Source organism: Seriola dumerili, unplaced genomic scaffold, assembly GCF_002260705.1.
Source record: "Seriola dumerili isolate Sdu_G_001 unplaced genomic scaffold, Sdu_1.0 BDQW01000109.1, whole genome shotgun sequence".
In the NCBI taxonomy this organism is placed as follows: Eukaryota; Metazoa; Chordata; class Actinopteri; order Carangiformes; family Carangidae; genus Seriola; species Seriola dumerili.
This window is the reverse complement of record NW_019174364.1, coordinates 1,199,191-1,267,454: the sequence shown is the minus strand read 5'-3', so window position 1 is coordinate 1,267,454 and position 68,264 is coordinate 1,199,191. Positions and strand designations below refer to the sequence as shown.

At 37.9% G+C, this 68,264-nt stretch overlaps 2 protein-coding genes across 3 annotated transcripts in view; both read right to left on the bottom strand.

Moving 5' to 3' along the window:
• Window positions 1-378, bottom strand: part of LOC111222932 (protein FAM3C-like) — a 2,149-nt gene extending 1,771 nt beyond the window's left edge. Inside the window, exons 1-3 of one of the 2 annotated variants that reach the window (XM_022746851.1) lie at window positions 299-378; window positions 118-213; window positions 1-10 (exon numbers count right to left, since the gene is read on the bottom strand). The exon at window positions 1-10 is cut by the window's left edge and continues 32 nt beyond it. In XM_022746851.1, coding sequence (XP_022602572.1) covers window positions 1-10; window positions 118-213; window positions 299-311 — 119 coding nt within the window. In that variant the 5' untranslated portion in view covers window positions 312-378. The remainder of the gene's footprint in view (window positions 11-117; window positions 214-298) is intronic. The other variant, XM_022746854.1, reaches the window with a different exon arrangement.
• Window positions 379-7,529: 7,151 nt separating this feature from the next.
• Window positions 7,530-37,728, bottom strand: cunh3orf67 (chromosome unknown C3orf67 homolog). Its single transcript, XM_022746684.1, has 16 exons — window positions 37,671-37,728; window positions 37,443-37,532; window positions 36,745-36,838; window positions 36,575-36,647; window positions 35,351-35,465; window positions 35,102-35,249; window positions 34,069-34,215; window positions 31,594-31,766; window positions 31,355-31,463; window positions 29,588-29,686; window positions 27,490-27,806; window positions 20,017-20,379; window positions 18,049-18,288; window positions 13,010-13,071; window positions 8,947-9,041; window positions 7,530-8,060 (listed from the first exon to the last, which is right to left on the bottom strand). The coding sequence occupies exons 1-16, from the start codon at window positions 37,689-37,691 to the stop codon at window positions 7,942-7,944; spliced, it is 2,265 nt and encodes a 754-aa protein (XP_022602405.1). The 5' UTR covers window positions 37,692-37,728; the 3' UTR covers window positions 7,530-7,941.
• Between the last annotated feature and the right edge of the window lie 30,536 nt (window positions 37,729-68,264).

Genomic DNA, 68,264 nt, shown 5'->3' with positions numbered 1-68,264 from the left:
CCAGAAAATGCTAAAATGAAAGAAAGGAAGGTAGTATTATTGAGATGAGGCAGACCGTGAATGAAAAAAGGTAGCTCAGGATTTAAGATCTAATAATAAAAATAAAAATAATCTCACCAAGAATATTGCTTGTTTTCTGCTGTACATCAAATAAATTCATGGCAACTATCCAGGTCATTAGGAGGACAGCAATTACAACAAGGTACAAAATAGCTGTTGACAACAAAGAGCAGATGGATGAAGATTTGTAAGCAAACGCCCAAAACAACCTGTTTTTAAATATATAGTAAAATCTTACCTTGATATCTCATATCTGCAGACTTCTCCTTTCTGATCCTGAAGAGGAAGAGCTTTTGAAATGCAATTGCATCTATGGACACTCCCTGATAGTCACCACAGAGTTGTGTTTAAAGTGCTTGGCTATGCCAAACCTGTAGCAGCACTCCTTCTTGTACTATACAAAAAAAAAAAGGCCATGCCATTAGACACACCCACTATGAACTAGTTCCTCTAGTTTGTAATGTCAAATATGGGAAGGTGTACACCAGTAACAGATACTGTTGGTTGTGAACAAAGAGGTTTACAAACGACACATTGTGTTTAGCGACGGAGTAAAAAAAACACGGGAAACGGGATAGCGTGAAAAAAAAGACACAAACAAACAATCTGATAAGAAAATAAAAACCCAATCAACCAAATTATTTTGGTCAGGACATAAGGCATTTAAATCTATATTTTTGATGGATAGGCAACACTGTTTGCACAGGGATTTGTGGTTACTGATGTTTAAATGGTGTGGAAGGCCAGGTAATCCCTGAGAGCAGAGGTCAAGCCTCATGTCAGCAAGCATCCGCTCTGCTGATCCTTGAACAGTGGCTGAGCTCACACTTTCACCTGCCTGGAGAGCTCCACTCCAAAGCAGCATTTTGTAGGTAGTAATGAGCTGATATTGTGAGTAGTATATTATTATCTTTATTATTATTATCATCATTATTATAATCAGACTCCAAATCAAATTGTAAGTAGGTCAAAATCATATAATTTATCCAATAAGAAACAGGTAAACAGCTGATTTGGGATTAATGCCTCTCTGTGGCCATATTTTTTACAAATAAACTACACTTAAAGAGGGATGAAAAATTTAAGGAAAAACCAGCACAAAATTTGTTGCTAAGGTGTTGGGCCACCACAAGCCTCCAGAAAACCTCTGCATTAGACTGTCAATGTCTACGAACTACATTCTTCAAATAGACATTTCTACATTTTCCTGTTTTACACGTCTGTTTAAAATGCCCCTTAGGTGTTCTGTTAGGAGGAGATATATTGACTGTAAAGGCTGCGGTAACCCACTTATGAAAGCATTCAATCACCTTTTGCTCCCTGATAGAAGAATCTGGATATTCCTATTATTTTCCTCCACATTTATTCTGGGATTTCCTTTTAATTTGTCGCCTGTTTGTAATTGACATTCAGTTAAACACATTTATAAAGTGCCTTTATGCAAAGCACTTTACAGTTTGGCTCTCACTGAACAAACAGTTTCAAAACAGTAATGTTCAGTGTCTTGTGCAAGGACAATTCACTATATACTGTAGATGGGAGGAGCTGGCAACTGAACCATCAAGCAATAAGTAGACAACCTGCTTTACTTGCTGAGCCACAGCTGTCAAGAAACAAACAGGTGCGCAACATCACACAGGAAAAGGCATCCAACTCAAACAATGAGTATTTGATTTTGACACCACTGCAAGACAAGGCATTACATTTATCTCCTCAAGTTCACATTTCAATTTATATTAATTGATCGTTAGTCATTATCAAAGTCCTTGGTGCCCCTGACGGCAGTTGCTCTGTGGGTTTGCTGGTTGACAATCCAGTTTTGATTTAGATAAAATTGGAACATGAGAAAATGTAAACAGAGGACTTGAAAGTATATTAATGTTTACAGCAGGTTTGTGCACTGAAAGTACATGTTGCTTAGGTAGAATAAATATAAAATATTATTTCCTTGCGTGACATCTGAGGACTCAAAAAAGAGAAAAAAGAGAAAAGAAAAAGATAATATGCATCAGCAGGGAAGCAATTTCTGCCTTTCTGGCGGTGAGATGATCTGAGTGTGTTTCCCCAAACCTTTATCACTAGCTACATGTTTTTAGTCTAATACAACAGCCCTGTAATAAATCATGAAGGTTATCATATTCGGTTTTTGTTGAGACTGTTTTAGAGAGGTGCTGATTCAGGCGGCTGCAGTTTGTGGTGCTGTTGAACTGCATTCCATTATATTGAAAGGTGTTTCTACTATTTTGTCCAACAGAAACACACGTCTGTGTACAGCTGAATGATATTACACGGTGTTAGTTTCACCTGGGTGTACCTAATAAACTGGTATTAGTGTATATTATGTTCTGTGTAAATACAAGGCTGTTACATATCGAGGGGCTTTACATTATGACAGTAGGTGTTTGCGGCTTCGAATTCCTTACATGGTGTAATGCGAAAGAGAACCAGCAGAGGGTCTTTGTGCACCGTTTACCGATCAGAGAGAACATAAAGCATTCAGAGATTCAGAGGACTGGATATCAGTGTAGGAATAAAATATCCATGTTGTGTTCTGTTTTTGTAAACAATGTGCCTGTTCACTTTGACAGCACAAACCTTGTCTCTAATGGCTTCATTTGCTCTACTTTGCATCTGTCATTGAGAATTGAGCAGTATTATCATAATTAAAACAATTATGGATTTTCTTCCTAGTTAGCGCAGGTTTTTGTTATAGGCAAGAGACAGAGGGAGTAAATCAAGGACAATCCAAACACATCACTCAGTGCACAGGATGAATATATTTGGTAATCATCACATATTTCTCAAATGTACAACAACACAAAAGACGAAAACACACTAGTCATCAGTATCATTCACATCACCATCAGTAATGGTAAAGAAAACACATTCATTAGATATTTGCTAAATTTTCCAATAATACTTGAACTTTAAGCTGATAACAAGAAGAGAGTGATGACAACAAACTGCTTTCACTTCATAATTTGTTAATCATGCAAACAATAATTAAAAGAGAAACCATAGTGAAATGATTTCTGACAATGAATGATTAATCAGTTTGAGCCGTCGCTGGCATCCTGTGACACATAATGACGACACCCTAGCAGGTGGAGTTGCTGTTTTGTTTTGCTTTACTTACTTTTTGCTTTGTGGTTAATGCGGCTGTCAAAACATATCACGCAACATCATTCAGTATAGGAGTCCATGAAAGAGTCGGTGGACTCTGAACTCTAAAGCAAATTTATCTTAAGTGGGTTAATGTGAGCATGAAAAGGGAAATAGATTTCAAAGGGAACAGGCCAGCTGGTAGATAGCTGCGTCTTAGTGTGACTATTTTTAGCTGCAAGTCAGTTAGGGTGTTTGAAATATCTGAAATGTCAAATCTCCATGTGATGCTTTGTAGCCACCGCGTATTTCATAACTGCTGGATCATGTTATATACTCATGTGTGTTAGGTGATCAATATAAAATGAATGTGAAGGTGTACATCGTTTTTTAATGCAACAAGTGCCAATTCATGACATGTACTACACTGACAGTGAAATGATGCCGCAACAAAACATTTTGTTACATTTTGATTTGTTAGTACGTGGTTTATTTAGCCATATTCATGCAAGTGCTCATCCTGTTGCTGCTACTTTATTACCTGGCAATTGTTTTCTTTTAATCTCTACATTCTGTAATTTCATCAGTTTTCTGTGACTAATACAGATTTAGATTAAAACATCTGCCTGAAATTGGAACAGTGGAGTGTCGATTCTCAGTGGGATCAGTAGTCTCCTTTTTACATAACCAGAAGTCATTTGAGTAGGTAATATTAAAAATGTAGCTTCATGTAGCTTTAAACTCATTGTATGTCATGTACATGTGTGTTCTCCAGTGATTTAGTTTCGCACTTCGACAAAGCTGGGGGACTTTTGAAAGGCAGATTAATGCAGCAGAGGCAGAGATATCCAGATGCTGGATCCTGCATTTCCAAGAATGCCAGTCTCTTTTCATGGGCTGTGTAAGACCTTGATGTGCAATTGGTAAGTGTTCCTTTAAAGGAGTCAGTGATAATACAGATTGAGATCAATATTTCTCCTTAAGCATAAAGAGATAACACTCCAGATAACAAGAATTTAAACCAGACGATCAATGTAAATCCAGAAACATAATCCACACTAAAGCTGCAACTAGTAGATTAATCAGTTAGTCGATCGATGGAAAATTTATCGCTAACTATTTTGATATTTGAATAATGATTTAGATCATGGTTCAAGCAAAAAAAAAAAAAAGCATTTGTTGGTTTCAGCGTCTCAAATGTGAGAATTTGTTGCTTTTTCTTGTCTTAAATGAAAATTGTGTAGTGATGCTGAATGGACCAAATGACTAATCAAAAACATAACCTTTTGTCGCAGCCCTAAACCACATAATCCACCCACAATGAGCTCCTTTTATCCCGTCGATATGAGATTCATTCCAGAAGATCCTGTCAAAGGAAAAAGGGAAGTTACAAATGACGTGTGATGTGATGAGGAAGGTTACAGGTGTGTCAACTTGTACTGTGGGACAGATGACAGTGAAAGCTACAAACAGGAATGCCACGAAGCACTGACCTCGTCTGACTCCTCTCCCACTGTGCAGAGCCCCCTGTCGCCATCCTCATCTGTCACCGCTGAACCCTGATCTTCCATCCGCCTCAGCAGTGAGTATCTGTATGTCGCCTCACTGAAATGAAGTTATATGACAGACCAGGGTGATGTGTTTTCACTGCACTGAGAATTTAGAATGAATCTCATTAAGGCTCATTAATTAAGTTTGCTTACTTGACTGGGAAGCAGTATTTTCGGATGATCAATACAAGAGCAGCTATCGCCACCACTGAGACGAAGATGACTGATGCAATAATCCCAGGGTGAAGCCTTAACCCGGCCTAAAAAGAGAAATGAATCCAATAAGCGCTAACAGTGGGGTAGTTAAAGAGCCCATAAACCCAACAGCTCAGTTCATGATGTGTTGCTTAGATAAAGAGGAAATACGAGCAGCAGATATGACAGCTGAACAGCGGTGTGTTATGGATCAGAGTGTTGTACAAGCGAAAAGCTCAACAGCAGGGGTATAAATCTCTTGCCGAGCAGAAGTATTTCTGACAATCACTGATCACTCACATTAGAATTGTGATCACTAGCCTATATCTTTTAAGTTAGGGCTATTCATAAGATCATAGGTAATGTTAGGAGTAGAATGTGAGAGCATTAGTCTTTGTAGCGATAATTAGGATTCACATGGAGTGCGGCCAAAAAGTAACAATCCAACAGGAGCAATTAATCACACAATTAATCACACAGAGGTGAGGAGGTGTCATGTATGAAAAACAATGAAACAGTGATGAACTATGACTGCAGTGACACAGGTTTTATTACCACACTGCTAACATATTCACATTATTTTGTCGCTGATTAATCAACTTGCATAGTATTTGAAACATATAAAACGGGTTATGCACAAAACTTTAACAGATAGGATCTCCAATACAATACATATTTTTACCAATATAGTGTACATTTATTAGTTATTTATTCTTTTATCAATTTATCTTTATATTTACATTTTTTCTTAATTTATATATATTTCACTTATTCTCTTTATAATTCCACATTCATTTTCTCATTCTTCTTTTCACTCCATAATTTTTTGGCCTTTCATACTCTATTTTTTACGATACTACATTACAGCAGGTTCTGCATTTGAAATGTAGCTTTTAATGTTAAAGATGTGAATTTTTTTTTTCTTCTACAAATCCATGAAGCACCATGCAGACATCGTAATTGAACTTAGACACGTGAACCCAAAGCCAACTACACCTACAGTATTATGACAGTACTTCTTTGTGAAGTGATATTTCGTTCCACTTACTTATTCACTTCTGACCTCCAAAGTGAAGGGAGTTTGGTAAGTTGAAGGATTCTAGCTATATTGCAAAACAAGGAGCATTGTGCAATGAGAGGATGATAGAGCCTCTTAACATCAAGTGTATTTTGTGTTTTTTTTCTCTCTCAGAAGTAAATGTGGTGTCTTTAGTTTTGCAAAGTGCATTGGTCTTAATCATCCCACTGCAGTGCTTAACCACATGTATGTCAAAAAGTTCAAATTTGTTGTAATAAACAGGCAACTTTTGAAAAACTTTGTATTTTCATACTTTAATTATAATTCACTGAGCTAACCGCCATATGGCTTTACATGTATATTTACCTGTTGTGATGACATCCTTGTTGTCCTCAGAGCCTAGTTAGCCCACTTTCATCATGTAGCAAAAGAGCTCAGTACATTCTACTTAAATAAAATGAAGCCCCACATTGCTGGGTCGGTGGGGGCATTTAAATTAATTCAAATGTTTTCTATCTGACATCAACCGCACCGGGCCAAACGCCATACTTGTTTACTTCCTGGTCTCACCTGTTGCGACCGTTGCGACGGGCAGCATTTCCACGCCCACTTTCAGGACACGTCACGTCGTGTTTAATGTCAGGGTCACATGATCTTCCAGTGAGAGATGTTCAAACCAGAAATCAGGCTTGTGCGTTTTACGGAGTACATCGATCTGTCTTACAGCGTGGAAACACAAATGACAACATAGGTTCTTATTATTTTAGAAAAGCCCATTTCAATGGATCATCCTCTTGGAAAAAGTCCTACAGTAGCCCATACCTTGCATTTGTACAGTCAGTCATGTATCATAAGATAAAATGAGATAAATGCTTAAAATGCAAATCCAAATTCTTGATTTCTATGCTTGAGGTCTTGTTTTGGTAAGCATGCTTTTTGCTGTAATTGGAAAACACACCTTATAGGACCGAATGTTTGCGGAGCTCTAATTTGTTGAACACCACATTTATAAGCAGGCTTGCTGAAATAATGAAAAATATCTTTGGCTTGCTGGGCCAACTGAATGGTCGGTCATGGATCCAGTTGAGGTATTGTTTGATTAAAACTACTGGGAATCACAATGTGATAAATGCATGTTGTTATTTTCCCCTTTTGTTTCATTTTTGCCTTTCATTGTGAAACAACAACTCATCTCAAGCTGTAATGATGAATCAGTCTTGTATCAGCTGCTCATCAGGTGTGATCAGTGTTTTGGCAAGACTGATGAAAAGACCTGCCAGCCCCACGAGCTCCCCGTCTGTTGTTACTGCTGGCAACATTTACAGGCCATAGAAGAAAAAAAAACATAGCTACAGGTTCATTTGTGAATACACTTATTACAACAAGGGAATTGTAGAAGAGGAATAAACATTTCAAGTGCCTTCAAAAGCAGTCATCTTTTTTCTTCACTTTTGCTTTTTGGGTTATTAAACGAAGGTGAGTACAGCTCTGTCTCCCTGCTGCAATTAATTAAAACCGAGGTAAACACAGGAAGAAATCAGAACCACTGCTGTTTCAATTCAAATTTAATTAAAACAATACGGTATATACACATGCATCTATGATTAAATTATCATAAAGAACAAAACGGCCTCATACTGTAAAAAAAAATGATGTCAATGTCATATTTTAATGAAAAGAAGCTCTAGGATGTTCTATCAGAGGGCTTTCATATCAATTTGATAGCTAAGACTGAAAAGACATTTACCATCAGATGTGCTGGTGAATGGGCAGCAACTTCAATTCTTGCAAAAAGCTTGTATCTGATTTATTGAGTCTATCTCCCTTAACATGACACTACTTATAGTGATGCAAAGCTCCTGTTAGTTCCCCCCAAAAAAGCATGAAAAGGTTTTTGTGAGTAGGATATTCAGTACTGATCAATAAGCTAGGCCTAAAAAAAAAAAAAATCCTGAAGCCATTTATCCACAGTCAATGACATGTAATTTATTAATTCTGATTCTCTTGAGCTTCGAGTCAAGCTAGTTCATAGTACTTCCCCGTCTTTGGATCGAAGTAGCAGTTCAGGCAAGGATCATAGAGCAGATTCAAATATTCGTCCTTGTTCCCCTCTTCATTCACAGGCTCATCCTCTCCTGAAATAATGCCAGAAAGTCACTCTGCAACACTTAAAAGTAAATGTTGAAAACTATATAGCAAGCAGTGCAACAGTATTTCAAATAAATGAAGTATGTACAGATAAAAATGCATAAATGTAATTTGTATATTGTATTTTTTATTGTACAGCAACATTGCCATGCCAGATATGATAAAGAGCCTTCTCTATCAGCTGATTCTGGAATAAAATGAGAAGTGTGGATAGTAAGGTGACCTTCAGACTGGAGGTGGATTTAGAAGTTTTCTGTCGCTGCCATTTTTTCTCTCATCAATCAAGACCTAGGACACCCAGACCCAGTACCACATTATGGAGCTGTAAAGAGATTCCCTGTAATCCCTACTACTTTAAAGCATGAGAATTTAGCTGTTAAACTGACAGGCAGTTAAATGCTAAAAAGGTTATGGAATGCTCCAAGAGGAACATTTTATCTTATCAGAACTTGGGCGACGATAATGAAAACTAATTATAAGACACATTGTGTAAGAGGTTTTAAAATGATGTTGTAAACTGGAAAGGTTTCATCAATTAACCTTGTCGATGTGTCTAGGGGGTACGGACCTGTAATGAGCCTGTCTCTTTTGACCTATGGAGTTATGTGGAGGACAGAGAGCTCCACTCTCCTGGGTTTTTTACTCTTAATTAGGTGCAGTTTCACATGCTTTCCCTTCTCGCTTTGTGCAGTCTTTGGCGGAAACTTAACAGTGTTGTAAGCTCTGACACCACCGAATATTGACATTACATGTATGCATTTGTGCAATTAGTGTGGTTAATGTTAAAACACTGGATTGTTTGCCATCTTCCTGACTTCAAAGGACACAAAAGGGTATGTGGAGGCAAAAGGACTAAAATTAAGATTACTGTACCTTCGACTTGATATTCCCTGTTGTTCCATGTGTTCCCTGACCTTCTCCGCTGGCTGGGAGGCATAATAGGAGGGCTAAGCACGTCCATCCACTCCCTAGGGAAAAAAACATACATGCACACAGTCATGACAACACATGCCATTACATTCGCCATCCTACTACTGTTCCCTACACATCAAACTGCCTCTATATGACATTTTAACAATGAAGTCCCATCATCGTGCGCTCTCAAAATCCCATCTAAGCTTCCATTGTCCTTGAGCTGCTTCTCCTGCGCACTTAGCCTTTCAGCCTCACAGTTTTACCTGAAGGATCATTTATTAGATCCAGGCTCAAGCTGAGACTTCCAAGTGTCCACATTCTGGCCCTGAGTAGGGGTCTTAACCTTGCCTGTGTTGGTGAGAGCAAGACTTCCTTTCTCTCTAAATGAGTTTATCTTCCCTGTCTGAGATGCACACAGGCTCCAACTATACATCAGTCATTTTCCAGTAATTGAAGGCACTGCTTTTTTAGTACCGAGCAACACATTAGAGCCACAGAAAAAAATGCCACAAGATGAATTATTACTTGAAAGGTTCATTTGTTAAACAGAATGCATAATCATTTTAGACTATACATCAGCTGCACAATTATCCGTTTACATCTTCTGCCTCTGGACATAACATCTCATAAGAGCACATCATGGCATATTTAATGAGGAAGTCAAATGTACAACATTCAGTTGAGAGCAGGCAATTCAAATATTCATCTCTGTCTGTGTTGCCATTAAGAGCTGCAATGACTGATAATATCACTCTCTCTGAAAACAAAGTACATTTACAAAATGTTCACTGAGCACATGCACTATTGACAAAATCTTGCCATGACAATACTTTCAGCAGGCCACATTCAAAAGATTCATATTCATCATCTCTGATCACCTCTGTAAATTAAATAATATGTGGTTTTAATGGGTACCATTGTATCTTCTTTGTCAATTTCACAGTAAATACTATGATAATGTAAGTATATCTACATTTAGTGATGTGGTATCTGGAACTAACTGCAGCAGTGAATTAAAAATACCAAAGATAGCAATGGCACGTAAACAAACTGTTTAATAGTGTATCAAATAAACAACATTGCAACACCTGTATGAAATAGTGAGCCCGACAGTTTTCAACCGAATAACATCTGAAATACACCTACAAATACTGTAAATGTTTAAGCATTATGGTTAGAATAGACTCGGAATTAAAAAAAGCAATGCAAAAATTAGCACTGCTTCATTTTTGTGAGATCTTTCCATTCGTTTTTGCTTGAGCTAGAAATGACTTCCTCATTTCTAACTGTATACTTCCACAGTGATCTAGCACATTATCTCTCTCGAGGCTCTGATTTTTCTTTCTAACAAAGGCATTTACCCCCCTCTAACACCCCTTTGACTGCGTGATAGGCAGGAACATCGTACAAAAGTTAATGGAAGCAATTTTCAAGGACAAGGGCCTCTGCTGCAGAGCTGTAAATTGGACTTCAAATTGTTAAGTGGGACTTGGTATGAGTGATTAAATTCTTAGATTTTAAAGTCATTATAATCCAGATATAGAAGAACCTGTGATAAAGGGAATAAATTAGTTTGATTTAATTTGAGCAAGTACACTGTTGCTGCTCGGCGGTGAAGTATATTGAAATTAAGCTATACAAATATCTCCCAGTGACACACTATCAAGGCAGCTCTGTTTGTCTGACACCCTGATAATTGTACTGAAGTTCACAATAGTCTTTATTATTGAACAATTTCAATTGCTGCTCAACGTCTTTCTGACAACCTGATGCATGGTTTCATATTTGCTACGCTAGCCAAAGGCAGACACGAGTATCACATGCAAAGAAACATGTTAAAAATGATAGAAAAGCCCTGGCAACATTAAGCACAGCAACTGGAGCATTTTAGCTGCTCAGCGGCGAGGAAGCCTTGCAGTGGTGCCAGGATGCTCCAAAAGCACCACGATACAATTCACTGTAAGGGTGTCTCAGAATGTAATGCCTAAAAGAAAAGAAAGAAAACAACGACAAATCCTGTGCAGCTGCTCTTCAATATGTAAATCAAGGCTTGCTTCGAAGTCTAATTTCAGAAGTACAGCTGCGGATGCCGTAGAGCTGTGTAAGACAAGCCGGAGAGCGTGTTTGAGGTGTCTGTCAATAGCAATATTCATTTGAGTGGACTTTCAATCAAACAGCATAACCTCACTGAATATTTAAAAAGCTCAAAGACATGTTGGCACTGAAATATGTAAAAAAAAAAGCAAAAAAAAAGCAAAAATGGCTCCTGCTTGCCCCGACTGTTGATCCGATGTATTACATTAAACGATAAAACACTTATAAACAACAACACCTAATACGTTTATTTAAAATATTTAAATACATGCAAGTCTACACATGTTCACACCAGGCTACCTTGCTTTTCATCAATAAATCAAAAGTGTTAGAGAAGAGGTGGTTGCATAATTTGAGTAGCGGAACTATGATGCAATCCCTTTGTCTTCTTTTGTAACATGCCGCATGCTTGTGTACACCGACATAGAGATGGAGATGTGCAGAGACAGGGCTCTGCATTAGCGGGTGGTGGGGCTGTGTGGGGTCTCCAAAACCCCCCGGAGGAGAACTGGATTTATCCGTACACTGCCATGGTCAGGTCTTGATATGGATATACAGTTGATGTAAGCCAGCTTTAGACACTGCTCAGAATCCAGTCAATGAGATTGCACTACATACTCCACCATGTTCCCGATGTTAATCTGTGGTATTGTATTATTAATGATAGTATTGGAGGTATTTCAGCAGAGAGTTTCTTTTACATATTAAATCTACCTCTAAGAGCTATTTGACATGAGCCTTAACTCTGAGATATTTTCTCTTCAGGAAACATTACAAAAAAAAACAGGTCTGATTTAAATGTCAGTGAGGGTTACAGTGTACGTAATTTTATTTCATCTTGCTTCTATGAAGCCCATTTGACTTCCTTTCAAGAAAAAAAGGAAAAAATCCGCACTCAGTCTTTCACTGCCACATAACAACAATATGTACTGTTCAACACACATCAAAGGATATTTCTGATGAAGCTTTGCCCACTTTCTATCATTTCACTTTGTCAGTCTCTCATTTAGTGGTTCCCTGGGCTTTCTGCTACATAATACTGTATGTATTCTACTTAGCATTGTATATGACTGACATTTATTTTGGATAGACTTCGTGTTAATTCTTCTGCCTCCTCCAGTTATATAAGTCCATTCATCGATGTGTTTTCAGTTTTGAGCTTAGAACTTAACTTTTATTCTAGTTTTAACCTTTATGCAGGTAAAACAAGGTGGAACGTGTCCTTTAGCTGTTTTGTATTAAGAATACTGAGGCTCCTACTGTGCAGAAATTGGCCTTCTCCTCATCAATGATGGATTTCTCCCTGTATGGCTGCTGCAAGTCAGTGCTAAGTCGTAGGACTAAACCTTGCTTTTTGACAATTTTCTAAAGACCAGAACGAAGTACTTGATGTCTAACATTGATTATGTAGTGCCAAGCTAAAAAGTGCCAATAAAAAGTTGCCAGTGATGAATCTGACAAGCACAATAATACGTGTAAAATAATTAGCACTTGTGAAACTAACAACAGCAGTTCAGGGAAAAGAAAACGACAGTGCCTGGCACATTCTCAATTTATTTGTACTCATCTGTGAGCGAGATAAGCCTCCATCTGCATATCTATCTGACAGTTGACATTTAGCCTTAATACTGTAGTCACTGGTTACCATCTGATTATGAATCTCAGGGTGTGTTTTATGTACATGCCACCAAATACAAATACAGGTTACATGAATCCATTATCAAGGCATTACATGAAATACATCAGTTTGGCCTGTAATTGCAATTTCTAGCAAGATACATAAGAATGTACAAAACATAAACATTAAATGTAGTTTTGTTTCTGCTCTTGGAGTGTGGCTGCTTTGTCTTACTTGTCGTGTAGATTTTATTGTGAATTTACAAAAGTGGAGCCTTGCAGAGTGACTCTGTGACACATGCTTGCTTACCTGGGATTTGAGTGTAGGAGGGGGTTTATTTCATTTTGGTAGTGGTGACCCTGATTAGCTGGCTAGAACAGTGTTGAGGGGGAAAAATAAAAGAGAATGTGTTAAAATGTCACCAAATACTAATAATTCAAGTACTTACAAAATGTTTCCACAAATTATTAGCATTATTTAGTTGTCTTCGTTAAGTTTAAAAGACCACAGCGTGATCTGGTTGGACATAAAAACATTAAAATGTACAATCACAACACATCAGGACTAAAATGTTTTTCAGGTTCAGAATGACCTATTCCATTCAATACCGCCCACTATCAGACTATTATTTAGGCTTGATTGCTCGATAAATGATGGTTGTCTCTCAACAGAAATTGTGTAATTTTTGACTGATAAAGTATCAAAGGGCATTTTATCACTGTTGTGCACATGGAGAATTTTGTAATTCAGCGTAAGGGCAATTCCTGCATTCTGCTTGTATTTTATTGCCATTACAATACACGTTGCAAGCTCAAGACGTCACACAGAAAATCTATTTCTATTTATTGCTATGCTGATACATAAATAGATCTGATGCAGTTTAGCTGGATCTTATCACTACATAATTTTTGTCTTTCTACCAATCATCACTCAGGTATAAATGCAAGGTGAAGAAAAACATGGCTTTTATGGAGAGACCGCTGTACAGAAGATCAACTAAGTTGCTCAATATCACATACAATGTTTTATTGAAATTTACAGGTGCACATTGACAATGGTGCCCGATCAAGCCCAAGATAGACAAGGAAAATGTTCACAAATCTTTAGCAAAACCACAAATTAAGTTTAAAGTGTCTACACTTTATGCAAATCCGTGTGCAGCCTTCTCAGGTTAAGGCAAAAAGTAATTTTCTATGTTGTGTGCCGAGCTAACTGACAAACAGTTAAGTATTAAAGATCAGTGCCTTTCTGGCAGACAATAGGAGACAAAAGAAACAAAATAAAAAATGGAAAGAACAGCAAGCTGCAGGGACAAAAAAGATTGGAGTGTTATATATATGCAATTGGGGACATTTAAAACACTAACAGTTACATTTTTTGTGAGCTGTTAGTATAAGAGACCTCCAACTGAGGTATTATTAGAGGTAGAAGATAGGAATGGTTTGACTTATATTCAGCTGTATGAAACACAAGTGCATTACCATCTCCATCTTGTCAAAGCTAAAAACCATATTATAGCCTCAGGAGGCTTTTTAAGCCTAGGGCCTGTTTAAAGGCTATTACATTGCGTGACTTTGATAAAGAAGCAGTCATGTTGTAGCTGCAGTGCTTGCATTGCTTAAGTAAATTTTAGCTATCTGAGTGCTGCAGTGCCTTCTTTGTGTAATCCTCTTCTAAAAATAAGTCGGGACCTAAAATTGCACCCTGTGGAATTTTGCAGGTAATATGCATTGATGATGATGATGATGAGTTACCTGTGGGGTGATGGAGAAAATTCTATTGGGGAGATAGTTGCTGAACCATTTCTCTACTCTATCTGTTATATTAAACCCAGTGCCTCACATGGTCATTTAAACATGCACGAACTGCACTTTCAAAGGGCAAACTTCGGTCTAAAGGAATTAAAGTGCATCAGCTGTTAACACTGGTACATCACTTATTTTGAACAGACATCACCTCTTTATCCAACAGCAAAATGTGGTCAGGAGTGTGAAGGTAGCAGTGCTGGCTGAAACACTAACTGCTCTACAGTTTCCCAGAAAAAAACCCAGGATAGGTGTTAGCTAAGAGGTTGTTACGAACCAGGTATGGCTCAGCCTGGGTCCTGAACCCTCCATGCTGGGTAAAATGACACTACAACAATCAGAGAACATAAAAGAGCTCTTCTTGCCTCTGATCGACACTGCTTCAGACCCTATTATTTCTGGCCCTTTGCCTGTCCTGTTCTGGAAATATATTTTACATATAAATTAATAATAAATAAATAATAAATAATAATAAATAAATTCACCAGAAAAAAAAAACCTGGTTACAAAATTGTGCTGAGTAGCATTTCGGGATGGCACTCACCTGTTTGGCAAAGAAACCAAACAGTGGTGGTGCAAGATGATGTCTTTTTAACATCAATCTTACTGACCTATTTATCAGGCAGGTACCAGGTAATGGCTGGTGGATCAGCTCCACTCTAGTGACTACTTTCCTTCTTTTTCTTCTCAGCAGGCAGTTCCAATTGTTTATGCCCCATTGTACAACTGCCCTGGCAGAATTACAGGCTGAGCAGTATTACATTCATGAATCTCCGACCTTTCACTACTCTTCCTCCTAATATTATTTCTTCTCCTAACACATCTAATATTATTAATCCTCCCTTGAATTTAAGACATCTTGGACTCAGCCTTGCACACCAAAATATAAGAAGCTTGCTTCCAAAAATTGACCTTATACATGTGTTATTAAGTGAAACTGCACTAGACTTTTTAATCCTCACAGAAACCTGGGTTCAGTGCCAATCTTTAAAGACATAACTGTTGCTGGATATAAGTCATTTACATGTGGCAGGAAAAGTAAAGGAGTAAAGCAGGCTGTTTCACTCTACAATTACATCATTCTTCCTCAGAACACTGACTATATTGGTCTGAGTATATATGAGAGGGGGAATACTCACACCATTGCTTTTTGCATTTACCACTGCCTTTGGGAACTTACGGTCAACCTAACTTGAAAAAAACTTACTTCTGTTTGCTCCTGAATGGTGAGTATCAACCCAGATTCATATTATCATCCTTCTCTATACAAAACATTTCGAATAAAAAATAGATCAAATCCTTGGTTTTCTCCCCTGAACTTGTTCTTTTTGTAACAGAATGATATTACTGTCTACTGCGAGAGCTTCTGGCACAAACACTGACTGGTAGAATTTTAAACAACAGAGGAACTATGTCATCATCTTTATATGGAAAACTAAATCTGTCATTTATCTATTCAATCGGTACTTGAATTAAGTAAACTCTTTAAAAGAATTTAAGATTGGTTTTAGTCCTCCATACTGATCTCTTATTAATACTAGAATAACCACCTCACAATTGTATGCCTCTGCCATTCAGTCAAGTTGCAGGAAATATGGTCATAATCTCCCCTTCTGTTCTTGAGAACATTGCAGAACATTATGGTGATGGACATAAAATGTCATCAAATCATCATTTCATCCTATAAGACATTCATGTGAAATTATGTCATAATTAGCGCAATTCTTGAGTTATGACCCAAAAAATGTTTTGTGAGGTCACAGTGACGGTGACGTTGACCTTTGACCTTTTACCACCAAAATCTAATCAGTTCATCTTTGAGTCCAAGTGGACATTTGTACCAAATTTGAAGAAATTCCCTCAAGGCGCTACTGAGATATCACTTTCACAAGAATGGGACGTACAACAACCCGAAAACATAATGCCTCCTGCCATGGCTGTCACCAGCGCTTGGGCATAAAAAGTGATATGGTTGAAACTTTTCATCCCATCATTAGAACGATTTGGTAGCTTATCTTCATGTCAAAACTAACTATCCAACATCTCCATTGGAGAACATGGAACTGACATAAAGTCAGCAGAGCACAGCCAGTGTGAAGAAAGAAACGTCACTTTTCAAGCCAAGAGAAAATAAGTACCCTATACTGTAAATATCATGGGTGTTTGCTCTCTTATTCTTCGTTTCCCTCATTGCCATTTGTAGCTGTAACATTTTGGTCCGAGTGAAAAAACTCATACATTCTGACATGAGAGCTCACAGGAAGAATATGTATCAAATCTAGGACCACATACCAAACCGTCTGAAATCTAGTTTCACACAATCATACAACATCTACAAGTTGATTGTATTGTGTTCAACCTAGCAACTGAAGAATGGCACACAATTACCTGGGGGTAAAGTTACATCTAGGCTGGTACACGAACTGCAGCAGCATGGATGCCAACAGCAGGGACCACTCAAATCACAACATCCACAGACAAGAAATGGCTTGTCAGTTTCGGTGGAGGAGTCCCAGCAGCAAACAGTAACTGTTCTCTTCCCAGGTGCCCTAATCGCCGCTTGTTTTTATCTTTGACTGACATTTATTAGGCCATTTTTGCAGTTTTATTTGTCACAATGTCACAATGACTATGTTTTATAGTCGATATTTTTCTTTATTTCTCTTTTTCTTCCTGTCTTTATTGGCAAGCGTTTTCTTAATATGCTGTTGGTGGTGCTGTTGCCATATGAATTTAGAATTGTAAAGCACTGCAGCTGATTCAAGAAACATCACCTCAGGGTTTGATAAAGTCACATGTAAGTCTCATCCTGTCCCTGTAGAAAACTGAACCTACTCTAAGGTCTAAAGATACACATTTTTATTGGTGACCACATCACTCTGTCCTCAAAAAGGACCCATGAAATGATAATCCCTGTGGTAATACCACTATTCATTGTATTCTACTTGAATCTCAGTATATTAACAGATACCTGCATGTACAGAAATGGTAAGGCCTATAACTCAAGAATCTGTAATGACTGTATTCACTGGGGATCCTACAGTGGACCCAGTAGGGCCAAGCAGGGCAGTGTTCTCTCTTCATAAGTGCAATGTGCTTATGCTAATGGACCATAGATCTAAATGACCTTCAATAGCCAAGAGCAAACTATACCATCTTTGAATTCTAAAAAGACTTCTGGGGATAATTTCAAATGACCTAAATAATTTTTAGTCTCTGGGGAGACTGTGGATATTATGCCAGTGTACTTTTAAAAGCTGTAAGAGGCCAATTAAAGTGTTTCTATCTCCATAATCTTTTGTAATGCAGAAAACACACTGGAGAAAGAGGTGCATTAGCACTTTCTGGTAGCATAAGTTGGAGGCTTGAAATGGAAATTAGCAGGTGAGGATCAGCGAGGGTCACAGAAATTATTCCAGACGGAGATAGAAAGAGGAACAACCTACTAATGATTGTAATTTGTAGTTAAGCTGCATGTATGTTGCTTGTTAATGATGCATCAACAGCAAAAGATCAAATGTAGCAGAGTATGTGAGCACAGACCATGGAGATGTGGGTCCAAGTCGAGGCGTCGTCACTGCTCATACTGATGCTGACATTACACTGGTGGATCTGAGATGCACTGAGGCCCGAGGCTCTACACTCATCTTCCTCCTGCTCCCTTTTTAGGCTTGCCAGCATTCGGAGCTCCTCATCATCATCCCCATGCATCCTTAGACTGCCAAGCAGGTGTGAGTCGTAATGACTGGAATCAACAGGCTCCAGTTTCTCATCTTCTTCTTCCTTAAAAACAATCACCCATAAAACAAAGATTACTTATCTGGAAGAAATCCAAAAGACAGTACTTTGCACTTAGTCACAGCCACACATATAAACTAAATCCACAAAATTGACTAAATGTTTTGCGAAGCCAACAAACTAGTGTAAATCTTAAAACAACAGACAGTAGTCCCAGACAGAGCTCAAGGCAGTGCTGGACGTAAGCCACTGTTTTGACCCTAAGAGGAAATGTCTTTTAACAGTGGATCTATTGGTTTAAGAGAGTGCTATGCTAACTTGATTCGTCTGACAAAGTGCAAGGAAGTCTGGTGTTGCCATGGTGTTAAATCAATGGCAGTCAATAAACCAGGGCTGCAGGGAGGGAAACAAACTCCATGTCATTTTTCTCTGACAACCTTTCAGTCAAAGCCTTCACTGCATGCTGCCTGCTAGAGTCGGCACAAATCAGCAGTCAGGAGCTGCACTGATGAAGGATGCTGGGATATGTCTCAGCAGTGAGTTGTGTAAACGCAGAAAGCAACAGCCAAGTGACAGATCTCCCTTCAGGCCCTGTGATCGCTCCAGTTGACTATCCTCTGATCCTAGATCTTTTCAACTGGAGAAGGGGCCTACCTCAATTTGTAACAGACCATGGTCTGATCCCTCTCAGGAAGGCAATACAAACATTTTCACCAGTCCTCTTTAGCTGTCCAAATCAGCAGTGATCACGCATTTCTATAGATGTAGATAGACAGCTAGACAGGAATACCATCAGAGCTTTCAATACTAATGATACACATTTGCCACAACCTTAACAACTCAGTCTGCATATCCCAATTAAATATGAGTATAATTTTAACTGTAAACTATCTATTAAAGACTTTGGGATTCAATGACAATAACTATAAACAAGCATGTTCAAATGGAACCAAGTTACATTAATACATTTTGGAGGAAGAAAAACCCAAAAACATGCACTCTTTTTTATTTGTGGTGGTCTTTGTGTGTCTGGTGTTGGCTGTGGGGCAAATAGTGTACATGGCGTTTAACAAAGCTTTTTTGGGTATAAACAGCTGCTTAAAAATATTGTTGAGTGGTTCACACTCAACTATAATGTAAATTTGCATGCGATAAAAACAAGAACAATGAGCTGAAAAAGTCTAAAAACCTCTGAAGAGCTGCAACATTCATTCTCCTTGATTTTAGGACTACAGGTGACCCCTTTCATTTTAGGGTCAGTTGATTAAATTATTATTCTTTTTTTTATGTTTATATTTTTTTATTTTAAGATTGCATCTCTTCAACAGGACATCAAACTTTAAAACAACAATTCAAAGTTCTTGTGACATAAACACGCTGTTCTTGCTCTTTTCCTTAATGCTGCTGCCATATTTTTTAAATTAAATATCATTATGGATAAAACTGGAAAAAAAAACAGCTTGGTATTGCAAATGTAGAAAATGGAAGAAGGGAGGTCAAGCTTGTTATTATTACATCTGTGCGATAATGAGAATGTTTGCTTTGTGAGTGTTTACACAATGAGAGGTTTTCCAATTTTAATGGCAATGTAATGTAGCATCAGACATGGACATCTCACAGTGAAGACACTGAGGGCTATTCGCCAATGGACAGCTATTTAGTTAATTATGAGGTTGAAATTCCAAATAATAGTGATTTATATGCTTGTCTCTGTTTTAGAAAAAAATTGCACTCTTGATGAGGGCTGTTTGTTGTTAAAATTGTAAGCATTACCTCGTGCTGCGGAGAGTCAGCCAATTTGACTTCTTGCAGGAGTCTCCTAGAAAGTGTTACACTGCTGTTCCCATCCAGAACCTGTTTCATTACCTCTGATCCACACGGGCCACACTTGTGTTCCAGTCTGCTCAGTCTCGCACTGGGAGAGAGGCAGCGTGTAGGGACCATCCCAGCTACTTCAGCTCTCCCACTGGATGGAGACTGAGTATTGGTGGTGGCTGAACCAAGCTCTTTTAGCGAAGTTTGGCTCATCTTATGAGATTCAGGATGGACATTCAAAGTTGGATCAGGATTTCTGGGAGTAGCAGGGTTGGACTCAACGCTAGTTCTTTGTTGCTGGAACGTGGCATAGCTCTTATCCTGAAAGAAATACAAGTACTAAGTGAACAACAATTGCTTTAAAATGACTGTAAAACATACTGTAAAAAGGGATAAGTAGTGATGACCTAAGAACATACTGTATGGTAGATTGTTTCAAATATTTCTGTTAGATGAACAACTTAAATGTTATGCTCTGCCCTTTAGATTGATGTGTGCTTAATGAAACATGATAATGAGATGGCAAACAGTCATTGGGATTGAGTAGGTGTTGGTGGCTCATTTTTAAATTAACCTCACGTTTAAAAAGGCTAATGACATTCTCTTTAAGTCTGCTAATCTTTCCCACCTTCAGATTGAAAGTTAACACTCAGTAATGTAGTTCAAAATTTGTTGCCTACCAATCAGATTACATAACACACTGCACATACAGAAACAGTACATGGTTTTTTTTTCGACATTAAAGGAATACTCCACTGAAAAGTTTTGAATATTAAACAGTCACCCCTGTAGGCTTGAAAGATGTGTGGTTCTGAAAAGTTTGCTCTTTTACTGAGGACACCAGCTGGATTCACAACAGCAACAATGGAATCCAATTGTGACCCAGTTTCACTGCGGGAAAAAAAAACAAAAAAGTATCAAAACACCCACGGAAACTTTTCGAAAAAACTCCTGCAGCAAAAACCACTTTTGTCACACAACAACATATGTAAACCAGTTGACCATCCTTAGAACCCCAGACCAATATAAGTAAGTGTAGTGTGTGTAGATGTAGACAGCTAACGAGAAATTGGCTAAGCTGTGTATTTTGCAATTACAACATACCATGCATACAGTACGTGTGGACAGAGCAGAAGTGATTATGCTGAAGAGGTGATGGAAAGTTTATATGGACGTTTTGATACTTATTCTTTCACCGTGAAACTGGGTCACAGCTGGAATCCCTTGGGACTGTTTGTGAATCAAAGCTGCAGTCGTCCACGAAAGAGCAAGCTACAAACTTTTCAGCTCTCATATTCAAGTGTACGGGTGGGTGAATGTTTTATATTCAAAACATACAGTGCCAAGAAAAAGTAAGTGAACCCTTTGGAATTATCTGCATTTATGTATAAATTTGCCTTAAAATATAGTCAGAGCTCCTTAAATTACAATTATGAACAAACACTATCTATATATTTTAACTAATAACACACAAACTATGATTATATACTGAAAACATCACTCAAACATTCACAGTGTAGGTTGGAAAAGGTATGTGAACCCCTTGGCTAATGACATCAATGAAAACTAAGTGGAATCAGGAGTTATCAAACCTGGAGTCCAGTCAATGAAACCAGACTGAATGTGTGGGTTAGAGCTTCTTTTGACTACTATTGAATTGAAGTGGGCCCCTGCTCCAGAAAAACTCAAAGATTTGAGTTTGCTATTCACAAGAAGCAGCTGCTGATGTGAACAAAGAGATCTCAGATGACTTAAGATCAAGAATCGTTGATTTGCATGAAGCTGGAAAGGGTTACAAAATAATCTCAAACAGATTAGAGTTCATCAATCCACTATTAGGCATACTGTCTATAAATGATTATATAGTTCTGTGGCTACTCTCTCTAGAAGTGAGCATCCAGAGCACCGTAAAGGCTAAATGCAGATGCTCAGTAACGTAACAAAGAACATCAGAGTAACAGCTAAAGGCTTAAAGGAATTATTGGAGCTGCTTAACATCTGTGTTCACAAGTCTACCATGCTAGGAATAAAAAAATCACTGACATTTGCCAGAGAGCACCTAGACACTGCACAATGATAATGGGAAAATGTTTTATGGATGGATGAAACTAATGCTGAATTGTTTGGGAAGAGTGTGCAGCACTATGTAGGGTGTAAAAAATGCACTACATACCAGCATGTAAACATTATCCCAAAGGTGAAGTAGGGTGAAGCTCAGCAGAAGTTGAACATGAAAATGACCCTTGACATCAAAGTGAATCTACTACAGAATGACTTCAACCAATGAAAATCCACCTTTTGGAGTGGCTCAGTCAAAACCCAGTTTAACCCAATAGAGATTTTGTGGAACAACATGAAGAGAAACATTCACACAAGAGATCCTAAGAAGATGGCTGAGCTGATGCAGTTCTGGAGGCAGGATGATCCAAAATTCCTGCTGAACATTGTACAGGTCTAAGACGCAGATACAGAAAGTGCTTGTTTGAGGTTATTGTTGCCAAAGGAGGTTCGATCAATTATTACATCCAACCATCCAAATGGTTCACATAATATTTCAATTAGCACTGTGAATACTTAATGGCTTTGTTGATTAAAGAAAAAAGGATTATAATTGTTTGTGTGTTATTAGCTTAGGCACATTGTGTTGTGGCTATACTTGTGACTTAGATGAACATCAGCTTCTATTCAATTCATTTTATGACCAGTTAATGCAGAAAACCACATGATTCCAAGGGGTTCACATACTTTTTCTTACCACAGTAGGTTTGTGGTGGAGTATTCAAATTCATCAAAACAGTTATTAAAAACGGAAATTGAGAAGACCAATATTAATCACTTATTTATATAACTTATCTTGCCAAAGATATATATCAAATTCAAGTATATTGTGAAAGTGAGATACTGTAATAAGCTGTAGTAAACTAGTCTTCCTAGTTTCTAGACTAGTTCTACATGAAATACATGAGGAGAACAACTGTGGAATACTCACACCCAGATTGCCAGCATACTAAGTTTATAATATAGACATAGAATCTAACAACTTGAGGCTTTCCTTGGTGCCGCAAGACTCTCTATTATATTATATCATTGCTCTCTATTTCTTTCCTTTGCTGTCTGTTTTTGAGGTGTTTTCTTCATCTCTGAGGTTTGTTTTGGGGTGAAAGGTTATCATGAGCCCCTTGAGGATTTTATCTCACCTCCATGCATTATTTGTTTTTGCTTTTCTTTCTATGCCTTATCATTTTCATAAGTGTAAGTGAATAAACAATGAGCTACATTTATTATTTATTATGAAAGGCCTTATATGGGTGTGGCTGTGAGCATGTGGGTTTGCAGTGTGTGTGTGTGCTGGCCTGTGTGTAGAGAACATGTTGTTTGACTAGTGATTGAATATGAGTGGGACGGATGCAGTTTTCTGCTCTACTGCACAGTTATCATTGCATTAAAATAACAGTATTTCCCAGAGTATATGACTAATTCTACCTTGGTCCATTTTATCTCATACATTTCAAAATAGTTCATACACTGAAAGTTCATTGCTTTGTTTTGCTTTTAATATTTCTCTATGTTTAAGAACAAACGTTAGCTCAAAAGAATTGCATGAACCTGATGCAACACCTTGAAAGATGATATTGCTCCAAGTTGAGAATTGAGCAACCTGCCATAAATGAATGAAAATCAAAATCAGGCCAACTTTCGTCAGATGCCAACTAACCAGAGTCAGGTTTATTACTATAACCAGGGTGGCAGAATATGGAAGTTTAGCAAGCTAAGGTTTTTGGCACTGCAAAGATTAGGTCAAATGTCTCACAACCTGTGTTCCATGTGATGCACTTTATACATAAATCTATTCTATTTTATAAGCAAATCTGGCATCCATAGCCTTTCAAATCCAGCATGTTGCAGCTCTCTCTATTATTTCTGCTAGTGACAGTGTGGGGTTCTATGAAGTCGGTCAGTCGGTCTGTTTAAACCACTAGTGGTGCTTTTTGACTCTTACACTTCAGTTGCAATGTGTTTTTGTCAGGCACAGGCCTATTTTTGGGACGTGTACACAAGCTTTTCTGCAAGATGACATCTTACACCAAAAATCTTTTTAATTCTTATTTTCACATATATGCTCTACAGAGCGGTAGAACCTCAACGTTCACTCTTTTTCAATCTGTAATGCTTGGTGGTTTCCTAAACCCAAAATGAGATTTTTTCGTTTCTTCCATGTATTACCTGCATGAATAATGCAGGAAAATGTCCTCTACACCCAGCACTTCTGTGCTTAAGGAAGATAACCTGTATATCTGACTGATTTGTCTGTTACAACTTACAATTTGAAAATCTGTTGCTTGGGAATTTGAAAGCCATGCGGCCTGTTTGCAAAGACGGATAGTGTGTCTGAATTTGATTATTCCATGACATCATTATATATGCATATAGTCAAATGTCTGAATATATGTAAACATATACCAATATAACTGTTAACTGGTAACTCACCAAATGTTTCATGACACATTGAATCTTTGTCATTATATTTGTCTGTATGGATTCTTAATTGTTATTTTCAGCAGGAACCAAACATCTACAGTCCTACACTGAAGAATGCTTCCCTGCCACAATTCCTTTACTGAGAAAGCACACCCTTTTAGAATGGTATATTAACAATTACCCTGATGTCAACAGAAATGATGTCCTTTAAATCCCTTCAACAAAATCCCCCTGTACCTCATCCACAGCTGGTTATCTGACCTACTGGTACCACACCGTAATGCCAGTGTATTAGGAAACTGAACGCTGAAATGTTATTTAATTTAAACCAGGTATGTGATTCTCCTGTTGGCAATAGAACTGAGACTGTGGTTAAACTGTGGCCAGTGAGACAGCATTAGCAACCTGTTTTAGTGAGGAAGCAGAAGTCAGCAGCAGCGATTAAGGCCAGATTGAATATTTGAAAGAAACTGTGCAGCACAATTATAAAAGCTCATAATTTAAATGAAGTTCCTCAGCTGATGGCTTTCATTTTCACCCTGTAGGAAGACATTACAATAACTCCAGCAGTCCTACAGTACAGTGTTTTTTCAACATATGTGGCAATATGCAGTTTGTACTTTTGTGCTCCAACATACTTTGACTTGCTCCATCAGCCATCACAAAAATCTATCACAGAAAAGCATTTCACCATACACCACCCTTTCAGAGTATACTTTATAGTTGAAAAAGTTGTGGTTATCCAATATATGATCTTTTTGGATACCTGAGGGAATAGCCATTGTGTCCTTTTATAAAACTGTGTTTTCTTTGGATATTACAAACAAGTGTGACTCTCTCCCTTTTCCCCCTGTGAAGAATAGTCATTTTCAAAATGACCATCTCATTGAAAAGTTGTAGGTGGGGAGCCAGAAAACATAAAAATGCCCTTCTTTCTGCTGGTTGTGTCAAAACACAGTGCATCAAATTACTTACTCTGCTCTCACAGAATGAAATGACACACTTCTTTTTCACCCTCTAACCCTAGTTCATACAGAGTGATGGCAGCTGATTTTAATGTGTTAATTTGAAGAGGTGCTCCTTTAAACACCCCCCTCAGACACTGTTTCGGTGTTATTTCATTGTGAAGTGCTGTAATTTAATTTTTTGTGCATGCATTTCTATCACCTCAGCTGTTTAATGTAGTTGCTATCAATTAATTTCCTAAAGCGCCATTGGACATTCTCCAAAAAGTTACATTAGTGGTTTTCACATATAAAGGTGAAGAAGGAAATTAATTATAAGCTATGTAACCATAGGCATAGCAATATTAGTAGCAACAGAGCAAGTGTTATGTTGAAACAAGTAATAGAAATGCCAATGGTTACCTACTATAGTTTTTCAATCACACAGTTCAGTGTGCAGATGCATTGTCCTGGTACTAACAGTAGGGTACAGCAGGTCTTTTCAAAAAAAAGGAGAAAGAAAGAAAATATGCTGCACATTATATTCTACTAGTCAAAGCCCAGACAATGCTTTGTTATGGTGGGTGGGTGTTTGTTACTTTTGAAAGTATTTTGATAGACTCATTATTAGGGCAGCATTTGAAATCAGCTTTTGTGTGTACGTGTGTGGGTGTGTGTGTGTCTGTGTGCATGCATGTGAATGTGTTGTATGATTTCCCCCCACCTTGACAGCAGCAACTACTTGTATTGGTCTCTGTCTTTGTTTTTGTTTTGGGGTGTAGTCCAGTGCTGATAATGAGCTAATAATATGCTCTCTTTGGCTTGTAAACAATGTAAAATGACAGCCAAGGGAATTGAGAAAGTTGTGCACTTTAAACAGAGGTGAATATAGATATAAAATTATAATCCAAACCAACAACAAATGCAAAATCTACAGAAAAATGTCAAGTCTGGATAGAGCTCTGCAGGAGACAAGGACTTTACCTGCAGTTTACAAAGGTCACCATAAAAAGCATCATATTTTTCAAACAAACCTGTGTTATACTGTTTTTATAACCAGATTCCCATGGTTTGAGGTCTATACATGCACATCTGCACAGGCACACAGTGTCAGTGGAACATGGTGAGTCTTGAGAGAAGCCCTACGGTACAGATACCAAAATCTGACATTTACTGCTCATGTTTTCGAGAAGATTTTCTCCTGCTTGACACCATTATAAATTAAGTCACACAATGTCTATGATTGGTACCTTATCCACATCATTCAGAAATAAGTAAAAAAAAATGCACTATGGATGGATTTTGTCTTTAACATGAGGAACACAGAGTGCAGTACGTGAATGGCAAAAAAATTGTATTAAGGCTAAACTAATCAGGAGCGCAACAAAATGAGGCTCTTAAATCTGAATTATCAAACTTATTATAACGTTTTAAATAAGTAAAAGCAATTAGCATTTCTTTGAAGATAGTCATCTTTGTACTCATAGTTCAACAGTTTAATTTCCCTGCTCAGCATAAAGAAAAATACTTTCCTTTATTATAAGTCTCAGAACCATTAATAAATTATCTGATGATAAATAACCCTACTGACCTGTGAAGTCAAAGTATACTGTAAAATGGGCAATGTGAAACTATGCACTCCAAAATACAAATTCTAAGGCGTGATTGATTTGATACTAACACTTAAAGTTAATATTTCAAATTTAATCAAAATTAACTGATCAAATCCAACTGTGGGCATAATGTGAGATTTTATGATCCCCTGATTAATTGCTGATGAAGTGTGATTAAATTAGACTTCTGTTGTAAAAAATGTCACTTGTAAAATGGACAAATAGTTTTTAAATCTGGTATTTGTCAAAACTACTAGCGTATGTGAATGTAATGCAGCTAAATTGCTCATTCAAGGCAGATAGTCATTAAGTGTCGGATCAACATAAGATGCACTTCAAATGTGTGTGCATTTAAAGTACAGTGTACTTGTGTCTCTCCTCCAGAGCAAACGTACCTCATCACTTTCACTGCCGATAAAGTCATCTTCAGGCTGAGCCTCATACCGCCTCCTACTCTTGCTCTGAACCTGGTCATCTCCCATCTCCATCTTCTCCTGGTCACCCTGGCCTTGCCCTCGTTTGGGTGAGTGAGGCTGGGATGAGAAAATGAACACCTCCTCTTGCAGAGTGAGTTGGGGCTCAGACCCCTCATTACTCTCCCAGCTGCTCCAGACCTGCAGGTCAGAAGACAAACCTGGACAGATCGAGCAGGAGAGACACTCTGCTGGGTTGAGAGCAGCTCTGGAACTTTCCTCTGCAGCAATGACCTCATCTTAAATAAAAGGTTACAAGACAAAACAAAAGCAAGACAGATTTAACCTAACTAGGAGTAAATTCTCTCTTTGAAAAAGATATGGTTGCATATCAATGTCATAAAATAATGGAGTTTATGGCTTTGAATGTACAAATGCTATAATACTTCAATAAGTCCTTCAGAATACACATGCAGGATTTGGCGACAAATTAGAGTATAGAATAATTATAGGAGTTTAATTACGGTGAGTAATAAATCCCTTTTTAATGTTTTCATAATGTGGCTGATGTCATTCTAAGTTCATTTGATCATATGCACATAAAAATTCATAACAACAATGTGCAAGATTGTAATGAATTCCACTGCTTGCCAAAAGTGAACATTAATTTCTCTTGCACTGACATTTCTGTAGGTTCAGTTAATAGCCCTGCTATGCTGATACCTTAATGAGAATAAAACAATGTAAACAACATAATCACTATGAAGAACACCAGTTTACTGCTAAATTCTCACTCATGACACAGCAGCTCAGTTTAAACATGCTTAAAAAATTTAACTGGCCTAGACATCTGTATTCCAAGCAAATATTGATCTCATTTTGGTTTTCTGTTTTTGTTCAAGGAAAAACAGACAGCGCTTACAGCAGTGTTATAATATCTTACACTAGTATGTTCCTGAGCATATATCCAGGGGGGTAAAAGCTTTTTCAACCTTAAATGAAAGTTGCACACATTCAGGTGTGTACGTAAGAAACACTGAATCATTAAAGTCCATGATAGGCCTGAGCTCAAAGAAAGAACCACCTCTATCTGAATGAGTGAGCACATTTGAACCTCTTGACAGTATAATCACTTTCTCTAATTGCCCACTGTGTGGCAAACCCTGGGCCCAGGAGATGTCCCTCTGACTTTTATTTAATGTGCCACATTACCATTAATGAACTAACTACTTTCCGTCTGTGGGCAGGGCGGCAGCAAAGGAGCTTACTGCTGTAGAGAAACATCCATAAATGAGCTTTCAGAGCACATGCACTCATTTTGTGAGCACAATGCGGGTGTAGATTTGTGTGTGTGTGAGTGTGTGTGTGTGTGTGTGTGTGTGTGTGTGTGTGTGTGTGTGCCTGTGTGTGTGGTAGTGGGTGGGGGGAGAGTGTGTGGGTTGGAGTAGGGGCTACTTCGACAAAAATCCTGCAAATGGCCTTGACGTGGGTTATGCAAGATTAAAAAAAGGGAACAAACGCCACGGTGTATGCAGCACACAATGAGGCTCATTAAAATTCATGCAATATTTTGAAGTGATCTAATTTATGAATTAAGAGTAGGAATAGGTATTTTTCTCAAGTGTTAAGGAGCTACTTGGTGAAATTGTAACATGCAAAGTAGACATCAATATCACTCAACACGCATATTATTCTCTTTTGTCTTGTTCTCCCATCACTCGCTGTCTTTTTATGCTTTTCTAACCATCACTCAGTCTAAAAGTGTACCTGTCCTCCTGCTGCTGCTTCCTGCTGCCTTGAACCCTCACCACTCACAGCAAATGTGAGCCTCACCTGCTGTTAGGTGTTTTGTCTTTTTTGTTAGGATCAGAGGTTGCTGCCTGCCCTCTCGGCAACTGGATGGAGGAGTGCACTTCTCCCTGGTTTTACTCCTCTGTCTGTGGTGACCATGCGCAGCATCTGAATGGGCTGTTAATTAGAACTAAATACCTTAGCATACAGTACTAAATTATTATTAATTCAGCATACCTAACACTACAGTATATCCCAGCATATAGCCAGAGTATAATATGCAGTTTACCTGATGATGCTAGCCTCTCTCTCCCAGCACTGAGGACCTGCAGCTTCCTTGATCCCTGCTTGTCTGTTGGCGGATGAGGCTGTAACCCGCCAGGTGTTCCTACATACAGTACTTGCAACATTAGAAAAGCTTTATAAAACAAAACAGTCACACAACAATGTTATTAAAGCTTGCCAGAAGCATATCCTTGAACTGATTATGCACCGTGAAAATCCCTATTAATGAAGGCATTTCAGTAACTGAGCTTCTTACATTCATTCAGTGCAGAGGGAATAGATCCAGCTACATTATGTTCAACTGAATTAAGGAATTTTAATCCTCCATTTTTGCATTCAGTCATGCTCAAATGATGGTGTATGACAAACTGTAAAAGCTGTTATTAATTGGTTGGGAGAACATACTGTAAGAGTTGGTTCGTTTGTTGGTTCTTGCTTTTACTGATTCACAGTGCTTAGAAGAATAATTGTGTGAACTCCAAAGGCCAAAAAGAGCTGTAATGAGAGGAATACAGTCTGCATTTTTACAGTGGGCAGTCACACAGCTATTAGCCTGATCTGCATAGGTGCACATTATATTCACGTCATGAAAAGAAGCGTGTGATTTTCATCTATAAAGCTTCATTTATGACATAGGACAGTTACAGGTATTGCGATAAAGCCAGCTAGAGTCACTAGCAAGTCTTGTGGCTTCTCACTTTGTCATCAATTAAAGCTGAAAACACGTATTACTTTTTTTTAAATTAATGTTATTACTGTAATTGTATTAAATATCCTTTAGAATTGTTATTTTGACTTCATTTATGTTGTTATTATATCAGTGTCTAAGGTGTGGTAAGGTGTAACACTCATAAAAGCACATTTTCCATAGTATCATTTAAGTTTAGTAAATACTGTATATTTCACATCATCTGATCAGTAAATTAAGTTTTGATCGGTTAATGAGATTTAGTCTTCATCCCAACAAGACCAAGGTGAAAAAACTTCAGAAACCATACACTGCACACTGTACTCTTGATTTACTTTGTAGGCAAATGATAGAAGTTGGTGTTAGGGGTTGGAAGGTATTAGGGCTTGGGAGGCTAGCTGAAAAGTTGTAGAAAGTAGGTAGGGCCTTTCCAAATAAGACATTATAATGTGCCATGTAATATTTTCTTTCAACCGGATGTAACTTCTCTGGATCTTTTCCAACAACTTATCACCTGTATTTCTTTACTGGGTTCAGCTTCTCTTTAGTAGATTTCTTAGTATATACAGTATATATACTCAACCACAAACTCACTCTCTTGAGGTCAAATTGCCTCATGTGCCTCATATACTGCATGCTTCCATGCCAGCTCCCTTTTTGGATTTCTTTGCCTTCACTGATTGCTTACCTATTACCGACTCTGTTTGAACAAAGTAAATTGTTTTTTACTATACTTGCTCTGACTGCATTCTGCTTCTGGGTCCACATTACAAAAGACTATAAATAACAACATTTCTTTCTTTCTTACTTTCCTCTGCCATTAGCTGCTTCCATGTTAGCTGCTTTTCAATGGGGCCTAGGATGAGTAGCAGCAAACCCATGCACCATCAAACAACAATTTGGACCCTGATGTGAGCAGTTAATTCTCCAAAAATACACTGTTACTAGCTTACTTTTCTGGTATAGCCATTTATCATTCAATTTAAAAACTTGATAGACTGATAAGTGGAAAATAAACTATGGCTCTTTGCATGAGTAAGTTAGTGTACACAGAAACAAACTAATGAAGAATGAAAAATTTACCTCCATGAACAATGAGGGACGGCTCTCCGTCTGATAAATTCTCACTCAGTTTGGCAATGCTCTGACTTTCAGTGGAGACTTTTTGGTTCCCTCTACTGAATGGGGATCCCTGGAGGAAACAGCAAAAGAAGAAAAGCAAGTTCAAAGACAACATATTCTACTTTATGCTTATTGTAATTTATGACATGATGGTCCAAATCAATTAGGGAGATATTTTATTATAGGATTCATGCAATTACCGTATTTGAGATAAAGAGTACATTTCTATCCATTCCGTCTGAGGCTGCACTGCTTTTTCTTCCAGTTTGTGGAGGTGGTCCTGAAGCCCTGGAGCCTGAGGTTGTTTGTAAAACACCCTGGGGCCTGGTTTGTCGGTAACCGGTTGATCTGGCAGTGCCAGACTGATCACGAACTGCAGGGAAATTCCCATTATTCATGACTATTATTGACCTGTTATTTGGATACGATGTTCCTTGACTATGACTATGCTTGATTTATGGTACAGCACCACTTATCATTGAACTTCAACTATATTGAAAGTAGGGCTGAAAATATTAAGCAATTTCTTAATCTAATGCCAGTCATACTAATGATTAAGTACCCACTGCAACTTACGAAAGTTATGCTTCAGATTGACAAAAGTCACACAGTTTGTTTTGATGAAAAATACATGCATGAAGCCAGTTCACTGCGAAGGGTTCAGATGACCATTTTTAAGATCAGTGACAAGCCGCCTTCACACTAGCCACAAAGTCTTTTTTTTACCCTGAACAGAATACTTTAAAAACAAGGCTTTTTATACATTATGTACTGGAGTATGTTTTTGAGATTTGATACACTATATTACCAACATAACCAGACTATACTGTGATAAATTTCTGTTTATCTGAAGTCCGGTTGCCGATAGCTGAGCACAAGAGTCAAGTGAATGCGTCGTTTCAGTATTAATGATGTTTTACACGATTTTGTGAGCTGCAGCAGACAGTACTACTTTGAGTTAGAGCCAATTGATTAAACCATGCAGTTCACATACAAAGAAAACAAATGGTTGAATATAAATTAGACTGCTGCTGAGCTGATTGAATTGATGTTTTTCGTTAATCTGTCAATGTGTTCTATATCATCATGTGAAAATAATGGGCTGCAGTGGGAGTCGTGACATGGCAATGACCTGACCCTTTTTTATTTGTGGCACGGCTCATTAGGACAACTCCACTGGTGCTAACAGCAAAACACGCTTTCTGTCTGATCCTCATCAGAGCAGAGAGCACACACTTCTAGTCCACAAAACACGCAAAACCAACAAAATGATACAGACAAACTGAACTGGATGGCCTTAAAGAAAAAGAGTCACACTTTTTTTGATGCGGCAGATTGAACAATGAATGATGATACAAAAGTGAGATACAGTATATGGTAGTTGATGGACTAAAGAATATTTTGATCTGTGAAAATGTATTGACCTTGAGAATAACAGAATGTCTTTGGTATATTGGGATTTGTTTGTTGTTGCATGACAAAACCTACTGTAGCTTACTTTTAACAGTTTCTGACAGATTGGATACTGAAGCAACAATAGCCACAAAGCAACTTTCGTCACAGTTAAACTGGATGCCTACTTTAATAGCAATCGTTTTAATTATGATTAGGAATGTTATGCTAATAATGCAGATGCTAATTATGAAAAGATATTTTTTGCTTGTGGTTACTGCTCTCTTCTATGGGCATTGCCGGTTGACTCAACATGACTTAGACAGCTGTCAGAACAAATAAATAAGCACTGATAAAAAGGCCACAGAGGCGGTGGAACTGGATTACTGGTGCATATCTTCTTATATGAGGAGATAATTGCAGCTCTCTAAGTACAGGTGAGGCACAAATGAACACAAAAATGAAGACCGCAAGAATTTCATACGAGGAAAACAAATCGATTATCATCATATTCCCTTTAGAGAAAACTATTTCTCTACATGTAACAATCTCTGCACCATGATGCTTCTCTGTATCCTTCTGTGTACTGCATCATGGGTGGATTGTGGCTGATACTTGTACTGTAAATGTAAAAATTCACACCCTCAGAATTCCCGTCAAAACTTGCTCCCAGAAGAACCCATTCTATGAATATATGTATATCTATATGTTTTTGTTCAACACTGTATTCCAAAACCATGGGTATTAATGTGGTGTTATAACAGGCTCCATTCTACTGGGAATGCTTTCCATGAGATTTTGTATTTAAAGAAAGGAAAAGGGCAGCGGGGATTTGCTCTCATTCATCCACAAGAGTATTAGTGAGCTCATGTTGGATGTTAAGGCCTGGCTGGACTCCAGTTCATCCTGAATGTGTTGGTTGGGGTTGAGATCAGGGGTCTGTGCAGGCCAGTGAAGTTTTTCCACTCCACAATCGGAAAGCCATTTCTTTACAAACCTTGATTTGTGCGTGGGGGCTTTGTCATTTTAAAAAAGGAACAGGCCTTCCCTATTCAGTTACCACACAACTGAAGCACACTATTGTCTAAAATAGCATTGTATATAGAAATACAATTTCCCTTAACTGAAATGAGGGGCCTAGCCCAGACCATGAAAAACACACCTGTACCAAAAGAACACATAATTGTGTGGACAGGGGTCCACATTGGGCCACATAAGTTGTTTCCTTTGTTGACTAGAGCAAAATGAATCAATTCAGAAGCATTTGATTTTATCTTACCTACCACGGTCAGAATTCACAAGGCCAGTCCTCATCTCTGTCTTTTTCAGATTCTCCATGTTAAACATCTGAGTTACATGGTTTACATCTGGTGGGAACTGGCAGCCGCGAGGGATCAAGTCCGTGAGACCAGCTCCACTGAGAAACATATCTAGATTAAAATGAGAGCAATCTCAGATTAATCATAATCATAGAATAAACCAAAAACAGATTATCATGTCATGACATCACATAACAACGGTAACACTTTGATCAGTTGACAAATACAAAATGAGAGCTGCCTTTTCTGACAGGTAGTGTCAGTGTGCACCGAGTAACCACTGCATGCAGCTGTTGGCACTGCTGAGCTAAATCAGAGTTAAACAAACTAGTTGTATGCCTCTGCCAACCACCCAAGCTGCAGCAAATATGGTCACAATCTCCCCTTCCTGAGTGTTTTACAATGTCACAGTGAAGTTGACCTTTGACCATTTGTGTTTAATTGTGTCACAATTAGCGTATGAATTCATGAGGTCACAGTGACCTTCAGTTCATCTCTGAGTCCAAATTAATGTTTGCATCAGATATGATGAAATTCCTTCTGGGCATTCCTGATATATCACATTCAAAAGAGGTCACTGTGACCTTGAACTTTGACCTTTGCCGACCAAAATCTAATCAGTTCATCCTTGAGTCCTAGTAAATGTTTGTGCCAAATCTGAAGAAATTACCTCAAGGCATTACTGACATATCGCATTCACAAGAATGGGACAGACAACCTGAAAACATAATGCCCTGGCTGTCGCCAGTGTGGAGACATAAAAACACCAATGAACTCTCAGCCAACTGTCCGTTGGCCAACTGTCTGTTTCTCTCTCCACACAATATTTCATATAAACTCACAAGACTGACAACAAATTTAGTTGTAGACATTGGCTGGCCTCAATCAAAACTGCTTTGCTATTGTATGTCTTTAGTAATACTCATGGAGGAGACCTAAAGAGAAGCTGATAAAACTGTTTTTACATGAATCATTTGGGTGTGACCAAGTACATTACCATCATCTGACATTCCTGTAGGCTCTGTTTTCATGGTGAAGATTCTGCGGACTTTACAGGTAGCAAACAAAGTGATGCCATCCAGTGTCAAAAATCCTTTAAACAGTTCAGCAGTGAAGGATTCAAGGTCGAGGCACAAAGTAGACCACTGAGACATCAGAAATATGATTTCATAGTTAAAAGAATAAAAGTATGCACACCAGTGATAACACATTATAATATCTAGATAGATACTCATTAGATACTCACAATATTCCGTTTCAATCCCACAAAAGGTATCTTTGCATGTAAAATTGTGACAGACAACTCTTTATGCACTGTTGATAAATGAAGTCTTCTTTTCAGGTGCTCTGAATCAGTTATCCTGTGAATAGCAGACAACAGACCAGAAAAAAAAATTATCACCAGCATCGTTGGTGTCGCTAAGAAGTCCTGACCAGAGAAAGTCACAAGCTAAGGTAACCTTAAAGGTGTTTTCACCTTTATATAGTGCTGTGAATTCTGCTGTCAAGAGACAATCTAAGGGAAGAAGAACAATGGCAATTATTCCAGATGCTTAAAATAATGGTAAGTAAGAATGTATTTCAACTTTTGACAGTATGCCTGTCTTTGGTTTTCTATATGGCCTACATGACAGCACCTGTGTTGTATACCACAACATGTGCCTGCATTCATTTAAATTTTACCATGAAGTGAATTCACAAATAAAGAGTAAGAGTAAGTAAGAGTTAAGCACAATAAACATTTCTTGGGAACTCCTGAACAGCCTTGATTGCATAAACTGTGTTTTGTTGATCATAGGAACATTGGTATCTAATAGAATGGCATTCTCCTTTCAGTGACTAAATGCAGGAGTATTAACTAGATCTCACTGAAGTAGACAAGTACACAAGTACACAGTCAAAACCCCCAACTGGCAAAACATGTGGCGGAGAACCATAAGCACTACATCCACACATTATACTACATTTTACAAATTTGGCTTATTCATTTAAATGTAACCTGTTATTTACAATTGTTGACAAAATAAAAGCCTTCTTTGTAGAAAATAGTTTACCAATATCTTAATAACAAATGGTTATTTAAGCTATTAATAGTCATTGCTAAAATGATGCACTCAATTTTTCCTGTGGCTCAAGGGGTTTCCAACTAGATGCATATAAACTGTCTTTTAATCATTTTTTCATTGGTCTGAGGGGAAGTCAATTTGATTAATTATTGTGTAAATTATTTGCAGTATTTTACTGTATACAATGTTTACAATATAATTTTTTTTCTGGAATACATTGGTGATAAAATGCTAATTTACTCCATTAAAGGAACTTCTTAAGCCTAATTTCATCAGTTACAGTTCAGTTAAAGATCGTTTGATTGAAATCCACAACAGTGCAGACTCCCACAAATAGTGTTCAAGGTGAGCTGACATTTATAAGGTATATAAAAGTATGTTTTTAAAAAACTGACAGCACTTACGCCAGCTCAATAGAAAAGTCTTTGCACTGAGGAATATTCACTTGAAGGACCAAGAATCTTTGCAGAAGCCCAACTAAGAAAAAGAATAGGCAAAGAAGTGAATTACTTTAAATAAGTGGAAATAAGCAAAACAAACTTTATAAATGAGTGCTAGTATGGTAGTGACTTACGAGACATTTTCACACTCTCTGGCATTTGCATCTTGACTGTCTGGCTGCTTCCCTCCAGGCAGTAAACAAATCCTTTGACTTCTTTATTATACTCCTGGGGGAAGAAATAATACAGACTTGCCAGGTCTAAGTCCTTGCTGAGTATGACCACTATTGTGCACCTGTGGTATGACTGCTCTCATTGACTGCAAATGCTTGTTTTTATGAGAGCATATATATGAGCTTTGGGTTTTAAAGTCTGTGCAAAGAACAAGCTTTCATTCTCCCCTATCTAACAGTGCAATTCAGTGATAACTTGGGATTGTATTTTCCCTGAGTTTGCAATGATAGGTTCACAAGGTCTGACATTAGCGTCCCAAAACTTCAAGTGGGAACCTAAACATATGATGTAATTATGGACTGGAGCTTTCCATGATGACTGTGCAGTGTAAAGCTATAGACCTGCTTTTCTTTAGCATTCAGTCTGACGTTCCTTTTGTAATGCATTGATTCATTCAAGGTCGATAATTCAGCTCTGTGGTATTCATTAAATGCATGATGTTTGGACTATTTGATATCATTTGTTGCTTTCTCTCCAGGCCCTGTAGATGCCAGCTTCACTAACAAGTCACATGAGTTAGTTAAATCTGATTATGTGCTATAACCGCGTTTAATTACAATAAAAATGAGATAAGATAATAGCAACTCTGAAAACTCACCTTGTATATGGCCGACGGCCCACCACAGAGTTTCCATTTTGCTACAGGGTCTTTTCCCTGTCCGCTGAAGATCTCAACCACAGCTCCACCCTACAAAATTTATTGTCATTGTGAGCCTGTAGCTAATATTACACCAGACTAAAGCTCATATGAGACTAAATATAGCATATATCCAAAGAGCATGGCTTTTGCAGAATAGTTCATTTAGTTGGATTACGATAAACTTACCTGATAATTATTCCTGAACATTTTACGTAACTCCACGTGAACGTTAGGGGGAAAAACAGGTGTGTATTTACCCACATTAAATATTCTGGCTGCTACGCTATCCCAACGCGTTTCAAATAGATACACTGAAAAAGCAACGCATCTTTACAGTCTATGTTTACATAAAGTGAGTAATATGGAAGCCAGTGCAGGAGTTGTAGGACAACGGTTAGCTAAGGCAGGGTATGTCTCCATGGTTACGTGACGCAACTGTGACAGGGTCAGCAACCGACGACTGAAACCGAACCAGAGGGCTGGTTAATATGTGTTAATATGTGCACGTACAAATCTTCCATGTTAAAGGTCTTGTTCATAGCAGCATAATAGAATTGTATCAATGGTGCAGTCAATGTTGTTTTGTGCAATACAATATATTGTATTTGAGTTACTGGGCTGAAGGGTTGCAACACTGTATGAATTGTGCTAATTCTTTGAGATGTCCTGTCTGAAATTCCCTTAGTTGAACACAATTCTGAAATTCTTTTTCAATGAATATTACCTCCGAAATTCAATGTAAATCCCATCATAAAATTAATAATTAATAATATGAATAAATACAGACTAAGATATAGTATGACCATGAAATTTAACTTTTTATGGTTTGTTTTTTTCATCTTGCTTCTTTTCACAACGAGTTTATTTCAGGTCATTTTTATTTCATTCCAGCAGTTTTGATTTCAATATTTTCCAAAGTCTGCTTTTATTTTACATTTCAATTTTTACCAATAGCTATTTAATTTCAAATTGCCAGTTTTCACCACAAAGTCTTTATTTGTCAGTCAAGACAAAGTGGGCAGAGAATCACAGAAGGGATTGCCTGTTTCTTTGGTCTGAACGAGCAGACAGGCCAGTGGTCCTAAATTGCCCTAAACAGTCCTAAATTTTGTTAGCGAATGTCTTCTTCCTCATCTTTAGTCCAGTGATGATAAACTCAAAACAAAAGATAAATACATACCACTACTTACCAACTAAAAGGGCACTCGGAGAGCGCAGACCTCTGCCAAGGCCAATGTCAAACAACATACACCAGACTTCAGAGAAAAAACATCAAATTCATAGATCTGTTCCAAAATTTTATGTTTTTGTCCCTGACCCATGCCCCATCCCCCTACCAAGTTCAGTGAAAATCAGTACAGTACTTTTTGCTGACAAATAAACAGAGACGGGTGAAAACACAACCTCCTTGGCAGATGTAACAATAACTATAGATTTTGTAGAGCATGATATGATGCTTTTACCACAAATATTTTAAATAAATACCATACCTAAATATGTTACTAAACAAAACAGTTAAAAATAGACCAGTATTAAAGTTGTATCTTCTCTTGAAATGCAAAAATCCATTATTGTGTCATTGTCACTTGCTTTGTTTACCCTGGCAGCAGGGCTATTATGAGATCAAAAAGATGCCTTTTTAATTAACTACTGAGGGAGACTACATCCGGAAGTACAACTGTATGGCATACTGCTTATTAACATTTTTGCGTGTATCTGACTTCAAACACAAGGTGGTCTCAGTTATTTATGGATATAGAACAAAAGAGACCACAAAAAAAGAGACATCTGTCCAGTTACACCTGTGAATACAGTGAGTTTTATTAATCTTCAGCAAATACAGAGTTTGAAATCACTGTCCCCGTTTTCATTGTCATGCATTTTAGTGTTCACGCTCGCTGTAGTGATAGCAAGAAAGCTCTTCTGATGCAGTAGCAAACACTAAGCATTTCTGTCCTTTAAACATCCTCATGAGGAATAGTGAGAATGTAGTGTAGAAATGGGAATGCCACATACAGTAGTTAGGATGCCAAATCTTCCTACAGTGAGACACTTGCATGAGCTAGGCATTCTGTTTAAACTCCTGCTGGTTGTGTCATAAGATATGAGCTTAAGGTCACATAGAGTAGACATGGGAATACATGTACGTAAAGCTGGATTACCAAGCAGGCAAAGTGGGTAGGTGCTCTGGGGCTCTAGATGTCCAGGGGCCCCTCAAGCCCCAGGATTTCTGTATGGCTGTTTCTGTGTTATCTTTTTGGTGTACAAAAGAGTCCTATTTTGTAGGCTCTGTATCAAAATCCAGTTTTAAAAGCTTAATTATTTCATTTTGAATTATGCTTAAATGGTGCATTCTCCCACATAATGTTGTGGAAACTGCCATAAACGAACTTACACGAAGAAAAAACAGAGTTAGGTGATAAATAGGTGCAGTTGCATTTATGAAGTTGCCATCTATTGTAGGCTGCGAGTAGCATACTTAAATATGCACCAAATTGGAGGCAACAGGTTACATTCACAGTGCATTAGACAGCAGGAGGCCAGAAGCTAATTTTTACCCTCGGGCCACCAAACAGATTAATTTGGACATCTGTATAAAATACTGCTCGGAGCTTACTGCAATTGGATTTCTTACATGATATCACTGTTCTAAGATGGTGTCAAGTGTACTGAGTGGAATTTATGTTGTACATTGGATAATGTGCATTTTCAGTTCTTTTGGGTGGTTCTCTTAAATGAGTAGATGGCTTTACAGGACATTTATTGTGCTGACCCGTGGTCTAAGGACTAAAATGTTCACTTTGTTTTCCTATTGTGTTGATAATTTGATTAGAAGTCTTACTGACTGAGAGTGTAATTGTTGTACTTTATTGTTTTACTTATTCTCTTTTCTAATGTGCAGTTATGAGCACTGATGTCGTCATCTTACTGTCTAGCTGGTTGTGCATCTTAATGCATAATTAAAAGCACTTAAATACACTCTGATCAATGTTTATATAAACACATGTCCACTTGTTTGTATGAACACACATATGATTGTATATTTAAATTGCTGAAAAATAAATAAAGTATTAATTGAGGTATATCTGTAATGAAAAGCACCTCAGTGAAGTACTACTAGTAACAAATTTCTATAGCAGCACCACCCCTGGATTTACAATCACTTGAAAGAATGTCCCCTGTGTGTTACTGTTTTATTATGACACTGAATGTTGAATTGTGTAAGATAGAAATAGCATCAATAGAGCATGGCACATTGAAAGGTTCATAATTGACTTTTTTCTCTACAGGAATAGCGTGACACTGATTGGGACAGACAGCATCATTAAAATAAAGCTTGGCATGCAGTGAGCACTGACGACGCCAGTATGGAGAAATCGGTTAATACAGCAGCACTTGTTAGCGCACTTAATTATGACTAATTATTCACTCATTATTTTGAAAAGTATCTATTCATTTGCATCAGTCAAAACATAAATTAGTGCAGACAATGTTAGTTTTGATATACTGTAGACAGACAGTGACAGAAGATGTTTGTTTGTTTTTTATTCATTGTTGTAATAACGTCGCTAAAATATTCCCAAAATATTTGTATTCTCGTGAAAACTGTATATTCATCCTTACAACAACGTATGATCAGCATTGCATTTACAGAGTGTTTCATTTCAGTTTTTCATTTCATTTTGTTTTCTAGTGGGAGGAGGCATACGTGTCTTGCAGTATCTTACAGATGAGTTGCCTGACTAAAATGCATCTGAGAGTATATCATCCACACAGCAGCTGACTTCTACCGTAAACCTATTTGTATCGATTCAGTGTTTTTCTTCCCAGTGTTCATCATCATTATTCCATAAAGCATGAGCCTCTTTCAGAGTGAAAAGTGTAATAATTCACTACGAGACAGTGTAGAAAACGGTTTCCCAAAAGGCCAAAGATATATTAGCAAAGCCGCTGAAACCAAAGGGTAAAGGTTTGTCTTTATGCAAGTGAATTTCTAAGGTGTCTTTGCTGAAGTAATAAGTGAAAAAAATTAATTAACATGGAAATAAATTTGTTGTTTGGAGGTGCATTAGTAACTCACTGAAGAGCAGGCATTTTAATGGCTAAAATAAGAGATCCAATATTCTTATTGCGGAACGTATAGTGGAAAATAATGCCTATCCCTTTTCTTTACTTTTTTCATATCCAATTGTACTAATGTGAGGGATCGATTATTGAGGTGGCCAGGGTATATTTTAGATTTCAGAAGGCCAAACTTTGAAGCGACAAAATCACTATTGCAAACACTGCTCTAAATAGGATCAAATTAGGTTTTAGCAGCATTGAAGTCCCCTATATGTTGTATTTCTTTCAAATCCCTGTTGGTTACTTTCAACTTGTTACTGTGTTGATAAAAATTTTCTCCATTTGACATGATTTCATGATTTTCTGGAGCTATTCTTATGGTTATACTAGTTAATTTTGCAATTTTGTCTAATACCAAGTAATGCAAATTACATTTAGTTTCTTTGTCTGCTTTGGTAATTGTCACAAGTTTCTTTCAAAACAAAAGCGCTGGTCGTATGACTCCCTAGATAGATTATTAGATTACTACTATTTCAATTACTACTACTGCTATTATACACTTTTGTCTACCCGATATGCCACAAACATTAAAAGAAATTCATCATGAGTTATACGCTTGTTTCACTCTCACATAAGTGACCCACTTTAAAATAAAAAAAACAGGAGCATGTACCATTCCAGTCACCTTAACAGAATCTTGACACTCCAAATGGCCAACCTTGAGTAGGTAACATCTATTTATAGAGACTTGCCATAAGACATTAATTCACAAAGACAAACTAATCAAAGTGAAACGTCCGTAATCAGGGTCATCTACCAGCCTCCACCTTCTCACTTTCTGTTCTCGCTGGTGGCAAGTGGGACAAATCCTCAACTATTATGACCTCTTTTTTTGTATTCCACAAAGCCATGATTTTAATCTTAGATAGAAACTAATTGGGAAAATCACAAAGCTTCTAATGCATTGTGTCTGCTCATATTCCCCAAGACGTCTTTTACCTCATATCTGAAAAGGTTCCAAGTCTCTTACTCATATGACCTGTCAGTTGTCATATTATGATCCTCTAATTCTTACCAGAAAAAAGTAGCTGTAGCATCCACTGCAATACATTCAGTGAAAACAATCTTTCAGAGTTTATGGTCAGTAATTTACCAGTGAACTCGGGGCTCAAGTGAATGGGGCTCAGCCTCTGTCTTAATATACTGTATCACCTTGAAGAACAGCTCTTCTTTTATATCTGAAGACACATTTAGGTCACTCTGTTCTTTGTTATATCCTTTATGAAATTGTATTCAGGTAGTCTGCTATGATTATCAGGAGTGTGATGTCACCGTGTCTATTAACTTTGCGGTTGTTTAACCAAATACAAATCAGCATTTTCTGACTTTGTCTTGAGAATAACAATGAGAAAATACTAACACAGCTGCGTTTGTACTTGACAGGCATATAGCCTGCAAGAGATTAGGTTGTATCAGGGAGATCGAATGGTTGCTGTGAGGGAGCTGAGAAGCATCCCCCTCACTGAAGTGAAAAAACACACACATACTCATTGACTACGTAAACTTGGACGAACAGGCTGATAACAGAAGTTCATTTTTGTGATGTCGTACTTTTATTTTATGAACCCTACTAACCACTCTCTCTTTGAGATCTAATTCAGGGAGCAGGTTTTTATGGAGTGCACATATGAGAGAGCAGCCACAGGGCTTCAGCTGATGTCAATTACCTTGTTTGTTTGAACCAAGAAGGAGAGAGGAAAGGGGATAGAGGATTTTTGGTTAAGTCTGGCTTTTGGTTTGTATTTCTTGAGTTTAATATGTATTTTGATTATCCTGCATTAGGCAATAGTCTAATGCAAAATTTGTATTTGCGCATGTAAATATTGATAAAGTTGTAAATATGAATATGAATGTATTGTGGGAGTGGTCCTGTACCTCCCATTGGATTGAGCTAGTAAAGACTAGACATATATACTAGATGAGTAGCAGCATTTGGTGTCAGGGGTTGGAGTCTGCTCCATATGCAGAGCTACTTTTGTTGTCCACCATTGCTTGTATGACTTGTAAGAGTTTTTTGTAACTTTTTGAACCTTTTTTTGGGCACAAATAAAAAGAAAAATCCTTGCTTATCTGATGCTGTTCATTCCTCCACCACGTTACACCTCAATCCTGCTGGCCTTTATCCTGTTTGTAAGGGCTCACCACCACCAAAACCTTACAGTTGCAGAGTCGATTCTGTAAATAAAGGGGGCTAGCATCTTGTGCAAGCTGTGAAAGCTCAAATGCACTACTTCCTGTGTGACCCTGTGTGCCGATTTTCATATGGATGAAAGTGGAAATTAGGGTTTTGTAAATGGTTTTTTAAAGCTTCTTATTTAAGCATTATTATATGAAGGAATATAGGCCTTCTTCACAGAATCATGACTGAATCCCATTTAACTGCCTCAGTTTCGGGGCCCTGATATTGTGCATGCTGGCCCACTGTCATGGTTTACGGGGACACTTGAATAGAACAGAGCCAGTGTTAATGTTATTAAAGCGTGTGCTTTTCCCACCATGGCACATTAACATGGCTGCTGTTGAAAAGGTCTATTATAATTTACTCATTGAAGCTGACAAGTAACAAATGAGATTTAACTACCTTAGCTTATTCATTTTTTTAATCAGTAAAAATGTATTTTAACCTTATGAAATACACCGTCACCGCCACACTTTAGCCTTAGTAGCACTATTTTAGCTGTGTGTTGTTCTGTAGTGGATCACACAGCTAGTTCACACAACCCTTACAAATTATACATCGTTTGAAAGCTCCATGTCTCCTGCTTCTGTGCAAAGTGTTTTTAGGATCCCCATATCACTGCAACAGCTGTTGACACAACATTGAGTCAGACTTGTGGCTATGGCTCCAAACTGTTTTCCATAAAAATAGGTATGACTACAGGACTGCATATGTGCCTTTGTGTAGCTCTTATGCTCACTCTGAGTTACCTTTTAAAGGAAACCAGGGTTATGATTGTAATCACAAAAAACACTAACCATTTTATTTTATTTTCTCAATGTTATTTTCAGGCTTGTGCACAAAAATGGGGGTGTCTGGTAAAAGGTTAAAGTAATTTAAGAAAAAATCCACTAGTTTAAATGCTATTCAAAATGAAATCTTAATCTGTAATGAGAAAGTCTTAATGTAATAGAATAGAATAGAATAAAATAGAATATAATAGAGTAGAATAGAATACAATACAATAGAATAATAACTTGTCAAAAATGCATTGATGATGCATGAATGTATGGTCAGTTCATATTAGCATGGTTCATTAGGGAAACATCTTGCTATTGTTTCTAGTTTATATACTTAAACACATACATTAATGAAAACAGTTGTAAGTTGTAAAAGTTGTTCAAGATAGCCTTAGTTTCACACGTACTCTCATTTAAAATATTGTATTTTTTCAAATCAAAGAGATTAAACTACATCTGATTTGAAACATTATATTAAAGCTGATTTCCTTCATACTAAGGTATTGTCATTTAGAGTTTTTGACCTCTAAGCTGCATTGAGCAGAAGTGATCATCCTTCTGCTAGTGCCAAATGTGCTGAAATCTTTGCTATTGAATCTCTTAAATGATTTGATTAAAAAATGAAATGTCATGTCTTAATTCCCTATGTAACACAAGCTATTAAATGACACATCATTATACAGACTTCAACTTGTAACACAGTAATTCAGTTTTTCACAAAATTCATTCCAGTGCTTTTTATATTCTCTTCTATCATTTTATAGCTGTTTTGGATTACAACCTACTACCATCCAATCAATTATGATCCTGGAAGAGAAAACCTGTGGTAGAAAGTGAGCTGGAAACGGATAATGAGCAGGGACTGTCATTCAATAAAATTAGCCCGAGGCATATAAACCAAAGTCGGTAAAGTCTCTGTCATGAGGGAGAGTGTTGATTAACTTGTCGAAGTGTGCTGTTTCCAAATTACATTTCATTGCTCCTCTGAAAGTGTGGGTCACCTCTATGACAGGTGATAATTCGCATGCATGGTTGTGGACAGACAGGCTGCCTTCACTATTCAGGGGTGTCAAGTTAGAAGTTTGTCACTCTGGTTGCAGGGAAGCAGCTAAATGGACAGAAAACGCACAGTTGTGGCTTCAACAAACTGCTTCTGTGCGTTTCATCTTTAAACACAACTGTGTCCTGAGTCAAGGCTTCAGAGCAGCAGAGATTGGTGAGACACTAAGCTGGTGATCTTTGAATTGGCTAGGACCAAAAGACACATGATGAAAATATATTGCCTTTCTGATCTTTGTGAAGATAACTGGAGAGCTCTGCAGCAGGTTGCAGCAGTTTAGCTACTAAAAGGAAATGATGAAAAATGGACTATGGATCAATGTTCAACCACCCAACCCCCCCATTCTAATATTATTTTCTACCCAGGAAGATGAAAACATACAGCATAACTCACACAGTCACCGTGCATGCACAAGACCCTCACTTCCTATAAGGACCAGACCTATAGTCTGTTGTAATGTGATTTTAAATTTGCAATTTTAAACTCTTGCAACCACAAATTGAAACTCCCATGACAAAAGATGCCTTGAATATATGACCTCATCATCTTCTTCATATTCTCCTTCAGAAGGCAAAACTGTCCCTCATATATTAGGCCTGAGCAGTAAAGTATCACTTCTACTGAATCGGGTTCTTTCTTTTTTTCTTATGAAGTTAATGCATTGAATGACATTGAAACGGTGAAAGTTTTTCAAGGCGGCAAATAAGGCAGGAAGTAGGTTTACTCTTACCCTCTCCCTCTGCTCCTTAAACACACCTTGGCATGCCAGAAGCAAAAGTAAGAAGCTAAACATCTATTATATGTTACTGAGCAAATTAACATGTTTTAAGTACCTGTAGTAGTATCTGAAAACAAAAATAATATCACTTGTAATATGTGTATGGATGGACACAGTTTTTGTTTTTAATGTGATAAAAGTTGGTGATGATCTATGCTTTTTAAGTTGTGCTTTCCAGCATTTTACACCAACAAATACATGCACTTAGAGTGTAGTTCCTGTTGGCACTGCTCGCTGGAAAACACATTTCCCACAAACCAGACAAAGTGGGGAACATACAGAGTCTGCTACCTTGGACAGAAAACGATGTATTCTGACTCATATCATTTAGATTTTCAATAAAAGTGGATTTTGCTGGAGATTTTTTTTCATGGCAGCAGTAATTACTGCAAAACCTCAGTCCACATGACAGGAGTTGGCAATACCAAAACTTGTACTTTGGCAAAGCTAATAGCTCATTCTCACCAGGTTCTGTTAATGTTTTGGCAAGGCAGGGGAATGGCAAGACAGATAAATGGGAGATTTACAGGCCTCATTAATTTCCACTCTAATGACCATTAGTGGTTGTTTTTGCAGGAATACTTCAGTCCGAGAATGTGAACACTCCTTTTTTTCTTACAGTACTATTCAAATTCATTGGATGTAGTCATACATTTAATCAAATATTACATATTTATCAACTGGTTAATCTATTCATTCACTGATGAATTGTTTACTTATTGTGTGTTTACCTGTCTGTCAGGTTGTGATGAACACCATATAATGAAACATCCTCATAAACTGTCCAGCAGGCAGACAGACCAGTGAAGCTGCTCAGTACAGGAGGACCGTCGCACATGATTAAAATCCTGACAATCTCTTTATTATTGAGGACACTTTTCAATGTAATTTTTAATGTATACTTAATTTAATTTATAACACTATACTAGTGTCAAAAATTAGACAAGCACTACATTAGAATAATCATGCAATATGTGAGGTTATCTTACAGTCAGTTGGAAGTAAAAAAGTTTTAAAGTTCATTATGATATTTATATGGAACATGACAGCTCAACTTGGTGGCATATTCTTAAAGTCCTACATCAGTCATTAAAAATAGTCTGGCTCCTTCTCAGTGTGTGTTTGTTTTGTTCCTGTGTCCTCCGTGACATTTTTTTTCAGTACCCATAAAGCCAGCTCCCGAAACCAAATGCACATCAGGCTGACGTGACTGACGAGAACTCAGTGGAGGCCTCAAGATTCATCACAATAATGCAACATCATGTCCAAATAACACTGTCGTCCATGCACAGGGCGCTTTGAAAACGGAAATGAAAAGCCATTCATCTTATTCATGTTGCTGATATTGTATTAATTGTATGAATCAAACACACAGTCCATCTCAAACTGTAACTGTGCGCGGAGGCTTTGTTCTCATTTAATGAGAGGTATGCTGCTTTGGACAGTCAAAACAACTGGGACGCAGGAGAGGGAAGACCGATTTTTCTCACTGGCTCAGTTCTTTTCATGTTGTTGGACAGCTGTGAATAGATTCAAGATTGGTTAATTTGACCCTCCCCCCACCCCACACCCCCATCCCTTTGCAAAATTTATAGTTTTGTAGCTGAACGTGTTTGTGTGTGTATGTATATGTGTGTGTGTGTGTATGTGTATGTGTGTGTGTGTGTGTGTGTGTGTGTGAGTGTGTGTGTGTGTGTGTGTGTGTGTGTGTGTGTGTGTGTGTGTGTGTGTGTGTGTGTGTGTGTGTGCGTGTGTGTGTGAGTGTGTGTGTGTGTGTGTGAGTTGGAGAAAGAAAGAGAAAGACAGACAGGATTGGCTATTCTCTGTCGTAGTTGGCTTAGCTTCATTGAGAGCTCAGTGGTGGTTTTGTTAAAACCCTGATATGGCTCAGCGGTGCTGACAGCTGCACATTACTGGCTACCTGGTGCACACCTACACTACCTGCCAGAAAAGACTGCTCTGTCATTTTGTAATTTTCATCTGATCACAGTTTTACCTTTGCCCCGTCATTTTTTGCTTTTGGTCTATATATAGTTTCAGCTTCGATCTATAAATGTTGCCATTTTTATTTAGACATGTTTCTCAGTGGAGCTGCTATCATGGACTTGATCCCTCACAGATGCCAGTTTGTGGGTGTGTTTCAGTTTATAGCTGTGGTGGTGGGATTGGCACATAGTGGTTGTTAGTAGCTTCTTGCAGGTGGACATGACTCATACTATGTACAGAAAGATCACACATTTGCATTGCAAGCAATTTGGTAAATGGGTTTCTTTGTTGTTAATAACCTTCATTTTGTTTGACATGGTGCCAAATTATCTGGGGGGAAAAAACATATAATCATCATATAGGGATTTTATTATTTTATAATCTAACAGAAGGGAGGCATTAACCTTAATCACTTCTGTGTTCAAGAGTCTGTGTAAAGCAAAAGAGTCCTTTTCTTCAGGTATGCCTGTACAAAATCGAACTGTAGTTACACATAATAACGCTGGTGCTGTTATCCTAATCTCCAAGTCACAAAAGACTTAGATGGATTCAGAGTACAGTCATCTTGGTAAGTAGTAAATTTCACTACATGGAAGCGATATTTCGAGCTATATTTCATGCCAAATGTGTCCCAGTAGTTAGGGTGCAGAAGCCTTGGTCAGCTTGAATTCATCCATTCACTCCAACTGTAATAAGATTTCAAAAATAACCATAACATCTCAAACTATTTGTGCATCAGAACACACTTCTCTGCTGTCCACTCATATGCTGAATATGCTGCAAACATTAGTAGTTTCTCCAAAATATGGCTAAATACACAGCCCCCAGTTTGTTCTATTATGAGAACAAATGAGGACTGAAGATAAGACGCCATTAGGTGTGATTGCACATATACGTCCTGAGCAATGACTTATCAATAGTACTTTCATTTTAAGAGTATAACCCTTAAAAAAGTCAATGGCAATCAGCCGCAATCCACTTACAAGATAAGAGATTTATTTAAAAACCAGGGGAGAGCGACTCAGAGCCAGTCTGCATTAACATTTTAACAATTTATCACACATTATCTGTGTAGGGCAAAAATAATACAACAGGCCATGAAAGTATTGACGAAGAACTAAATAATTACTATTTTTGCCTGCATTATGATTGGATGATCGCTGTTCAGTATGGTTATATAATCTTTATTTAATCGGGTAGTCTCTTTGAGATTGAGCTCAGTTTGTCAAGATAGAGACATGAGAACAAGAAACATTAATAATCAGAGAACCATACAATCTAAGTAGGTTTTACTTGTATTTAATGAGGAACTGCCAAAATGCACCACAGTGCTTGTTTTAACCCCTTTATCATCACCATCTTCGTGATCTGCGTCCCCGAATGCAAATGGCATGTTAATCAAAACCTGACACATGCCTCGTTCTCATTAGTGCCAGCAACAAAAATTGTTTGATTTGGCTAACGTTATTCTTTAATCCCTATTGGTCATTTTAATTTAATTTGCTACTGAGTATGAGGCGTTTGCTGAAGCAAGCTATATCTTGAACACATGCCTGCACATAATAATGTCCCTGTCCACTGGGGGAATTTATTCACCTTTTATGCTTGCATTGCCACAAGCTAAGATTTTTTAATGTCATATAGTTATTCCTAAGTGGTATAAAGTTGTGTAAGTATGGAATAATATGTGATGCACAACACTGGTGAGGTGTATGTTTAAGGGTTTAAACACAAGATATGAAAACTAAGAAGCATTAAACAAGACTTGCCGATACATTCAGAATAAACATATTATTGTTGCACTATGTGGACTGAGAGTCAATGTTATGAAGCAAAAGTTAGTCATGTTTCTGCATGGTTACATAGCTAGGTTTGTTGGTGACTTTGTTCCCAGTAAATAAATAAGAACAATAATTAAACCTGCTTCAAACACATCTTCACAACCAGAGGAGAGAAAGACTGACAACAAGAAACCTTGATACTCTATCAGTGTTCTCTGTGCAACATTTTGTAAACTGACCTTGGAAAAAGCAGTTTGAAAAACATTATTATCACAAGCTACACTTCCATCCACATTTTGAGCTCTTCATTAGTCAGTGGAGTTTGGTCTGTTGTCATGAATATGGTTTAGTTGTTAACTTGTGATCAAAGTATGGTTGTAAATCTTAAAAAAAAAAAAAAAAAATGCCACTCCGTCCTCAACTTGTTTCTTTGCAGGCATGAAAATTTTACAAATGGTGAAATCCAGGCCCTGGCGGCCTCTTTGATGTCTGTTTGCTGGATTATTAATCTACTAGTTATAGTAGAAAACAGTGGAGCTTGCAGACCTCTGTGGAGGCTTGAACAATGCAAGAAAAGTATTACAGGAGAAACCTGTCCACTTGGCTGGAATGTTAAAGTCTCAATGTTAAAAATACAAGCAACAAATTCTAAGTGAATGGGGATATTTATATGCCGTGTGCGTTTTAGCCAGGTCTCAATACAAAACAAACCAGGCGTAGTGAACAAGATTTAGTGCAGGACACACTGGCTCCATTGTTGGCATTTTGTAGAGCTCAGCACTTGGCGCTTGTGTAACATTAAAAGGGCATGTTGGCATCACTATATTAACACACCCTGCTCCCTGCCTCAGATACACACACAGTGAAATACAGACCTTTTTCCCATTCATTTGGGTTGTTGTGGGTTGAATCGAGGAGTGTAATGATCAGCAGGTTTCACTTCTCGGGCGTATTTCTCAGCACAGAGAAACTTTTCATTGTGTTGCATTAGGTTGAATATTGATGGGCTGCTTTGTAGTATTTTCAGTTTGGTTTGTATCTCACTCCAAAATACAGTTGGTGGATGCCTCTGCTATGTATGTTGCAGTAGCATGTTGCCATAACAACCTCAGCCTCTTTGATTTGTTGATTTGAGTGGTGTCCTGAGGTCGGCTCATTTGTATTATAAATTGTGGTTTTCATTTTATTTAATATTGTTACTATAGAAACACACTATACATATAAATATTTGATCTGTTAGAAATTTATATTACACTTACATATATGTGTCTTACAGATCATGCAAGAAAAAAAAGAAGAAAGAAAAAAACCCTGAAAACCAGTTGGTGTTTTAGGGCCAAGCTTATGTACTAGGGTTATTTCTCGAACTGGGCCCAATGACAACATAGAGCATCTCAGAAGACTTGACCTCAAACTGGGGCTGTTTTAAAAATCAGGTGAGAAGAGGCACCTGATAAGATAAGATAAGATAAGATAAGATAAAATAAGATAAGATAAGATGAATTTTATTAATCCCACTGAGGTAAATTTGCACCGTTACAGCAGTAGCAGGTTATAGGCGAGGTTGGAGGGAAAAAAAGCCTTGTGATTGTATATCCTCAACCAATCAGTCCAATAGCAATTTACATGCATGTTTGTGAGTTGATCGACTGCAAGGTCATCATTTGTTTAAAATCTCAATTGCACAGACACACAGTATAGCACTTAGTTTTCTTTATCGCTGACTATATACAGGAAGTATACAAACTAGCATGCTCGAATAATGCAAATACTAACCTAGTAAGATGGAAAATCAGGAATTTACATCTTAGATCTCAGTTCTATAACTGACAAATGACAATCAATACAGTATTTAATGAATCCATCACCGGAAGAGCTTCCTAAGTGTTGAGTCATGTCTGTAAAACATTTGCCAGTAATCCCCAGTCCGCCTGTATGGCACCTTTGACCACAGACAGCGGCACTCCTTTCATCATTAACCTTTACCTCTCTTTCAAATTACTGTATAATAGAGTAAGGTAATCTTTGGCTCTGCTTAGAGGAGACCTTATGCACTGCATTTAGTTCATGGCTTTCTACAGTCTTCTTAAGATAAAAAAAAGTAATTTCTAATACATAGAAAGATAAGACCCTACGGAAACTTTCATTTTCTGCTGTATGGCATTTTGAACTTAAGACAGAATCTTTACTTCATTATCTGTGAGTCTAGAGACTATTATTCCCTGCATAGTGTCAATGGCCCCATTCTTTGTGTTTCTTATGTTCATTTCCGAGCTTCCAACTCTTCATCACGCTAGGTGTTAAAGCATGACTGCAATAATTAAATAACTTGTGCCCTGAATAAATGTGAACGATAATAAAAAAAAAAGTGATTCATTCGCTGTCATTTAATATCAGCGAGGAAGTGAGGGGGAGACTCCTTTCTGCAGCTCTTCAGGTTTAAGACCACATGGTTGACAATTCTCCAGCCCCTGCAGCCATAACAGTATTCTCAGATCTGCCTCAAAGTGACTCATCAGCCTGCGGGCCCCTCCACCACTCCTCTTCCTAAAGCAGGTCTGCCTCTTCTGGGGATGAAGATTTCTTCTGAGCCCCAGAGCATCACAGTTATTTCACTCCAAAGATGTTTTCTTTAAGGGAAGGTGAGGTCATTGCTTCGCCTGCTGTGGGCACACAATACACCTTGTGCTCATACACCATTTTAAGTGATCCCATGGGTCGTTCTACAGTTTTCCCCATAGAAACCACAAAACATGTGGTCAGTTGTTGTAAGTTCTAAGGGAAAAAAAAAATCTGAAGCAGAACATAAAATGTCTGATAAGAAAATTACCAGGAAGTAGGATGGGAGGGGTGGAGATGGGTACTTGTTCTTGGGTTCATTTTATTCTTATGTTCATGTCGTCTCTTTTCTTGTTTGATCAGACAGTTCAACTCTGTAATAAACTAATTCCGGTGTTCTTGATTCTTTTGAATAGAAATGTTCACTGAAGGTTTGATCACATCCAATTTCCCCTTTATTCAAGTCTTCAGTGCATTTGGTTTGTGTGCACCCAATAAAAGAATAACAAATAAGATGTGGTGCCTTAAAGGGGTATTCATCCACAATGTACTGGGACAATGGAGTTTAATGGTTTGCTCATCATCTCCTTTTCCAAGGACTGAATCCATAGATTTATAGCAGGACAATTACTGAATACAGTCATAAGAATTCAGTCTGTGGCCGTAGTGAATCCTACATCAAAAAACCCAAAATACTAATTTGAGGTTAAACTCATTTATTCACACTTTTTAACGATTAATCTTGTTTGTTTAATCACATAAAAACAGCACTGTAAAAATGCCACCGTGTGGATTTACAGGCCAGACATGTGCCAGACTATTTCTTGGCCGGGTACAGAGCAAGGCTAGCATTTCCCCCGTGTTTCCAGTCTTTATGCTAAGCTATAACCAGCTGATGGCATGTATACTGCTCAGATATGAGAGTGGTATCAATCCAATCCAACTCTGAAGTGAAGAAAGCAAATTTACAAGTTTTTAATTTATTTAAACCAGGTGAAAATTTCTGCTAATCTCACGAGTTACTGATTTCCTGTGAACCTTATTTGTGCTCTGAGATAAATGCTAGTGTAGCATACAAGCATACAAGCTACTATACTAACATCTTAAGGGGTATGCTTATTAACACTAATAATCATGTTAGCTGGCATGCTACAGTATGGTGCAATGAACTGTGGACAAACAGACAAGAGCCATAATTACTAAAGCCAATAGAGGGCTTCATTACTTCTATAAAAAAAATGTGTCTGGACATTTTCTGAAACAACTGATTTGTTTTTCTTAGGAGGACAGTGTCAATAGAGCTGCTTTATATACTTTATAGTCTATATCTGCACTCAGATCTGCAACAAAATGACATGATAGTATGATAGTATGTGCAAATGCCTTTTTTTCCAGGTGTAGTAGTTTAGTTCATGAAAAAATATCAATTAATTCAATTCATTAATCATTTAAAATTGTCTTGACACTTGACGAAATAATCACTTCCACTTCCACTGATATCTGTATCTGGAAATCAACAAAACATTCATTACAAGGAAAGTGTATTGTGACAATCATTTGAATGCTTTTTTTTAGATTTATTGCAAAGCAATAGACAAACATATAAACAAACCAAACCAAAAACTTGCTGAGGTCAGACTAAAGGGTGCAATCATCTAGGTTGTTTTCATTGTGACACTGTGCACAGGCAAGCAAACTTTCACACGAATTCAAAGCAATAAATGAAAGCCAGTGATGTGGCCGAGTGAATCACACATCCAGCGTGATGACTTCTGCTAGTGAAAAATAATAGTTAATAACAGACTTGTTTATGGAAAAACAGGACTCTCCTCTCAACAAGATATTGCAATGACAGGAGTGGACTGCCTTTTAAAAAAAAATCCTTATCTTTAACTTATTGAATTGTGTTTCGTTGCACAGCTGAAAATACTTTGTCCAACTTTAAAACTATAAATTCAAAAAGCAATTTACGCAACCGTTGGCAGGGATCTATCTTTGAATCGTGTTTATAGGAAAGCAAACATTTTCATACACATTCTTTGGACTTGATTCTTTTTGCCTGCCAATGCCATTTGTGCTGGATTGGTGGATGAGATGTGTCTCTGCTGAAAACCGCTGAGGAGACCTTGATAGCACTCTCCATATGTTCAGCTAAATGAGTTCAAGCATCATGCAGCCACTTGAGTGACAAAAGACCCCGTCTCTGATGAATGTTCTTAATGCCTCATTACAACAAAAACACACACTGTCAGTGCGCATGATCCTGTGTGAGGAGTTAGAGATTAACTTTTCCGGGGGATAATGTGGAATAGAGGTTGAGACATAGCATGGGAAATATTTTTACATACATTATATGCCTGTTGTGTTATATACTCATTTGTCATCTGACTGAAGTTAATAGATGAGAAATAATAGAGACAAATCAATCATTTTGAAACTTCATGCTGACATACGGTATTCCACAAATACTGCTTGTGCGGCATGTGTGGAATACAATACAATTTGTTCTATTTTTTCTCAATGCAACTTTTACAACTGATACTTGTGAGAAAACTGTGCCAACGTCTGTTTGTTTGAATAATGAACATGACCTGATAAGGGTGAAAAAGACGCTACGCTAACTTTAATTTATGAAGCTTCTCCCTGGAGGTAAGAGAATATAATATTTCTCATATAATTTACTGAAAAACACTCACACAAACAAACGCACACACACACACACACACACACTGGCTAAATCTATATATTTCTATATACTATAGCTGGTACTGATGGGGTGTGATAAAATGTAATAATTTATGTGCATAAAATCTGATTTTTCACATCTATGTTGTTTGAAAGCCCTTCAGATAAAATGTGTTGTTATGAGTCTGTCTTTACTGAGGATGGTGAAGGACAAGCTCACAATCACAGCATTATAATGAAACAACTAAAAAACAACATGGGGAGCTTAAATGCCAGCATTTCACTCCCTGGCCTGTGTTGTGCTCGGTTGTGTGTGTGTGTGTGTGTGTGTGTGTGTGTGTGTGTGTGTGTGTGTATGTGTGGACCCAGGCTCACATTATAGATGCTATGTGTACGCTCTGTTTACTCAGCTGTTAATTCATGTACTTAAAGCTGTGCAATCAGCTCATCCGAGTCACGAATCGCTCCCCAGTCACACATGACGCCTTAAACAACACCCTACTGCCACATAACCCCAATAAACAACATACTGGGGAGTCATCCAACCAGTGACCAACTCCGCCACTGCCTCACAGAGCAGAGAGGAAAAATCTGACACACACCATGTGCAACCCTAAGCCAAACCTCCCTCAAGTAAAAGTAATATAACGCCAGACTCCAGCAGATGCTCCTCCTGCAACGAAGCCACCAGAGTGATGCGAGTAACTGGTGAATGAGAATTGCAGGATTTAGCAGCAGAGGGTATCACCCACCTGATGGTCCTAGATGGTGTGTCTAACCAATTCCATAGTATCATAGTGTCTTGGCATCAAATTGTTATAATTCAGCAGTTGCAATTGTAGCAGCTCCCCCAGAGCACAAGCACGAGCTCTTCGAGCACAAGTACAATGCAACTACATTAATTACCAGTGCACTCTTATCATTGTCATCTCTGGGATCAGCTTCAATTGTGCCAGAACAATTTTTTGTTTATGTTCAGGCATCTGATGCCAGAAAATCCCATTATGAACTCTATATCTATTTAACAGTGTTACTAGAAAGAACAATGCTGTTCTTTAATGCTTTCAGAGGATAAAGGAGGTGATGAGCCTCGGTGGCTCCTCTCTTGTCAAGCGGCACCATCTCATATTAATGGTTCCCTACCTGTTGTGCAGGTGTTGTTGCTTTTCCTATGCACAATAAATGGATCTTCCTCCTTGTGTATATAAGCATCTGCTCTCAGGTCCAGGATGTATTGACTTTCAGCAGTAGATGGCACAATGGCACTTTCACAGCAGCCAATAGTTTTTGACTGATTTAATTAATGTGAAGTAATTAGAACTTGCTTTTGTGAGGAACTCCCAGACCTGCAACATACATTATTTTCTACAGCATGATGGTATTTTATCAATAAAAGGTAGCCTAAGTGCAGCAGCCAGAGTACGTGCTTGACAAAGCATACACTTACCAGTTTCATTATATTGTGCATTTGACTGATATTGCTTTATTAGGCAACTTCCTAGAAATAAAGTCAGTCCCAAATCAAAGTCCTTGATGTTCAAATCAAATTACACAAAAACAGAATATCATATTTTATGTCGGCAGTGATGCAAGTCCTTGAAATATCTACTGCTAATTCATTAAAACCAACTTGCAACAGCAGAGCATTTACCTCTATTTTCATGTATTTCTTTAAAAAACACTCAGAAAGCTGTAAAAATGAATGCTCTGTCATGGAAATGGGTGGCGGTTTGGCCACTGTCTGCACCAATCAGTGCCAGAAACCTGGAAACCAACTCGTCCAACGTCAAGCTATACAATCCGGCATTCATGGCACATGTGTGAGTATAGATCGTATGTCACATATAGTTTTCCTCTTGACTAAAAGATATTAGCACAAGCCTTATCAAACCAAATCTGAATATGATTTAACAGAATAGTGTTTAATGTTCACAGATATTAAGACATTAAAACAAATCTATGTTGATGGCTTGACCTCCAGGTTACCCATAGAGAAAATTCAAATTATATATTTTTTTTCTTTTTTGCTGTTGTTTGCCAGATTCATTTCCACATCACTTTCAAAAATACAAAGTGAATGCTCTTTTTAAATTTTTTTTTTGGTGGGGGCAGTTTTTGCTTTATTCGGATAGTGACAGTGAGAGAGTGGCAAGAAAGTTGGGGAGAGAGAGGGGATGACATGCATGCAACAAGTGGGGTCGGACTCGAACCCACTGCAGCTGCGGTAAGGACTGAGCCTAAGTGGTACGCGCTCTACCACTAGAGCCAGCGGGGCGCCCCATGAATTCTCTTTCTAACATTTTAGGATAGCATTGTTTTATTTAAAGTGCTCAAACGAAATCTCTCTTCCTAGTCACGTATGTTTAAATGGCAGTGGATAAATCAAGGACTGAAAGAATCAATCAGAGAAGATGGTCTTTTTCTCCCTTTCTCTTCATTTCGCTGTAAGGACCCTCTGCACATTCCCCCTGGACCAAGCCTGTCTAAATGTAGACCCTCTCACTTGATTAAATGTGTCAGGTAGGAGTTGGCCTTCACATCACTGCACTGATGCCAGCTGCCTGGGGGCTTCCGGTGGGTATAGTTTCCTGACAGCCATTGGATTTGATCTCTAATGACTTTTTTTTTTACAGACATGTGCACAACATTAGTAGTTATACCTTATGATTAAAGACCACGTTTCATCAGCAGGTTCAGGTGTGTTATTCAGAGTGCAGATGGGTAATCCAGCTAAAAAGATCCACAGTGGGGTTTTCTAACCCTTCTCACAAACGCTAACTTTGTCTGTCTGTGTCTGCTATTTGGTGTTGGACAGGTAGTGTACAGTTGGTGTTAAGAGCTTTACTTTTTTCTTTTTTTGCTGGAAACAGCTGCCTGCTTAACCAAAAATGACACTATGAGAGCGGGTTGAGTGAACTGAAGCAGTAAAGTTGTGGGCTGGTAAACCAAAACAATGAGCTGAAAGATGCTAAAATGCTCTGTAGAAGTGAGGTTAAGAGTCGGGTGATTATCATCTGTGGGTTCAACACCCCAAGCTCCACCTTTCATTTGCAAGTAATCATGTGATGCATTATTAACATAAAATATTTGATTATAGCTGCTTTAAAGTACATCCTGCTGTATTACTTGATCTTACCACTTTCCTTCAGCATTCTGTATCAAGATCTTCAGCCTTTCAGTTTTGTGTTATTATGTTACATATTCCCAAATTAATGTGTTTAATCAAATTACCATAAAGCAAATCTGGGGCCAGGTGGTATTCCAGTGTGGAAAAACCCAGCCAGTATCCTGAGAATTACTCTAAGGATATATTTTAAAATCCTATTAATTGTATATAAAACATCAAATGTATCCAGGCCCCTCAGGTCATCTGAGACAGGTTTACTCAGAGTTCTCAGAATCAAAACCAAACAAGATGAAGCAGGTTTTAGTTTCTATGATCCCCATTTGCCCAAGTTTACTGAATTCCTGAGGTCTGCAAAAACTGTCAGTTAATTTAAATTACAACTTAAAACATTATTGTTTGGGGCTCAACCATTAAATTGCATCCATAACCTCCTTTTAATCTTTAACTAACTATTTATTTGCTTGTGTTTGCTTTTGTTTGTTGTTTTTTTTTGCATTTTAAATGCAATCTTTATATTTTCTTAATGTATTATTTTGAATGTTTTTAATCAATTTATGACTCTGTAAAGCACCTTGAATTGCCTTGCTTTTATTATCTTTTAAATGCAAATTTAATAGCTTTGTCTTATTTCGAATGCATCTCAATTCCTCTGTAAAGCACTTTGAATTGCCTTGTGTCTGAATGGTGCCATATAAATACACCTGCTTTGCTATTGGCCGAATCCACGCATCACAATTTACTACAATTGTCAACGTTCAGTTCCAATTCGGGAGGAAGAGTGGCCTTGATGGAGCAAAGCAGAAAAGCAGTGCTAGTGTGAATGGGTGTGTAAGCAATCTGACATGACAGCAGACATGAGGGGAGAATGACTGACCACCACTCAGTGTTGCTGGGGTAGGAGGATGTAGAGCTGCTAGTCAGCTAACCAGCCATGAGACGCTGCTGTTGGACCATGGGTCTGTGTCAATGTACAAAATAGACCTCGGAGTCTTGCCGATTACATCGATGGTGCAGGAGGAGCCAGAGGATTCGGCTGAACCGAATTTTCAGATCCAAGCACACAATTTTTACACACAATTTAAGCTGAATGGGAAAAATCACCTGTATAAACATCATATGCTTTCAAAACTCTGTTATTGTGTTTACAGCGGAGTTTGGGATTATCCAAAAGAGACTTTATTTAGAGGTAAAACAGAATTTGAGCACACATTAAATGTCAGAAATAATCTCTCATTGCACAGGAAACAAAGTACAGCCTGGAGATCAGTATTTAAACTATGCCGATGTTTACAAGAGTTTGGATAATAATTTAAAATCTTCGTTTTTAAAAAAGAGGACCTATTATTGCCATTTTAGTGTTAATCATTTCATCCTTGGTGTCTACTTAAATAACTTTACTGCTTTAATGCTTTAATTTTCTGAAAATACATTATTTTTTATTTTTCTGTACATTTTATGCTGTAATCTCTTTAAGAGAGCTCTTTAAATTCCGCATGTCTTGTGTAAACGAACGGTTGTGGAGGCTTCGGTTCTGCCTTATCGTTTTGAGTCCAATCCTGGACCAGAAGATGACAGACCTGATCCACCTTCACAAGCTGGACTGGGGCAGAAAACGAGCGTACCCAGTCAGGCAGCCGGAAGGAGGGAGATATAGGAAGAGCGCTGCGAATCAAGACGCTGGACAGTTTGCAAAGACTTCGGATGACAGTATTCATAACTTGGAATACTTTTATGAGAAACCCTTTTGATTTTTGATGATTGGAGACTTCCGGACTAAAGGAATACAAATAATCGAGGAACAGACAAACAGGCCACAGGTAGGGAGTTTCCACCGCTTCACCTCCTGCTGGTTTACGATGCAGGTAAATCTGAATGACTTTTGTGCGCATAGTTACTGAAGAACGAACTCAGCGGTTAAATTGTGGATAATTTATCTGAGCTAACGAAGTACAACATGTCAATACTGACAAACGTTTATATCTTTGCTGCTGCTTCTTACTAACACGATCAAGCCGGGCTGCTGCGGTTAACATCACAAATCCACAATAACAATGCAGACTGACGCACTGTGAGCCTGAGTCCCCTGTTAGGCCACATAAAGTGTGAATTACAGAAATAACTGTTGTGAAAATGAAGCGTCTAATTGTGCATGGTTTCTGAAGCAGTCCTCCTTGAAGTATGGGCTCACACTATAATATTTGGAGCAGTGGAGAACCGTGGAAAAATTAAGTAGATTTGATTGAGAACACTGTCTTTTCGGCATGGCTACAAAATGAAAGAAAAGTCTTTATTATGAGTGGTTATTAGCTGTGCCTTGTGTGGGGGCGTGCCAAGCTTGCAGGTGGGCAGCACCAAGAGATGTACTGAGGTCAATAGGACCAGGAAGTAATGTCTGGACCCCCAAGGAGGCTTTTCATACAAAGAGGAAAATTGGGTTTTGCCCTGACAGTTATTCCCTTTGGTATAAACTTTGATCCTTGTCTCTGTAGACCATTTACATGCACAAAAACTTATATGACACACTATATGTAAAAGTTAAAAGCATAATATCCTTCAGAATAAGTTTAATTCATCTGGTGGTTTGTTCAGTTCCTGATCATCTGACTCTGGCATCTTTTTAGTGATGTTGTATCTTCCAAGAAATCAGCAGTTAAGTTGGTAAGAAAAAATATGACCCACATTTTTATAACCAGATCTGTCCTTTATTGTGACGTCCTCTTGTATGCACAAATTTTGCACAGTGATAAAATGTCACTTAGCTATCCTCTCAGCCTCTAGTTTCATCCAAAGTCGTTCACAGAATCAGCACCCCTGAGTAGTGAGAGTTTTAATTAACATGAAGGTGCTTGGAAGCTTTGATGTTGAAGATGATCAGAAAATTGCAATTTCCGAAGCTAAACATGCTTCACTGGCTTTAACCTTCTCATAAATAGATGCATCTCACGTTTCTCGTCACAGCCAACAAAGATATTGATGCCTGTGTTCAATTTCTTAGTCGGCCCAGTAGTAACTCTCCCAAGGACTGGTTGTCTTTTTATTGGACCACAAGAGTATTGTTTGTGATTATTAAATGCATTCGTTTCTTCAGCTGAAACAAAGGCTGATTAGTGTATTTTCATATCTGTGGTCACTGTCCCCAGGTGGAGTCAGTCGATGTCAACTGTCACAGGCTGATTTAATTTCCATAGGCTTGTTCAAAGGGACTCTGGGAAATGCCTGCGCCCAGCTCTCTCTCTCTCTCTCTCTCTCTCTCTCTCTCTTCATTAAACTCCCACTGCACATTCCCTTCATTTCTACAGACAATCCATCTGCTGTTCTAAACCCTGTTTTGTCAAGAGTTGTTAGCTGCTTGGCCCCAGGGATGAGCACCTCAGGCTATTATTAATCTTGTTTGTTTCGTGTTTTTCTGTCTCTGTGCAGTAGCGGCATTGAATGCCCGGTGGACTTTCTCTTCTACAGACATAATCAATGATGTAAGTAAGTGCAGATTATCATTGAGACTTGTGAAGGAGGGCCGCCTCTGAGGTCTAAAAGTGTCACATGGTGAATGATTACATATTTGCACAGAAGCTGATTCACTCTTGAAGCTTTAAATTTCTACCAAATTAAGTAAAAATACAAGAGAAGGGATTAGAGAAGAGAGAGACATTTGAAGATAAATGCTGGCAACAGAGCTATAGACTTTTGTGCTGTGTGTCAAGAGTTAGGGATTTAATTCATTGTCATGTAAATACCAAAAAAATAGTCTGCTTCGTGAATTTAATACCTGGGGGATACTCCCACAAATGGAAGTTGTAGCTATTAATTAAACACCTTCAGCAAGTGTGATTTCCAGCAAAGGTATGCTGACCACTTGTTAATGCCAAGAAGCCAATGGTGGGAAGAGCTGACAGAGTCTGATCCCTGATAATCATGATATTGTCAGAGAAGGACGGATCCTGAGGAGAAGGACACTGCTGTTTCTGGCTACAGCAGCTTTAATCTAGCCTAAGGCACTGAGAATTTCTGAGCACCCATAATCAATACATTTACACCCGTGTTTCTCATGTAAGTGAGATCTGATCTGGAATCAATCCTACTCTAGTGACTTCGATGCCTTGCTGACCTCATCTTTTTTCCATCACATTAGCATCGAACAAATGAGCCATATCCCCTTGTGCTGTCTTCCAGTCCCTAAGACAACTGCAAAGAAAAAAGGGGTAAAAATTGCACTGTGGATGTTTCTTCTTTCAATTTAACTGCTGTGGAGTTCCCTGATCTCATAAATCTGTTGTCTCTATAAAATTGAGTTTCTGCAAGAACAATGCACTGAATAATAATAAAAAAAATAGTTTAAGAATTAAGTTTGTGTGCAGATAAATCACGGCACCTTTTTTCACTCAAGCCATTTGGGGGAACAATGAAGCACAATTTTGAAAATTCCTCTAAAATTGTGATTTGTAGACCATAAACTGATAATAATTCCATCTAGCCTCATTTATATTAATGATGATACATTAAATATTAGGAACCCCTCTCAGTATAATACAATATACTTCAACAGCACTACAAAACACATCTGCCAAAATAGTCATTAAATTGAGTCAACACCTCTTTAAAACTGTATTTATTGCAGGCCTGTTGAATTAGACTGCATTATTGTACCTCAGTGGACCTAATAAACTGGCAACTGAGTTATTTATTAATCGCTTTGAAGTGAAAAGGTAACTGATTCTGACCAAACTGCAGAAAAAAACCTCACCAAGCTTTTTTGCCTGACAGTATCTGCCACTAGCCCAAGCTGTATTACCAAATGTTAATATGTTAACACGCCAAGCAAAGATAGTGAACAAGGGAAACGTTATAGCCTACTTGCTAAACATCAGCATGTCACCATATTGTGCAGCTTAACAGAGCTGCTCGCATGACCACAGACTCATAGTCATGTTGAAATACAACAGATATAGTTATTAAGTTGAAAAGGAAGCAAAAGCAAAATTTAGAGTAATAGCAGAAGTAATTGTTTTCACACCCCCTACCGTCTAATTTGTCAGTTGTCATTGCTTAGCTGACAGTTCGTTCCAAAGGTTCTCTCACAGCTTTCTGAAAAACTCATTCAAATCAGTATTATTAGCCTAAAAAATGTCAGTGAAGGTGTTTATGCTAGTAATTAGTCTTGGTCTTTGGTGGTTGTGTTGAGTTAGCATGCTGCTACATATTTGGGGATTCATTGGGGAAGGGCCACACGACATCTGGTAACCTGGCAGCACATAGAGGGTGCTCACTCAATAGTGCTTTTCCTCTGTGGTCTGGTGAGGTGAGCTAACGGTTGCACTGCTCATTTGCAAACTCTGCAGTAACACTACTGCAAACATTTGCTGCTACTACTGCTGCTGCAGCTCAGATTTAATTTTAGTAGATGTAGCATTTAATAGAGGGTTTTAATATGGGGTCACTGCTGTCTAGACTTTAATGTATGCCTGAATGAAGGGGCTGAGGGCAGAGCTCAAATCATTACGTATAGATTTAGCAGACTAAATTAAGACTCGAGTATTTTGCTAGATTCTTGGTTTAGAGCTCGTTATTCATCCATTATATTTCAAAGTGGGACTCTTTGACCGAATACTCTTATGATAGATTCATTTGTGTGCAGACTTATTGGAGTTTTAAGCATGAATACCTCATTAAGCAGGTTTGTTCGTGACCCTGGTGTGATTGCTCAAAGAACAATTTCCAGCCACATGCACCAGAAAGTGGTTAAAAAGGGGGATCTGAACAAAAGACCGACATCTCCTAAAGGGCCACATTATAATTGTGTCCTTCTGAGGAGGAGAGCAGGACAGTGTATGTATGTATGCCAGTATCTAGGCCTACATGATTGAAATTTTCAATATAATATACTTCAATGGCATCTACATTGACTCATAAACACTGTAAATGATGAAGCCACTTGGTCATATAGATATTTTTATTAATCACATACATGCCTGCCTCTTAGCCATTTCAAAGCCAAGGTTAAAATCAAAGTGTGATTGTGTTGTTTTCTTCCACTAGTAGATTTTGAAATGAGCTGTGAAAAACACATCAAATATTAGAAAAGATAAACTGAAGCACACTTTCAATTTGAATCATATTACTGTATCTAATTAATTCATGTACCTGCAAATGTTAATGTATTTTCACTACTTGCTTATTATTTTGCCATTTTATGATTTAATATTTCTGTTTATGCAGTATGTTGGACCTCATTTAGCACATCAACTATCATTATCCTCTAGATATTACCACAGTTGTAGATTCTTACATCAAAGACCTCGCTTGGGGTTCAGTGAATAGAAATATTTTTTGCATTTTGTCATGCAGAGTCTGCGTTCAGAGGTGCAAAGTATCTTGATGCACACAGCATGTGATGAGCCACATCTGTAAACCATGTACCTGTGTAGATAACCTGAGGCGAGGTTTTAATGAGCATTTACAAAAAAAAAAGAAAGCATTGCATATCAAATGAGTAGATAATATCCCTCAAGGAATGAATTAATTGTTTAAAAGTATTTGACGGTTGAAGATCAAAATCAGCAGTACGGAAAAACACACAAGTTCTTTTTAAAGACTGTGTTACACCCTCAAATTAATAGTGTATATATTAAATGGTATTCAGTATAAAATAAAAGTTAATCTTCGTCATTTTACTGCATATAGCAATCTCATGGCCGTAGGGCTTTTCCCAATGAGACTTTAGACCTTTCTACATAAAGACAAAAAAACAAAACAACTCTAAAATATGTGTTTTCCCATTACATAGGATAGCTCAACATAATGAGCTTCAAGTAACAAGGAAATGTTCAAACTTACAGTATACTGTACACGTCAAACAATACAAGTACTATGACCATTTGTGGAGCAAACATAGACTAGTGAAGTTTTCAACAAGACTAGCTCAAAACCTAGTATATAGATGGACCATATATGGTCAATGTGCAAAATTGAGGATGTAGTTGTGGAACATCTGCAACTAACTGCAGGAACTGGTTTCAGCCCTTTACCTGTTTGCTTCTCTCCTACTGTCTGTGCTCACATATACAGCATTTTATTACAGCCAAATTCCCATTAAAGCTGTTCTCATTTACTTGCTGTTTCTGTTGTCAAACAATGGACCAAAATAATGACTGAAATACGTCCTATGAAGTTCAGTAAAGGATCGTCACTGCCGCTGCCATCTCAGACCAAAGCAAATGCGTCGTCAGCCACACTTCTGGCCTCCGTTTGGCCAGAAGTGTTCAGCCACTAAACCCAAAACACTGTGTACACACAAGCCAACAAAAAACGATCTAGCCACAACCATTAGCCCATGCTCGTTTTGCTGTGATATGCTTCACACCAATGCTGACAGTCAGCCAGCTAGCAATAGCAACATTTGTAGAACACATTCTTAATATCTGTAACAGCAAGTTAGCAACAGGAGGGACTTACAAATACTAAAATGCACATGTACATGCACTAACATGCATGTGCTACCAGACCGGATACCAAAACAAAGAACAGAGAAACTGAGATTACAACACATACAGAGGGGGTGTGACTTCATTCTCTGCTCAGGTAACCATTGCTCCACTATATCTTTGCATAGAAAATAGCTGTTTTCTGCTATGTTACTGTTTAAAATCTCGTTTACAGAACCTTAAAAACTTCAAAGCCGTTTCCAAGCTACTGCTACTGCACTGCTAAAATTCTGTTTTTATTACCAAAACATTGCCTGATAAAATCCCCCGGAACACAGAACACACAACACAGAAATTAAACACAACTACTGTGCTGTGATTTTGGTCATATTTACTCATATTTACTCAGAGAGAAAGATACAAGCAAAAGAATGTGTTTGTTATTTGGTCTCTCACACAGCGAACAGCCTCCATCTGGGTAACAAACTGCTGCTCCACCTCTTTGCCACTCACTGAACAGAGCAGACACAGATAGAGAGGTGTGCCTCTCTCTCACAGGATGGCAACTGTCTAAGTAGAAAAGGTTTGTCCAGAAAGTCACTGTATTTGTCAATGCCTCTCTAATAGAAACTGTTTGTGCCAATTAATTTTGAAAGAGCATCAGCCAATGGGGAAACTCCAACATTCGGCCGGCCAACCAATGGCGTAACGTAGCGAGTCACCTGGCTGACCAGTGGTGATTACAGAAACTCTATCACTCACTCACTCAGTCACAGACATTTGCGTTTATAGGGCTGGAACCACTGTTGCTGTCTTGCCCAAAAATATTTGTTGTGTACACAGGCCTTTGCATCAAGCCATGTTTACTTATATCTTGTAATCATAGTTACAACCGCCAAGGGTTTTACATGAAAAGAAACTAATCAAGAAAACAATGGGACACAAAGAGAAACAATGGGGACATAACCAAACATGATTTGATTATCTTGATAGTGATCCCTTTGTGACCAGTGCTAATTTAAATGAAATCAAGTTGAGTGGCAAAACTCTCATCCAATTAATGTCAACAATGACAACTGCTGTGAAGCTATCCTCCACATGGAAACATAGACCCAGTCCAGAAAAAAATCTTTAATAGAGGTGGATTTTTCTATATGAGCAAAATGCATTTAAAAGTTAGTCTGAATTATCCTGTGGAATATCAACATTCTGCCCATAGTAGTCTTGTTTCTGAGAGATGATATCTACCAAAAAGGCTGACAAGAATAACAGCTCTCTGTTTTGTAATGTTGAATATCCTAATGCAACTTTATAAAGCTTCATGATTTATTCTTTTTGTATTTTTTATTGGACTATGATTCATTATAGCGTAAAACTCATTCTCTTCTTGAGATTTGCTATTGCTTAATTTGTTGTGGAGCATGTGCTCAAGAGGACACCACTGACAGAGGCCAAAAGGACACACACTATCCAATTATCCAATGAGGTGTCAACAGGGGTTGGCGAGGAAGCGGTTATTACATGGATAACTTTGGCAAGAAATTATTTTTGTGTGCATGAGCTGTTGAAACTGTTGTAAGTTGCAAGTTGCAACTGCCATTAGGTCGATGGGTCAGCCTGTTGATCCTCCCAAGCAGGCCATGGAGATACTATTATACCTGTAGATTTGTCAGACAGACACATTCGGCAGCAGTGATATGTTGGGTTTGGGCTTCAACCTTTCACAGATTGGCGCATTTAGCTATTGATTTGATCAGGTGCACATGAACAAAACTGACAATAAGACATTTTCACTTGTGTATGAATTGTAGATTTGTGCAAACTCGCTTAGAATTGCCAGTTGTTTTGATTAGATAGATTTATAGGGGCAGAAGCGTAAATAGCAGGAAGCCATAGATGGGGCCTTGATATTGGTGAGAGTGGGTTGGTGGAGATGTGATGCTGTGAAACCCCACATACTAGCAGGGAGAGAGGAAATGAATGCCATGATGATCACTGGATGACAGGAAAGCAAGTCATCAACAATCCAAGTAAAATTCACATGATAATAAGTGAGAGGTGGAGATCTAGAGTGATGCTAAAATAGAGTGATAATTCTCCCTGCTTGAACATTACAAAGTATGCAAGCTTCATTTAAGCTGAAAAAACAAATATACAAGTATATGATAACATACCATTTAATGAAACATCTTGGTGTGGACGAGTTAGTTGTAAACACAAAAAAAACATTTTAAGTATAGAGTGGATACACAGTCAGTGAAATCACATGGAAACCACAGAGTGGAGCTGGGGATTCGTTCGCT

What these genes read in the sequence shown, in the direction of transcription:
- cunh3orf67 (XM_022746684.1), bottom strand. Translation starts at nt 37,691, where the DNA reads ATGTTCAGGAATAATTATCAG. An exon ending in GACTTTTCTATTGAGCTGGC is followed by an intron (nt 35,466 to 36,574) that starts GTAAGTGCTGTC and finishes TGCTATTCACAG; the next exon opens with GATAACTGATTCAGAGCACC. An exon ending in TACTCTTTATCTCAAATACG is followed by an intron (nt 31,464 to 31,593) that starts GTAATTGCATGA and finishes TGTTTCCTCCAG; the next exon opens with GGATCCCCATTCAGTAGAGG.